We start from the raw sequence: 72089 nt of genomic DNA on the forward strand, positions 1-72089 counted from the left end.
TGTAAATTCTTCCTTTGCCGTACTTTCATCGAACCTGTGTTTTAGTTTAAGGTACCGTTAATATGTTTTTTCTTGTTTTTGTTTACTTTTCATTACCTATCCAAATTATTTGTTTGTTTTTTTTTTAATCTAAATTAAAACCCGACATTCTTGCATACTTATCTAAATCTAGAATTGATGAAAATGTCGTCTACACATGGTAACAATAGAAACTGCCTATAACTTTTTTTTAACTTTTGATATTCATATCATTTCTTAACAATGGACAGAATTTCTGCGCAAGGCATAAATATATACTGAGATATAGTATCACCTTGTATACACACGTGGCGGATGTTGCAATGATTTGACGAGTTACAACCTTGGTCATCTGTTGATTTTGAATCATTATGCCAGAAAGTAAGTATATGACGAAATAAGCAACAAACATACGTCATCATGATCCACATACGTAAGCAGAACGTTTATTAATTCATGAGGTATTGAAATTTAATGTGTTGGTGTCTTTACAGAGTTAGTGACATATCAGCGATGAGCGACATTGGCAGTCCAATACTTCTAACCACTAAGGGAACATTAACCTGGAGACTTTCAGGAATCTTCACAACATACTGTGAAGTAGACATATCGTTGTATCCGTTTGACACACAGATATGTTCAATACGTGTGACGTCATTAGGGTACAGCGCCAATGAAATAGAGCTTTTCTTTAGCGACACACCTGTTGATACGCGAGATCTGAATGAAAACGGGGAATGGATTTACACTGGGTTTTCAACATCTAAAGGCTTGGTTAGAAGGGAACTTCTCACCCACTCGGAACTGACATTTGATTTTCAATTGAAGCGGAGACCATTGTACCATATAATGAACACTTTGGTTCCAACAATATCGTTGGCATTTCTCACCTGTATGGTATTCAAACTTCCCGCCGAATCGGGTGAAAGGATCGGATATTCCTTGACAGTAGTGCTGTCGTATGCGGTCTACCTTACGTTAGTGGCAGACAATATTCCTTCCTCCTCCACAACAGTCTCTGTTTTGTGTAAGTTGTGATTTTTTATCGGCTCTCAGCTGTAGTCATCAACTCATAACACATTAAACTGACAGCCCTAAATGTTTGTACTATACCAACAGACTTTAGAAATACACAGGTTGATATTCAAAAGTTATTACGCTGCCTCAATGGCAGGAACACTTTCTGTTTAAAGACTGTTCTAGGTCTACCGTGTGTCACCACATAGGTTTCCCTTTGGTAATGTAATTGAGTGATGGTTCAACAAGTTCAAATTGGCAAAATATCAGAAACATACTTAACTGTTACTTATGTAACAGAATCTCTATACTATTATAAACCTCGATTTTTACTGTTGCATTATCGACGCGTCATTGCGTGGTAGAAGTGGCACACTGGTCAAATTCATAACAAAAAAGACCGTTCATTATTGGTCTTCTTTTAAGTACGCTGACTGCAGGACACTATTTCGGCCTTATTTTGTCACAGGTCTCCTGTGCGACAAAAAAATGACAGAGAAGAGAATATTGGAACTGGTCAAATATCAGTATTTATAAATATCGGCAACTGATAAATTCGCAATTCCAGTTTCCGAGAATTCCAACTTGGTGAAAATCCAGAGGAATTTTTACGGTCGCCATAATGATCTAATTGGGATTTTTTCATTTCGTTATGTGATATGAAAGTGGATGTGTTTTATACTCGTTAGTCTACAAATTGAATCCATTTTCATATACCTTGCTCTCATTTAGGTACGCGACATTACTTACTTGGATTGACCAAGACTTTCCTGACAGGTGTCGTCGACGAAACAGAAAACGCTTACTCGTCAGAACATCTGGTCTTAATATCATTGTACTTTTTTTAGAAGTTTAAATCGTTCTTTTGTCCCTTTTGTCCTAGTTTTATTGAAATTGAGTTTGAATCATGGCAGTGATGGCATGCTGGTACACTGTCTTCCTCATTAGTTTGTACACAGTCAGCACAGTACAGTGGATGAAATAAAGATACCAATGATATGACGAAAAGAAAAGAAATGAAAACACAAGACTATAAAAAATCAATGATTACTTGTCATCGACACAAACCTTGCACAATCGTTTCTAAAGGGTTTACAGACATTACAGAAATTAGCAAGATTGTAGCTATACATGATTAACAAAGTTTGACATTGTCTCAAAACGTGATGCGAGTATTTGTAAACAAGTGTGATGGTTTTGTTATTTTATTCAAAGAAAACCTTACCCTATAGCCCTCAACCTAAACATAACGAAGAAGAACACATACTAGCATACCTTAAATGACAAACGATGCAACAGAAAACTGAGAATCTTTATTTTGTATGTAGCTAACCCACCAATTTGTCGTGCATATGATCATATACGCCCGTACTTTTCCCAGTTCAGCTGTATCAGAAAAATACAATTAAAAACACACCCAAGGACTGCCAGTATGACCTGATCAGAGTTATCGACTCCTAAGACGACTTTCCAACAAATGCTATTTTCAATATATCTGGCTTTGAATTTATTTTCGTTTTTTGTCTCTGTTAAGAAGTACCAGAAACACATTTAATGATATTATTGATATGTGGAACGTGTAAACATGTATATACAGGCCTGGTATTTCTGTATAGTGTGTGAAGCTTTTAAAAAACAAATGTACAAAGTTAAGATTGATAACAGTTCTTTAGAAGTAGCTAAAAGAGATTTTTTTTAAATCTATGTTTTCGTAGTGTTGGTCGCTTAAGCGGTAGCTATATCCATTTATTACACAATGTAGATAATACACACGATTATCTTCCACCAACGGCTATTCGAATACAGGTTCCAGACTCTGGACATGCATATTTTGCTTTGATGGTAGAATATATAGCATTGACATGATTGAGACATTGCAAGATGATAATTTATTGAAATAACAATAGAAACGATAAGTTAAATTCATTTTAATCTCTAGAATAGAAGTTCGTATAACACAACCAGTTGTTGTTATAAGATCTTCTATTCTTTTGTCCTTACCAACCTGAAGAAAAATATTCCATAACATCATCACTCTATTAGATACTCGGTGTCTGAAATATCTTAAAATTGATGAAGGTCTTGCTTTAAACAATGATAGATACTATAACCACCCTGCCCTTTTTTTGTTTTTTATTTTTTGTTTTTTTTGTTTTTTTTTTTTTTTTTTTTTTTTTTTGCTGACTTGTTATATTGTTATATTCATTTCGTTGTTTTATTACAGCTATCTATCTTGTTACAACTCTAATACTTGGAATGCTGTCTGTACTACTGACGATCCTTGTTCTTGACTGCCATCACGCTGATCATAGCAGGCCAGTTCCGAAACTACTCAGACAATTTTGTAGGATGGACATAATGATAACAATATGTGCAAAGCTTAAACCCCGAAAGAAGGTTGCAGATAGCGCGGACGACACCTCTAAATCTCACTCGGACATTCCTTCAAGTGTGGACATTTCGCTTCAAGATGTGACATGGCAGGATTTAGCACGAAAACTAGATCGGATGTTCCTTTGGTGGTACATAGCTATTGTAACTATGGGAACCATGTCCTTAGTCATCGCTTTAAATACAGGTTATCAGAACTAGGCTAATATAATTACCTGTAGTGTGTAAGGTTATATTTATCATCTAGGGGGTCACGATGATTATCTGTAGTGTGTAAGGTTATATTTATCATCTAGGGAGTCACGATGATTATCTGTAGTGTGTAAGGTTATATTTATCATCTAGGGAGTCACGATAATTATCTGTAGTGTTTAAGGTTATATCTATCATCTAGGGAGTCACGATAATTATCTGTAGTGTTTAAGGTTATATTTATCATCTAGGGAGTCACGATAATTATCTGTAGTGTTTAAGGTTATATTTATCATCTAGGGAGCCACGATAATTATCTGTAATGTGTAAGGTTATATTTATCATCTAGGGGGTCACGATGATTATCTGTAGTGTGTAAGGTTATATTTATCATCTAGGGGGTCACGATAATTATCTGTAGTGTTTAAGGTTATATTTATCATCTAGGGGGTCACGATGATTATCTGTAGTGTGTAAGGTTATATTTATCATCTAGGGAGTCACGATAATTATCTGTAGTGTTTAAGGTTATATCTATCATCTAGGGGGTCACGATAATTATCTGTAGTGTTTAAGGTTATATTTATCATCTAGGGAGTCACGATAATTATCTGTAGTGTTTAAGGTTATATCTATCATCTAGGGGGTCACGATAATTATCTGTAGTGTTTAAGGTTATATTTATCATCTAGGGGGTCACGATAATTATCTGTAGTGTTTAAGGTTATATTTATCATCTAGGGGGTCACGATAATTATCTGTAATGTGTAAGGTTATATTTATCGTCTAGGGAGTCACGATAATTATCTGTAGTGTTTAAGGTTATATCTATCATCTAGGGGGTCACGATAATTATCTGTAGTGTTTAAGGTTATATTTATCATCTAGGGGGTCACGATGATTATCTGTAGTGTGTAAGGTTATATTTATCATCTAGGGGGTCACGATAATTATCTGTAGTGTTTAAGGTTATATTTATCGTCTAGGGGGTCACGATAATTATCTGTAGTGTTTAAGGTTATATTTATCATCTAGGGGGTCACGATAATTATCTGTAATGTGTAAGGTTATATTTATCGTCTAGGGAGTCACGATAATCATACCATACAATCTTTAGCAGCCTGTATGGAAATAAAGAAATGATATTTATCTTATGTGGTGTAAACAAGGATTTTAATCGGACTTGGCATGAAACTATAGGTTTAAGAATAACCTCTCTGGTAGAATGAAAGGAATGTAGTAACGAGGTTTAAGAATAACCTCTCTGGTAGAATGAAAGGAATGTTGTAACGAGGTTTAAGAATAAACCCTCTGGTAGAATGAAAGGAATGTTGTAACGAGGTTTAAGAATAACCTCTCTGGTAGAATGAAAGGAATGTTATAACGAGGTTTAAGAATAACCTCTCTGGTAGAATGAAAGGAATGTTGTAACGAGGTTTAAGAATAACCTCTCTGGTAGAATGAATGGAATGTTATAACGAGGTTTAAGAATAACCTCTCTGGTAGAATGAAAGGAATGTTGTAACGAGGTTTAAGAATAACCTCTCTGGTAGAATGAAAGGAATGTTGTAACGAGGTTTAAGAATAACCTCTCTGGTAGAATGAAAGGAATGTTGTAACGAGGTTTAAGAATAAACCCTCTGGTAGAATGAAAGGAATGTTGTAACGAGGTTTAAGAATAACCTCTCTGGTAGAATGAAAGGAATTTTGTAACGAGGTTTAAGAATAACCTCTCTGGTAGAATGAAAGGAATGTTGTAACGAGGTTTAAGAATAACCTCTCTGGTAGAATGAAAGGAATTTTGTAACGAGGTTTAAGAATAACCTCTCTGGTAGAATGAAAGGAATGATGTAACGAGGTTTAAGAATAACCTCTCTGGTAGAATGAAAGGAATTTTGTAACGAGGTTTAAGAATAACCTCTCTGGTAGAATGAAAGGAATGTTGTAACGAGGTTTAAGAATAACCTCTCTGGTAGAATGAAAGGAATGTTGTAACGAGGTTTAAGAATAACCTCTCTGGTAGAATGAAAGGAATGTTGTAACGAGGTTTAAGAATAACCTCTCTGGTAGAATGAAAGGAATGTTGTAACGAGGTTTAAGAATAACCTCTCTGGTAGAATGAAAGGAATGTAGTAACGAGGTTTAAGAATAACCTCTCTGGTAGAATGAAAGGAATGTTGTAACGAGGTTTAAGAATAAACCCTCTGGTAGAATGAAAGGAATGTTGTAACGAGGTTTAAGAATAACCTCTCTGGTAGAATGAAAGGAATGTTGTAACGAGGTTTAAGAATAACCTCTCTGGTAGAATGCAGAAAGTAATAAATGAAGATTTGCTTTCACATTTGAACCTGTGCGATGTTTCTTAGGACTCAGTCCTTTTTTGTTTTTACTGTACATATACATCACAAGTTTTGTCTATAGTAGTGTATGAATATTTGCATATGATACGTCCCTATTCAGTATTGTAAAATCCTATCATATCTGCTCAGAGTGTAAGTAATGAACTAAGGGCAAAGCGGTGGGATATACAGTTTAACCTATCAAATCTAGATTCGTTATCCTTTCTTGGAAAAAGAGGTAAATCATTGAGATATAATTTTGCTAATGAACACGCCACAGTCACTTCGTCTCATATTCATCTTGGCCTTCTTTTAGCAATGTTCGCAAATAACCCAAATACATTGATTATATTTACGAAAAAACCAAATCAAAGAATGCACAGTTTGAGACAATTAACAATAAGATCGACAGAAATAATTTTACAATAATTAATATATACTTAATTTGTAAGACCTTTGTTAGAACATGCTGATGTTATGTTGAACAACTAACCGGATTATCAAAAAAAAAGTCGTTAAAAATTTATTAATATTGAGACAGCAAGGGCGATAACTGGATTGCAGAAATACATCAAAAGTGAAACTTGATGCAGAAATGAGGAAATATTTATTTTATATTAATCAACCATAATTGAAGTTCTCTTATGGATCTAGACACCTACTCAATAACAACAGAATTTTCTATCTTTCTATTTACGGAACAGTAAGCTACACAGGACTTTTTTCAGATTAGCAATAATCTCTAAGATATCTCCGCTGTTAGACAATTACTGAATTTTCTAAATAAAAAACATTAAACGACAAATATTGTATTCCTACTACACGGTCGCCGATCATACAACATATACTTTTTCAATTAAGAAATTCTACGAGCTCGCTAAATTATGATCTTCATAAAAGATCATTTATTTTATTGTCCTATATATAGATATAGATGAAGGAAACACTTCGATGCTTTCTCTCTGCCAATATGACAACTCTCACTATGAATTAAAGAATGCGTACTCCATGGCTGTCAACATTGTTTTACCGAAAGTAACATATCAATTTCTGATTCAGCTATAAAGTATATATATTAGATTTATTCAGCATTAATTTAGACAGTTTATGTAAACAAGTGTGTAGATATGAGAGAAAAAACAAACAAAAAACTATCCCATGTTTTTTATCATATTACCGCCATTATCATTTTGAAGGTTTTAGAATTCACGTGTATTTGTACAATGGTAAATGTTCTCATTTTTAAACGTTATTATACAACTTCCTGTAAACAAAAATTTATGTGAGAAACAACCTTGAAAGTTTACGTTACATAATATTATCTTTATCAAAACAGTAACAATAATCCTATGTTTTTACTTAAATCACCCTCCCCCTCCCTTCCAACCAAACCCCCCCCCCCCCCTTTGAATATTTACGTTACATAATATTATCTTTATCAAAACAGTAACAATAATCCTATGTTTTTACTTAAATAACCCCCCCCCCCCATTCTCACCCCATACTTACTGTGTCTACCTTGAGATGAAATCCGATTGTCAATGTGGAGTATCTGGACCAAACTCCTGGTAATGGACGTGATGAATGTACTGAATAGGTTTGTGGTAAGTCTGAAAACGTGATGGTGGATTATTTCCAACATTTCTAATTTTATTTTTTTATAGGAGTTGTTTCCCTTCGATTATGTTTCTGTAAATAACGATTATTGTAAACAGCCATAATCTATTCGATCTTGAACACTGTAATTTGGGGAAGACTTATGTAGGCTTCTAGTCCTAGGTCCAATACAGTTGCTTTATTTATAAATAAAATTGAAAATTGAAAATTCAGATCACTCTGACGACTGTAAAACGTCCCATGATTTTCATCAACCTGCATATTTTGAAATCCTGTGTTGTGAGTTTTTCTCACAAATGAGAACACCTTGCCCGAAAATCATATTTGGAACAGTCATTTAAATATCAAATCACCCGCAACATATCAAAATCATGGGTTTTTTAATTCAGGGTTCTTGCTATTCAAAAATATAAAATTCAAGAAAGAGAAATTGATATAATCACGCTGCATATCATACAGCTTGGTAGAAAGCTGTTGGTTTCGTTGTAGGAAATCGAGATAAGCGGCTGAAGAGTCTGTATAATCCTTGATTTCATACGAAAGATGTCGTTGATAAATTTCTTGTGATTTACAGACAATGCGTCATCAACGTATGATGCATCTTAGTGCAAAATTAAAGGGCTTTGTTAGGTCCTTTGGCTTGTTTTAATACGACCTGTGATCCAGTCTTGTTTCAACAGAAAAACAAGCCAGCCAACAAAGAGGTACCGTTAGTTCCCATAGCTATCCCGAAAGCTTGAGGGAAGACCTTACCAAAAAAACGCTGCAGAGATATTTTCAGAAGTAAACTCTATTTTTGTGAAGATTTCGTTCTCTGTGTAATTTTTCTTTGATTTTGACGCATTTTTTTCACGAGAGTGTGTATCTTTGTCACAACAACATACATATTTATTTTAGATTTTAAGTTTTGGAGTTAGTAAACCTCCGGATATAGGTTTTACATTTCCTGTGACCTGTTTGAATTTTCCCTTAGTTGTATCCTTGGTTTCAACAATTTAAGCTCCTTAGAAATAGTTGCATGATGCGGGTTAATTCATTTATTGTCTTTAAATTAAAACGAGACTTTTTCAATTTTTTGCCTTTTGTACGATATTTCAATTTCTTCTCGTCTTTTCTCATCTTTCAGTTAACAAAAGAGTAGATCCCATAGTGTTTACATTTTCGGTCCTTTCAGATTGTTACCAAGTCCATACAAATGCTTCACTGGTTACCACGTGTTCTCATGAATGTTGTGAATGTATTCATGTCTTCATCATATATATGTCTTAAATGATCACTTAAATAAATAAAAAAACATATTTTCTTCAGAGAATATTTTATATAGCGAAAATATATGATATTCAAACGAACTATTTTTTTACAAAACGTAAATATGAATATATGATAATATTGACAATCCATAATGATTAAATGTTCATGATAAATGTACACACGTTAGCATTTAATTTTCATGTTATTTGATGACAAGTAAACAAACAGAAAATCACAAATGATGACGTTTGTAATGGATTCTTCTGTAATAAATCTCCCCAAACAAATTATCACCAGCAATGATAAACCTAATACTGGTACCCTTAACTTTATCACCAGTAATGATAAACCTAATACTGGTACCGTAAACTTTATCACCAGTAATGATAAACCTAATACTGGTACCCTTAACTTTATCACCAGTAATGATAAACCTAATACCGGTACCCTTAACTTTATCACCAGTAATGATAAACCTAATACTGGTACCGTAAACTTTATCACCAGTAATGATAAACCTAATACTGGTACCCTTAACTTTATCACCAGTAATGATAAACCTAATACCGGTACCCTTAACTTTATCACCAGTAATGATAAACCTAATACTGGTACCGTAAACTTTATCACCAGTAATGATAAACCTAATACTGGTACCCTTAACTTTATCACCAGTAATGATAAACCTAATACTGGTACCCTTAACTTTATCACCAGTAATGATAAACCTAATACCGGTACCGTAAACTTTATCACCAGTAATGATAAACCTAATACTGGTACCCTTAACTTTATCACCAGTAATGATAAACCTAATACTGGTACCGTAAACTTTATCACCAGTAATGATAAACCTAATACTGGTACCGTAAACTTTATCACCAGTAATGAAAAACCTAATACTGGTACCGTAAACTTTATCACCAGTAATGAAAAACCTAATACTGGTACCGTAAACTTTATCACCAGTAATGAAAAACCTAATACTGGTACCCTTAACTTTATCACCAGTAATGATAAACCTAATACTGGTACCCTTAACTTTATCACCAGTAATGATAAACCTAATACTGGTACCGTAAACTTTATCACCAGTAATGAAAAACCTAATACTGGTACCCTTAACTTTATCACCAGTAATGATAAACCTAATACTGGTACCCTTAACTTTATCACCAGTAATGATAAACCTAATACCGGTACCCTTAACTTTATCACCAGTAATGAAAAACCTAATACCGGTACCGTAAACTTTATCACCAGTAATGAAAAACCTAATACTGGTACCCTTAACTTTATCACCAGTAATGATAAACCTAATACTGGTACCGTAAACTTTATCACCAGTAATGATAAACCTAATACTGGTACCCTTAACTTTATCACCAGTAATGATAAACCTAATACTGGTACCTTATATATTAAACAGTATGTATCAAGGTAAATCACACTGGATAACAAATTTCACTTCCGTTATCTATCGGAATGCATTTTCCTAAAGATGAAGTGAAAATATATGACGTCACGTAATTTAAATACTTATATTTAACATTCTGCCATGACGTCATTTGGCGACACCATTTTTTATGTTAACATTGGATGTTAATCGGTAGCTTGATAATTCCGATCCTTTCCGATATACATTTCAGGGATAAAAACTGAGCGTACGATTGATGAAATATCTGTTTATGTTGTGTGTGTATTAAAATATAAAAACCGACTACATGTATACTCTTATATACATGTTAAAAAAACAATATAAAACATTATGTGTAAACGATTATAAACTCCTTAATTACAGAAATGGGTTAAATTTAAACAGATAATTTGTTATGGTCTACCGACGAGTAATTTTAACTGATATAACAGACTGTAAAAGTTAGAAAACGCGAAAATTCATGTATTGATTGATAACATTACTGTTATCACTTATTTGGTCTTGATAAAAAAAATTGACATAAAACTGACTGACTATACCATGATACTATTATGCTAAAATTAAGTGTGATACATACAACAAAACATACGATAGAATTAGTTATCGCGGTGCCGTGTCCCGATTAAAAAAATACTATCAAATGATACCAAATAAGTATTTCGTAAGACACGGTTAAAAAAAAGCCAAACAAGAAGGTAGATAACTCGACATGTTTAATGGAGCAGATATGTAACGATAAAAATATAAAGCATGAAAAAAGACTTATAAAACTTAACACAATGGTCACACGACCGAATATCTATCTTGTATTTGTGTACTGTGCTTATTTACATGTTATGATCTTTTTCTGAATAAAAAGGGCTACATAAATGGAATAATGATCACGTGATCACATAACGTAAGGCACTTTTAGGTAAGCTGGAAGAACATACGTTTTGGTACTGAGGGCGAAAAGGGAATTGAAATTTCAAACCTGTTTCAAATGAATTGTCTGGGAGGGTGAGGGGATGGGGGTTAGGAGTGATGTGTGAATCCCAACTATTTTCCATTTCAATCGTGTTACCTGAATCAGTCTAGTTTTGTCTGTATTACTTCTCTAGATCAGCAACACCAACTGATTACTTTTTTTACGGAAATGAGGACATTACATCATATATAACAGCACATGATACTCCACAGAAAATAGAGTTCGTATACAACCTAAACATAACAGGAAATGACGTCATGTATAACAGCACATGAAACTCCACCGAATATATACTTCGCACACTACCTAAACAAAACAGGAAATGACGTCATGTATAACAGCACATGGTATTCTCACAGAAAATTTATATCATTCACTATCTAAACATACCAGGAAATGACGTCATGTATAACAGCACATGATACTCCCATAGAAAATATAGTTTGAGCCCTATCTAAGCATACCAGGAAATGACGTCATGTATAACAGCACATGATACTCCCATAGAAAATATAGTTTGTGTCCTATCTAAACATACCAGGAAATGACGTCATGTTTACCAGCATATGATACTCCCACAGAAAATATAATTTGTGCCCTATCTAAGCATACCAGGAAATGACGTCATTCATGACAGTACAGGATAACACGGGAACAATTTAGTTCGATCACTACCTCAAACAGGAAAGGGAATGACGTCATTCATGACGACGCATAATGGTTATATAATGTCGAACAGTTTGAATTTTCGTCCCGTGTGAAAATCGCATTCAAGTTGATCTATCTAGACTTGTATGCTGTCCTCGAAAATTGACAATAGAAGGATTATCAGAACGCCGATGAGTATACCGATATTGTGGTATATGATCGTCTTCAGACGGCCAGCCCCGGCCTGAATCAGTTCAGGAATCTGAAACACAATGAACAGTTTTAATACATTGTATTCTAAAAAGAATATTGAATATTGAACTGTTTGAACACATAATGTTCTTAGAGCGCTGATTAAGTGTTTGAATACACTGTCATTTAAGACGGATATATCGACCATTGAACTATTTGAACACATTCTCCTCAGAGACTATATTGTGCATTAACGTGTTTGGACGCATTCTCCTCTAAGACGTATATTGAACATTAACCTGATTAAACACATTCTCCTCTAAGACGTTTATTGAAAATTAATCTGATTAAACACATTCTCCTCTTAGACGTATATTGAACATTAAACTGTTTGAACACATTCTCCTCTAAGACGTATATTGAACATTAACCTGATTAAACAAATTCTCCTCTAAGACGTATATTGAACATTAACCGGTTTGAACACATTCTCCTCTAAGACGTATATTGAACATTAATCTGACTAAACACATTCTCCTCTAAGACGTTTATTGAACATTAATCTGATTAAACGCATTCTCCTCTAAGACGTATATTGAACATTAAACTGTTTGAACACATTCTCCTCTAAGACGTATATTGTGCATTAACGTGTTTGGACGCATTCTCCTCTAAGACGTATATTGTGCATTAACGTGTTTGGACGCATTCTCCTCTAAGACGTATATTTAACATTAACCGGTTTGAACACATTCTCCTCTAAGACGTATATTGAAAATTAACCTGTTCGAACGCATTCTCCTCTAAGACGTATATTGAACATTAACCTGTTTGAATGTATTTGGCTCCGAAGAAGAATGTAAGACTTTAGACAGTTTAATAACACTGCCTGCCAAGAATACATGCACTGTTCTAAGAAAGACATTAAATATTGGAATGTTTGAATAATTTTTCCTCCGTGTCATGGAATGATGAAACAATTATTAGACTTTGACACTCTCTCATCAGTATCACTTTGAACATAGATTTTTTGTAACTAAACGTGTAAGAGCATCTAGAGAATAAATTAATGCCTGAAATGTTTCCATTGTTTTGATAATGACGTCAACACTTCATGACATCGTTTGCATTCTGAATGTCCTTATAGAGATATGAAGTGAGATCGTCGGCAATTTTGATTTTATATCAGTCTAACACACAAACATTAGAGAAGAGCCCATGCTTTGTTACAAACATAATCTTACATGTATTTCCAGTCTGAGAATCGGTAAGAGGTAAAATCGTTGCCTAAATCTCATACAAAATTCATGACAGATTCTCATTTGGTTGTTGGAAAGTATTCACATCTCTTTAAGCTATTGTCACTTACCATGTCTGTCATTGAGATGTAGAGAAAGAGCCCGGCTGCAATAGAGAAGATCCACTGACTGGCTCCCACGCCTTTTGATAAAGAAACTCCTATATAGAATCCCAGCAGAGCTGTGAGTGACGACATCAGATTAGCGATCAACGCCTTCTTAAAACTGAGTCCATTTTTCATTAAGATAGCAAAGTCACCTAAAATGAATCGAAAATGTAAACATGTTATGTACTGAATTCCTGATATTAAAATAAAACATTTTAAATTTACCCTAAACTTCGCAACTGTATACATTAATACATTTTGTATGTATGGTTATAGAACACCTATGTGGTACATAATTTGTTTTTACACGGTTCAATGGTAACACCGAAGATCACGTTAGGATGGTTGTCAAAAGGGACAAAGTTTGGACAAGTCCTATTTATTTCCAATGTTTCGTATCATTCATGTTAATAAATAAATCATATGAAATGGAAAGTGGCAGATAAGTTCTCCAATGACCTTGACACACCCTATTTCATTTGGATCGTATGGACCGTTATATATACCAATAGGTCAACATTGAATACCTTTCAAAACGACGTTGTGATTGTAATAATTCTGGTATTTTTTGGAACCCAAGGTCAGAAATGAGTCGCAATAACGTCAAGCTGTCACATATATTTACATATATATACAGTATCAGGAACCACTCAACATAATGCTTGAAAAATAAGAGCTTGGAGTATCTGTGTCCCTGCTCAGTCAAGTGTGAACCCATTAGAAACTTACCCAGTTCCTGTGGCAACTCGTGACAAATGATTGCCAGGGACGTCGATATACCCTCTACAATGCTGCTGTTGAAGGAGGCAGCTACAGCCAGGCCGTCCGTGAAGTTGTGTATAGCGTCTCCGATAACGATCATCACAACGATGGGCTTCAAGTCTGTAAATAGAAAATAAATTATCACCTTGATAGGCAACACATCTGTCAAACATCACCACGATAGGCAACACATCTGTCAAACATCACCACGATAGGCAACACATCTGTCAAACATCGCCTCGATAGGCAACACATCTGTCAAACATCGCCTCGATAGGCAACACATCTGTCAAACATCACCTCGATAGGCAACACATCTGTCAAACATCACCTCGATAGGCAACACATCTGTCAAACATCACCTCGATAGGCAACACATCTGTCAAACATCACCTCGATAGGCAACACATCTGTCAAACATCACCACGATAGGCAACACATCTGTCAAACATCACCACGATAGGCAACACATCTGTCAAACATCACCTCGATAGGCAACACATCTGTCAAACATCGCCTCGATAGGCAACACATCTGTCAAACATCACCTCGATAGGCAACACATCTGTCAATCAAACATCACCTCGATAGGTTTCACATCTGTCAGTCAAACATCATCTCGATAGGCAACACATCTGTCAATCAAACATCACCACGATAGGCAACACATCTGTCAAACATCACCTCGATAGGCAACACATCTGTCAAACATTACCTCGATAGGCAACACATCTGTCAAACATCACCTCGATAGGCAACACATCTGTCAATCAAACATCACCTCGATAGGTTTCACATCTGTCAAACATCACCTCGATAGGCAACACATCTGTCAAACATCACCACGATAGGCAACACATCTGTCAAACATCACCTGGACAGGAAACACATCTGTCTATCAAACATCACCTCGATAGGCAACATATCTGTCAAACATCACCTCGATAGGCAACACATCTGTCAAACATCACCTTGATAGGCAACACATCTGTCAATCAAACATCATCTCGATAGGCAACACATCTGTCAATCAAACATCACCACGATAGGCAACACATCTGTCAAACATCACCTTGACAGTAAACACATCTGTCTATCAAACATCACCTCGATAGGCAACATATCTGTCAAACATCACCTCGATAGGCAACACATCTGTCAAACATCACCTCGATAGGCAACACATCTTTCAGTCAAACATCACCTCGATAGGCAACACATCTGTCAAACATCACCTCGATAGGAAACATATCTGTCTATCAAAACATCACCTCGATAGGCAACACATCTGTCAAACATTACCACGATAGGACACACATCTGTCAAACATCGCCTCGATAGGCAACACATCTGTCTATCAAACATCGCCTCGATAGGCAACACATCTGTCAATCAAACATCACCTCGATAGGCAACACATCTGTCAATCAAACATCATCACGATAGGCAACACATCTGTCGATCAAACATCACCACGATAGGCAACGCATCTGTCAAACATCACCTCGATAGGCAACACATCTGTCAATCAAACATCACCTCGATAGGCAACACATCTGTCAATCAAACATCACCTCGATAGGCAACACATCTGTCAAACATCACCTCGATAGGCAACACATCTGTCAATCAAACATCACCTCGATAGGCGACACATCTGTCTATCAAACATTACCACGATAGGCTTGCTCGGATTGTGCGATAAATGTTGAAGACCAAAACAAATTAGATACACGTATTAAGTCGAAATGAAATAGTGTATAACGCCACATGAAACTCTAAATAGATAGATTATACAGAAATCTTATCAATGCTTATAAACTGAATTTATTTCAAAGAAATGTTTTCATTTCCAATATGTTTTTCAGATATATGAAATGCCGGCTTTAAAATCGATAGGAGCAGAAGAATGAAAGTACATTGTAGCATTAAGAAAGGTAGTGAAATGTTACTAGCTCTACACCAAGGCTAAAGCCTTGTCGGACGTGATCAGGTAGGAAGTAGAATGCGGGATGTGGTATCAGGTGGTAGGTGGTGAAGTGTTAAAGAAATCTACAAGTGCTCTACAAGAAATCTATTCCCCATTTGGACCTGAGCGGTTACAGGGAGTGAAATGCGGGATGTAGCTTCAGTGGGTAGGCGGTGAGGTGGTACTCACTTTCAAACAAAGATACTTTTCGGTCAGGCTTTATTGAGTCATCTGCTGGACCACGTGACATCAAGATCCGTGTCGACTTGAAAAATTGATTAAAATCACCATGGTTATAAAAAGAATAGATTAGTTTTATGTATTAACGACTTACAGCTTTTTTTCTCCACCTTGTTTTCTGTCTGCATTTCAACTCTCAATGCTGTTTGGTGGTTCTGTAGACAAAGAAGCAAGAGTTAAACACATCATATTACCAGGCTCCCATCCTAAATGGAATTCTAGAGGGGTTCATTAAAAAAAGGTAGTAAGATAGAGAAGTAAGAATATGGGGTGACAAACTTAATGTAATAAACATGACGAGGCCTGAGAGGTTAGACTATGGGGTGAAGAACTTAATATGATAATCATGACGAGACCCGAGAGGTTAGACTATGGGGAGACAAACTTAATGTAATAAACATGACGAGGCCTGAGAGGTTAGACTATGGGGTGACACACTAAATGTAATAAACATGACGAGGCCTGAGAGGTTAGACTATGGGGTGACACACTAAATGTAATAAACATGACGAGGCCTGAGAGGTTAGACTATGGGGTGACACACTAAATGTAATAAACATGACGAGGCCTGAGAGGTTAGACTATGGGGTGACACACTAAATGTAATAAACATGACGAGGCCTGAGAGGTTAGACTATGGGGTGATACACTAAATGTAATAAACATGACGAGGCCTGGGAGGTTAGACTATGGGGTGACACACTAAATGTAATAAACATGACGAGGCCTGAGAGGTTAGACTATGGGGTGACACACTAAATGTAATAAACATGACGAGGCCTGAGAGGTTAGACTATGGGGTGACACACTAAATGTAATAAACATGACGAGGCCTGAGAGGTTAGACTATGGGGTGACACACTAAATGTAATAAACATGACGAGGCCTGAGAGGTTAGACTATGGGGTGACACACTAAATGTAATAAACATGACGAGGCCTGAGAGGTTAGACTATGGGGTGACACACTAAATGTAATAAACATGACGAGGCCTGAGAGGTTAGACTATGGGGTGACACACTAAATGTAATAAACATGACGAGGCCTGAGAGGTTAGACTATGGGGTGACACACTAAATGTAATAAACATGACGAGGCCTGAGAGGTTAGACTATAGGGTGATACACTAAATGTAATAAACATGACGAGGCCTGGGAGGTTAGACTATGGGGTGACACACTAAATGTAATAAACATGACGAGGCCTGAGAGGTTAGACTATGGGGTGACACACTAAATGTAATAAACATGACGAGGCCTGAGAGGTTAGACTATGGGGTGACACACTAAATGTAATAAACATGACGAGGCCTGAGAGGTTAGACTATGGGGTGACAAACTTAATGTAATAAACATGACGAGGCCTGAGAGGTTTGACTATGGGGTGACAAACTTAATGTAATAAACATGACGAGGCCTGGGAGGTTAGACTATGGGGTGGCACACTAAATGTAATAAACATGACGAGGCCTGAGAGGTTAGACTATGGGGTGACACACTAAATGTAATAAACTTGACGAGGCCTGGGAGATTAGACTATGGGGTGACACACTAAATGTAATAAACATGACGAGGCCTACCAGTGTATTGCTTGATACGTAATGGAAGCATATGACATACATATATTACATGAAGTGTTCACACCAATCAGGTAATTCGATATTAACCAATAAAAATACAACATTTAATAATTGAAACTTTGTTGAGTTTACAAATAAGGGAGTAGATAGCTACTATTAACATTAGCAATATCTTACACAAACATCCTATCATACTTCCAATGGAGAAATGATACATTGTTGAACATCATTATTCTTGTGGATTTTTTTTACAACGAGTACATAATTGATCTATCAAACAGCACTCAGTTATAAATGAAGAGTATATTATATCTATATACTATACGTATGTATTGTAAATCATATTTTGAAGAACAAAATGTTTTCATTTATGTCATATTTTGAAACAGATATATAATTATACTCTATCCGTGCAAGTTTACACATATGATAAACCTCATATCATGATTTCCAAATTCATTAGAATTTTACTGTGAAGATGTCATGGCTGCCTGAGGAAGGTTATATACATACATATGTAAGGTAATGAATACATATAACAACATAACGTTTATGTCTTAGATGTGACATGAAATATAAAAATAAATTGTTAAACATTATATAGAATTACAGATCCTAATAAATAGTTGTCAGTGATTAAGTAATAAGTATGTTTTTATTGTCTGAAATCGTTAAACAAATTACAGTCGTTAGTCATAGACGATGTCGACCAACGTCTCCTTCTCTCTGTAATTTGTAATGTATATATAGAGAATGGCGTTAACAATGGTGTGCTTATTTATAGAAAGACAGTTGCTTATGGTGGAAGATAGTGATATTTATAAGAAACGGAGATCAAGTCATTAACATACATCGTAGTCGGGAGACACCTGTCGAGACGACCTTGAGAAATAAGAAAATATATCATCGGAACATGTCAGCATTGACTTGGCCTTTGTTCGTAGGACTGGCTCTGACAATTTTGTTTCCAGTTTTTGTTCGATGGAGACGTTTATTTGAATAATAAGTATAAGAATGCTACAAAAAACAACTGTTTTGGTGTTTCACTGATGAATGTATACTGATATACCGTTGGACACACATTAGTCAGACCCAGTAGTACAAATTTATAAACCTGATGTCACGTGTTGACAACAAATACACTTGTGACTCGTCGGCTGTAGACAGCTACATAGAAATACAAACCTAAGCGGAGGACCAATGTCAGCAAGATCTGCGGATGTTCCAAGAAAATCATTTTTAGACCTTCTCCACGGAACATCCTTGAATTTTTTAAAGAATGCTACCTAAAGCCATTCCGGGGTACTTCCTACGTAATACATTTTATTAGCTGCTGCAAGTGGAATTTACATTCTTAGACATTACGAAGCATTAGTACGACGTTGTACTGATAAAAACACAGTAAAACTTACTAATATTTGTTATATATTAAATCAACAGATTTTATTTCCGCCTTAATCATTGTTTACCGCTTCAAATATCACATTAACACGTGTAGAAATACATGTATATAACATGCTATATTTGGGAGAGCGTTAGGGTTATCAGAAAGACTTCGTATAAATTTCACTGCATTGACGATGCATGTAATAGTCCCCTACTAAATCGCTGTTAAAACATTCTACTTATTGATTTGATGATAAAAATCCCACTTTTTGTAATTTTGTAACATTGTTTTATCAAGCAGTTCTCTGGTGACAGAAGTGGAAATCATAAGTTTAGAATATTAAACAACTCACATCGTCAAGCTTTCGGAGTGTCTCTAGTTTTTGCTCACCGAACCCATTGCCTACGCCATCCATCAAGTCTGCCTTAGCTTCTCCTTTCTAATAAAGAAAATATACATGTTGTCATTGTCTAGACATCTACAATTCCACTTTGTCTTGATTAACCACACATATCACTTACAAATAAATACATATATATTGTTTACCAAGGTAATACTAATGTATATATCAAAATCATCGTGATTTGCACCTGGTTGTTTTCTGATCCGGTTTAAAATTCTGTGATTATAAAAGTTAGGAGTTATTCAAATCGCTTTCTAAAGATGGTTTGGTGATGAAAAGAATGGAAAATATTGATAAGATCACTTGCGTAGTCAGAGAATGGAGGGATTCCGAACTCTGGAGAGATATACCCAATGAATCCGGTATAACTGTGCAGAAGGAAACTCGGTTTACTGTCCGCCCCTTTTCTCCAGACAAAAACAAGAAACGACGCTACGAACCATTAGGCACACGGAACTAACAGTGTTTAATTAAGCTCCAGAGAAATAAACTGCGGCGAATTGGGCAACATAAAACAAGGCTTTTTGACGCACGATTAATAAAAATTGTCAGGTTGCAAAACATAATATTATATAAATTAACAATGAATCATTCACATGTTGGGGGGGGGGGGAATCAAAATATTAGGCATTTTCATGGTTCTGGAAAAATAACATCTCAAAATAAACATGTGCTTTCTACATAGATGATCCGATGATCCTATTTAGTTACCTTTAGATGACGCATGTTTTTCTTTCTTTTCACATTAGCACAAGGAAAACGTCATATCAAATGAATAGGGACATATAATGTGTAATATTGAATTCAAGATTAAAAAAAAATCCATACATTTCTAGATTTGTTTTCTTCATCATGTTGGAAGCATTGACAGCAAGTTAAATAAATAAAGACAAAACAAAAACAAAACCAAAAAAACAACAACAAACAAACAAAAAGAGAATATACAGACATGTCAAAATTCATTCAAACTAAAATTCTTTGAAACAAAGGCAAAATGTGAACAAATGAAATATCAATTCCTGAAAGATTACAAAGAGAAGACCTGGTCTTCCGGAAAGATTGTATCATCGGATTCATCGACGACGCCTGCCATTTAAATCTTTGTCAATCCAAGTTCCTTCATGAAAACGCTGTTAACAACAACAGAACAACAATCAAACACGTCACACCTAGGTAGGTACAAGGTGAGTAAGTATTTGCCATTAAGATCATAATGACCATCAAACCTCACTATAACCCTGTTTAACCGATATCTTGCGAATAAGTCGCCGATCAGTTTCCGACATGTATGTATCTTTTTCAAATTAGGAACAAGCCATTCAAAAGCAAATTAACTGCGACAGGTAAATACCATAGGTTGAGGAATGGAGATGGCATTCATATCGTCTATGAATATATCGTTTTAACACAGGTGTGTGCTATTACTGACACATAATATAAAATATCTCTTCTATCTATACTGTTCTCATAATTGTTTTGGTTTCAATTTTCATGAAAACAAGCTCGCCGCATTGTTGCTTTGACATATAGACAGTGTATTATCCTTACTCAAATCCGGTGCATGTTGGTAATAATTGCGAAACTGATATTGCAATATCAGCTGAGTTCTTTTTGTTTTCGTACGAGACTGACTTTATTGAAGAGCTTATCTAAACAGGTCACAAAGACCTTGAGAAGTCCGTATATTGATAATATTCTGTCTTTGAATAACAAGAAATTTATTGACAACGTCCATCGTATATACCCTCTAGAATAGGACATTAAAGACACAACAGACTCTTCTAACAGTCGTTTATCTCGATCTTTCCCACCAGGCTGTATGATCAGTGTGATTTCAATTTCCCTATTGTGAATTTTCCATTTTCGGATAACAACACCCTGAATCCCCAACACAGTGCAGATTGATGAAAATTATTTATGCGACATGAAAATGGACGTAGTTTTCCTGTTGGTTCCTTTGCTGTATACCTTGTCCTCATTTGCGAACGTGACATTACTGATTTGGATTGACCAAGGTTTATATGGTGAGTGTCGTAGATGTAGGAAAAGACGCTGACTCTTCCGAAGCACCTGATTTTATTCTGCGTATGAATGTTTCTTTCGGTCACATTTTGCCCTAGTTTTAATGTATTTGAGTTATGATTATAATATATTGACTTGTTAATATTTGATTGTTATTTTGATGACAGCACTGACATTTATCTAGACGAGTATGAGTAAAAATCTGTTGTAATGACGTTGCTAACATATATGACAAAATACTTACTCCTTTTCCATGTAGAGATGCCATGATGACCTCCAGTATGTAGAAAGCATAAATTCCTGTTGATAAGTAAATAAACAACTGATAATTAAATCGAGATCTCTGTCCGCCATATTTGATAATTGATAAAAGACATGAATATACATATTCTTATAACAAACACAAGAGATAAGTTATATTTGATTCACCTCAATGAAACTAATGCAAAATAGAAACAAAAGAAGGAACAACACGGAAACTTATGAGAAAGCACAAGGGGAAAATGACTAAAGACTAAGCCGATGGCCATTTCGATTTCAAGTCGTGATAACATGGGACATTGCAGTCACGAAATCGAAGACATCTTTATCATGTTTTAAGGAGAAATGCGCCTTAAATTGATTTTTTAAATATCATGCAGTTGTAACTCAAAAACGATCAAACCACAAATATAACAGTTGACGTACTCCAGCTAGTAAGTATGACCGATGGTTTTACATAAGTTCTATTTAATCTAGTCATTTTTTCCCCAAACGGGGTCAAGAAAATAAGAGATATTGACTATTTAGCAACCTTTGAAGTATATCTTCCTATCGTTTTGCATTTGATAAGAGAAATCAACTGTCAATACAGACCAACTAACATACGACGCAAGTTTGCCAAAATATTTTACCTGAGGCATCGTATTGGAAATATTGAAATCCCAATATGGCTAAAAAGCGTTTTCGACACGACGATATTGGGGTTTTGCTATGGTTCAAAATGTAAATAATACTACTCATTAAGACTGTAAAAACGGCCTGGAATCTGAATCTCCTTGTGCTTTGAATCGGTTTAAAAATTGTCTTCGATCATGTTTTTGTCCCCATTTCATCGTTGAGATTAGCATTACGTTTTTGTCTGATTTTAGTAAATTTTACCTGCTAACACGATAAGGCAGTACCAGACGTATGGATCAACGTGGATTTGGTGGTCATCATGGTCGTCGTTATGTGTAGTGTTCGCCCCTTCATCTTCGCCGTTATGGTGACCATGTAAGGATAGAGCCTACAACAGCAGCATATCTTAAAATTATATATATCAAATGTGAAGAAACCGAATTCCATACTGATGTTGGAGTGTTACACTCACTTTGCAGTAAAAATACATTTTGTGTAAAACTTGTTAAGCCCATTGATCTTGACTACCCATTAACTATGGGGAATTTATCTCAGTATACCTAAATTACTGCCCACTGCTAGGTAGATAGAAAACATTAACTTTATAACAGAAAACATTAATCACTACATATTTTCATATGGACAGAAAACATTGAATTTATCTCAAAGTGTATTAGTTATCACACATATCCATGATAATACAAAACATTGACTAATAACTAAAATCCTCAATCATCATAGATTTGCATGATAAAAATTGACCATATCACTTAATAAACTTAATAACGAAATATTTCGTTGAATTATGTGTCGCTGATTCAATTGTTAAAATGCTGACAGTTTGAAAATACCCTTATTAAATAAACTAATATGAACGCTGCTAAATCTGCAAAACCGTTGGCCTCCCGTATGGTGTTCAGTGTGGTAGTACAATCTAGTACAAAGTAGCTTATCCCCTAATAACATTGTCTGTTCATAGTGTGATCAACCCATCAAACAAACGTTTGGTAAGTACAAGATGAGCTTATCAAATATATTTGATATATTTGCATATATATATATATATATGCAAGTATATGTATATATATATTGACGCCGTTACATTGTTGGTGTATACGTGTTGAGGCGAGGGCTTCAATAAGTTAACATAACTTGCTCCAGTCCTAGATTAAATTGTTGAAACAAAATAATGTAGAAACTTTGATATAGGCCCTTTCATCCATGCCGACACCAAAGTGCCGTCACAAAAGCTTATTGAACAGAATTAATTAATCTTATATGAACAATTTGTTGTTGTATATCGCTGTAAGGATCTATAAAATCAGTAACCAATGTGCATTCTTTAAAAAATGGGTTCCACTATAAAAAATTTCAGCATTTCAAGAAATTCTTCCATTCCCCTTAAAATTCTATGAGGGCAGAACGCTTGACTCGCAGGTAGATTTATCACTGGAAAAGGTAATGATTTACTTTTCCTCCGTATTCTAATGATCTACATATTTAATGTCAAAGCAGGAATGACTTATTGCATACTTTGAATACGTGCTATTAAAACACAGCCATGTATAGACTATAGCGTTAATATTGCAATCTTCTACATGTCTATTGCATCGTTAGCGATTTATCAAATTCGTTTACAGTGTCAATTATCAATCAAATATATAGTCGAGAACAACGTTTGAATAAGCATAAATGAAATGTGTGTTGCATAACTATCTTAACAACGGTGGTTTGTCAGTTGGCTGTTTCCCATTAACATAAATTAATGGGTAAGCTATTGTATATCGAGAAATAAATAAATGCAAGTGGCATTGCTAATATATCATAATGATGAGTCCAATGAGCTATTGCAAACGATATCATAATAATCATGAGATTATGTCAAAATAATTTAGAGTTAGATACAGTAGAGCCAAACTATAAATCAAACTGTAGTATTTAGCCAATTCGCATATCTAAAAATCGTCAGTGATGCTAAGGGCCTAACTTTTTAAGCTAAAGAGGCGAGTCAAAATCTAGACAGGAAAGTGCAGCTTGATTAAACAAATTTTGTAATTTTAAAACAGCGTCAAGTACATGTGTATATTTTTAACTGTGCCACGTTTTTGATTGAATTAAACCGTGTTATCCAGGTATAATAGTATCAGATATAGTATGACAGAATATTACGATAATCAAATATGTGATGTCTTCAAAAAGCTAAAGTATACTCAGAATATGGAATATTAGAGTGTGACGTTTCGATGACTAAACGGCTTCTCCTTATAACACAACCAGTAGAAGATTTGAGTATGGCGTTTCGATGACTACATGGTCAGCTTCATCAGACAAATGACCAGTGTGAAGCGTACTAGCAATGGCGTACGTAGTTTATGAGATAGTACGGAATCGACCAACGTTTTCGGCTGCACCATAATCCTATGTTCACTTAGGTCGAAAATTAATGATGAAGGTGGCCGTGCAGTCATCGAAACGTCACACTCTAATCTTCTGCTGGTTGTATTATAAGAACTTCTATTGGCATTACCAACTTGAAGAAAATGTTTTTAAAAAATGATATGTCACAATAAGCAATAGTACATAACTTTAGAGTTTGATGATAAGCAAAGTAATAAAAGGGAATCCTTTGTCATATGTCTAACACAAAAGTGATGCGTCTATCTCAGAGAAATTTTGATGTTTTAATAGCAAATTAAATTTCTGGTAATATCATAACACCTGCAATGAACGTCCCAATGCATGTTGACGTCAGCTTAAAAGGGTCTCTCCGGAAGGTACATTGTAAGAATAGACGTGCTTGGATACTTCACACTACATAACCCATGTATGTTCCCATGCCCCACCTGCCTGTCAGTCTAAACCTTTCAATAGCACACAGTCCGATTTTTGTCTGATGCGATGATCGATTATGTACCAATACTGACTTACAAGAAGCCATGAAACGTGATAGTGTGTAAATTTTTTACTCTTTAGAATCTCCAATGTTTCTGTCCTCCTTATAGGCGTTTTAAAAGAATTTTTTGTGTGCACACGGTGTTGAATGAACGGCCTGTAAACACACCAAGATGAAAGAAGACTTTTCCCTAACTGTCTTTGATGACCTAAGGAACTAAAATGTGTTACCGTGGAAGGATACTAAGGAACTTATCGAGGTCAAATGTTGAATGCAAAACAACCCATTATGGTGATAGTCTGACCTGTCAAAATGTAACAGCGCTAGTCACGCCCAGGTTTAATCTGTACTGGAATTGTGGTGCCTTTCAATCACACGCACTTTGTAAAATATTGACCAGCGAAGTATATAAATGTATGTATCTCTAACTTTAATTGCCGAGTATAATAGCCTACTTCAAAAACGACGATAAAAATTGCCGAGTAAGAGAAATCAGATGTTAAGATATCAATGTCATACAAGTCAAAATCATGATATCGGAGAATAAACAGACTGCATATAAACACTGGTAATATACTGGTAAATAAGACAAACACACAAACAGCCACGGGCTATTTGCCACACGTAGTGGTCTATATACGGCACGTGAATCTTATTAGGCGGGCGTCTAGAAAGGTCATTAGTCTCCCTGTATAACTCTAGGATATTTATAATGCAAATGATCAGACCACTTGTCCAATGTATCTAGATTTGAACCACCTTAGTCAAACTGTAGCCGAGTTGTTCAACGGCAGCATATTCTGAATATTTAGATAGTTTATCATTCTAAGTATTTTTATTCTTATTCATTATCATTGTTATAAACTAACCTGTAATAAGTATTTATATGTCTTTTCTGGTGTTCATTACAGATTTAGAAAACAAATTCTTGCCTGTTAGTTTCGTTAAGCATATGATCGTATTTATAAAATATCTATGTATATTCTAATTATTCATAAAATGGAAAAGTGTTCACAATCGTCGAGATATCTCCTACCACGCCAATAATAAAACTTTAAGTAAATTAGTCCAAAATATTGTTTTTTTTCTTAACTGAGTACACCAATATATTTACTGACAGCATTTTTTAAACAACAAAGAAATATTTGTAACTTACATACAGAAATGATGCTGATATCAATTTGGAATGATATATTGTATATCAAGGTGATATTGGTCAAAATCAAGAAAATATCAATATTTTCATAGCATTCAATATAAATGAAACGTTTACTTAACATTAATTAAATGAAGGACAATCTAGACTGCTAAGATTGGAATTTAAAACGCGTGTATTTTGGCAAATAAATCTTGTTCAATGATTCCGTGAGGTCAGATGTAATTAAGTAACGATGTGCTCAGATCGGTTGTTATTATACTCGCTAGGGTCATTAATTAAAAGAAATGTATTGTGACATAAATACTTATTCAATTATAATTATTTCACGAATTAAAAGTATTTCTTCTGAAATGTCGCTGTATTTAACACAATACTAACATTTTTTTCTTTAAAATCCTACATGATGGGGCCCTGAGACGCAGATACAGGTGTATTAACAATTTAACGTTATTGCTTAGTGTCTATGAAAGATTTACAACATACAAATACATGTGTTACTTGAGCTGTGTTTTACCTTAATCTGACTTGGCAAATTATCGATACGTTTTATAATAATATAGAATGGGAAAATATTCACCATTTTTATGATATCTCCCAAAGCCCAAGTTAATCAGCAGATAAAGAACGACTTCAGAGTGACGTCACAACATCAACACTCTTAATATCATATATATAGATTAGGACTATGATTTAAATATAGAGGCAGTTATGCCTGCGTTCAGAAAAATAAGTGAAGTTTGAATTTGGCCTCATGACGAACTTTTTCAGAAGTGGGACAAATAATTGTAGCAATTGAAGCAAAAGAAATATCGTTTAACCTTCTATGGCACAATTTTGAAAATAGGTCAAAACAAATTAATGTATATAACTTCTCACCTCTGGTATAAGATGTAGAAGGGCATCAGAAGCCAAGGTTCCGACCGCTAGTCCCATAAATATGGACAGGACCACGTGGTATGCACTATGATGTTTTTTGACGCACGGTAGAGCGAATGATCCTCCCAGGGAACACAGACAACATAATATGTTGGCTAATGTTCCATACCCGTAAACTGAAAGTAGAGAATAAAAAAAATCATAGAAGTAACTTTATTTATTTTGTCTGCTATGATATTCACTTCACTTCCCTACCGATCATTGTATACATGTATCCTCTACGAATTTCACGAATCGTGATATTTGTATCAATCTGTCATATTCCCTCAGTTATTCTTTACCACTAACAAAAGGTAGAAATTAACAACCAGCCCTCAATTTGTTTTATTAAAGGTAACGCATTGAAACATGATGATAACAAACACATGCAATATTTAATTTCTTATTCCACACTTAACACACTGGTGTGTTCTTGATAACACAAACACTGGCTTAGATAGCTCGACTTCTCTTTTGAAAATTAAAAAGATTAAACGTACAATAGGTGTTTGTCATAATGAGAAAGCTTGAACTATGTGTTTCAATGATAAAAAATGTGCTTAACAACAATAGGGGTTGTCGTCTCAACTGAAATCATGGGCCAAACAACATGGAATTTGAAACTTTATGAAACTAGGTCAAAATATATACAAAAGAAAGATAAACTCGAAGACGCCTTGAAAAGAAGAAGACCACATGTTTCGGTAGGGTAAGCATGCCACTTCTGCTTAAACACAAGTGAAATAATTCTGGTTTGTTTACTTACTTTCTGCATCAGTCGGCATGCTAATTGGTCTTGTTTGAAACCTGTGGAATAAAAAGAACAATCCTATAATATTAAAACAAATAACCAATATACACAATGACAACACAAAAAGTAAAAAAAAAACATAAGGAGCACCTAAGACATAGCAGTAACATAGAATCACTATTACAGTATGTCACGTATACCAGAATCACCCACACTTAGGTGATACTTGTATTACTGAAAAAATACAAAAAAGGTGATGGTGTATTACTGAGAAAACATAAAAAGTGATAGTGTATTACTGATAAAATATAAAAAGTGATGGTGTATTACTGATAAAACATAAAAAGTGATGGTGTATTACTGATAAAATATAAAAAGTGATGGTGTATTACAGAGAAAACATAAAAAGTGATGGTGTATTACAGAGAAAACATAAAAAGTGATGGTGTATTACTGATAAAATATAAAAAGTGATGGTGGATTACTGAGAAAACATAAAAAGTGATGGTGTATTCCTGAGAAAACATAAAAAGTGATGGTGTATTAGATAAAATATAAAAAGTGATAGTGTATTACTGATAAAATATAAAAAAGTGAGGTGTATTACTGATAAAACATAAAAAGTGATGGTGTATTACTGAGAAAATATAAAAAGTGATGGTGTACTGATAAAACATAAAAAGTGATAGTGTATTAGAAAATATAAAAAGTGATAGTGTATTACTGATAAAATATAAAAAGTAATGGTGTATTACTGAGAAAATAGAAAAAGTGATGGTGTATTACAGAGAAAACATAAAAAGTGATGGTGTATTACAGAGAAAACATAAAAAGTGATGGTGTATTCCTGAGAAAACATAAAAAAAGTAATAGTGTTTTGTCAAGGAAGCATAAAAAAATTGATGGTATATTACCCAGAAAACATTTTTAAAAAAAGTGATGGAGTATCACACAGAAAACATAAAAAGTGATGATCTATAACCGAGAAAACAAAGAAAATGATTGTGTATTACCGAGATTTTTTTTAAAGTTACAATGTATTACTGAGAAACGCCATAATAAAATCCTTCCCTGATTTAACGCGACAGCATAATTTCAGGACATGTTTTGCGACAACATTCAAATTACTCAACATTTCGGATATCCACTTATAAACAAAGTCAAAAAGACGAAGAAAAATAAATCAACAAACCAACCAAAAACAAAATGTAAGTAAATAATCGACCAATACATTAACCCAACACATATCTCCTTTGTTTAACTTAGATGTGAATGACATAAAGATATCACTTTAAGGATATATGGAGCTCATGTTTGACCGGGAATAGGGCATAATTCAATATTAAACAGATATCTTCTTTTGTGTTTTGATGTACTTTGTTACCAATAGATGTACTTCTTACCCCTAAGTGAAGCGCTTGAAATAACGTTTGTATATTATTTCCTTTGTATTGCATTATGTGACAGCTAGTTGACGTCACGATTCGGCTTTAACCGTAAAAAAATTCAACGTTTCCCCCTTGATTGGGGAATTTCTTGAGGATAGCTTTCGAAAATTTGGAAGACTTAAAAAGTTTTGGCATGGTTTATAAGCGCATATAACTGATTTTGAATTCAGGAATGCTGATTTGGTTGCTCACATTTTATATCAGGATCTAATAATGACAGTCTGTATCTCTTATCCCATTTTCATATATCAAGATGACTGATGGTTAAGCATGTCATACATTGCATTCGTAATGATATGTTCGTTTTCACGAAGAAAAATCTTTGCATGAAACAACAGTAGACATGATGATAAATTATAGCGTCATCATGCAAGGATACATGTGTTGTAAAGACTGTCATTAGTATGTCAGCAGACAAATAGAGAGGAACCATATTGAAAATCTCTTGTCGCTTATTACAAACATAAATAGGTCGCACATACATGTTTAAAATTATCTAAATGGCTTTGATTCTGAAAATCCTTAAAGTGTAAAGTCTCTGCTTTCGTCTGATGACACTTAGTTGGTATAAACAAGTATAATCTATTTTCGTATGAACTATAATTCACAGTTTCTTTAACATTCTCATGTACATGCGTGATATGCTTATCTAGTTCATAAAGATATATTAAAGTGTTTAAATATACGTGTTGTTGATATAAATATTTTTTTAAAAACCCAGTGCCTTTTTTTTTACAAATATCGTTTAAATTAACAAACATAGCTAGCTGCGCATCTATTAACACAATTTTTGAATTAACATTGAACAACTATTATCTAAATATCCGTCAACAATTACATCAGCTGTCTTGTAGTCTAGAATATGACTTCAAGTTATCGAGGGTAGTAAATGAATCTGTGTATATCCATGCGTAAATAACAGAGTAGAATATAGTACTTTTTTCTGTATTCAAAAATATTAAAGTTATAAAAAAAAGTTGTCAATAAACATGTAAGAATATGTTTATTAATAAATGAATCAATATGGCAGTATAGAATATTGAAATGGATCCCCGTAAATAGTGAAACAGTCGAGAAAACGCAATATGTTAATGATAAGAAGACATTAGTTATATATATATGGCATCCAGCAACATAATAAAACAATAATTTTTCTCTGAAAGAAATTATATTTTTATATAATAATCATGATTTTAAAAGAGAGTATGATATATCTTTAAAAAGCGAAAATAAAAACATTTATAGAGTGTACAATCAATCACACAATGCATTTGAATATTAACTACCTAAGTAGGAGATGTAGACAATTATTTTTAGACACACTCTCCCTTTTTAACTGCATCCCTGTTGACATACCCTTGTCTTACTCCTTTTAATTTTACAACGTACAAGGAAGAAAGCATTCAATTTACAGAATAAATATCGTGAAAAGCTATCAAAAGTCAGACACATTATATCCGGATCGGGATTCACACTATGAGGACATCGTGTGTTTTACGTTCAGTTCAGAAGTTTTACAAATAGAAAGCATCCTGCAGGTTTGTTGGATTCAATTAAATAACCATAAAAACTAATTAAAATAAGATTATGTTTTGATTTCTTACTTGTTCTTAACTGTTTTGTATTTATAATTGCTGTTTCAATTTTGTTAAATATGTTTGTGAAGCTTACATGTTCCTATTAGATTTACGTAATGGGATACATACAGCCAAAACATGCGATAACAGATCTGAAATAGAAATCTTTACAATAATGACAGTGGCAACGCCTATAGAAAATAAAGCGCTGGTGTTTTGACGTCCATGGAGTTCATCGAGTGTGATTGACAATGCGAGGCATAAAAACATGCACAAACAAAATTTGACATGTGCTAAGAAACCTCTCTGGTGCCTAGCCCATGTTGTATCAGCATTATGTTACACTTACTTGTTGATACAATCAAAGTTAAGGTCAGATAGACTATGGTAACACGTTGATGACATACCAATAACAACATTAAATATAGGACACCTGGAGTTTTTCTGTGATCTAAAGCACATTTAGGCACGTGAAAAAAATACATACTATAGAATCACTTTTTTTCGCCGAGAATTTGTATTTCGCGTTTATTCCCGAGCAGCAGAATTCGCGAGTTCAAATCGCTCTCAAATATACTTTAGCTAATGTTGTCCTTAAACATATGACTTCTGCTTCATCGATGACACAAACCATGTAATTATTTTGTCATTCCAAGTAAGCAGTGCCACTTACTCAAATGAGATCAATGTAAACAATAACGGAACCACCAAGAATACTAACGAGCTTTGAACACTTCCAACTTCATATTGCAAGAGATAATTCCCCAATGACAATAAAACTTTCCAATATTCCTCATCAATTCTTATCTTTCGATATTACGAGTTGTTGGTTTGCAATCTTGACATCTTGTACGGAAATAGTCATATTAGAACACCCAATCGATTTCGAAAAGTAACACTATGCAGGCATGTTGCTATACAGAAATGGAAAATGCTCAATAAGGAAATTGTAATCATCACACTTATCATACAGCTTGGTGGAACGCAGACCCTGCTGGTTTCGTTGTGGGCTAAAATGGGGGAAATAACATTTATCACTAAGTTGTGGATAAATAGAGGATATTGAAGAGTGCCTTCAGTAATAACAAATATATTTTACAAGTGTGTCAAATGTTATAGCATCTTTCACGAAAGCGCAGCAAAAATGTAATAACATTTCATCAACATTGCAATCGTAGTTTGTTGCAAATGTTTATGCACAGTAACAATCAAGCCAAATACTATGTTTAAACTCAGTCTGAAATGCGGTATTTTTAAAATGAATTAGGACTGGGATTTCCGTAACATTAGAATTGCGGATAAAGAACGTTTAAATGCCTACGTTGGCATTTGCAAATCCGCCCTAGTGTTTAGATCTAAAATGTAATTCAAAACAGAAAAAAATATATATCTTCAAGATCGATGAAACATTTCTTTGACATGACATGTACACTATCGTGATCGTGCAATGGATAGCCCTTTTCAAGATGGCGGACCAACGTAACACCGGAAGGTAAGCTCTCCTTTCAAACGATAATATCCATAATTTATATACTCACTTTGATCATGACACATATTGTATCTTATTCGCAAATAGTGCTAATATTGTTGTACGTATCTATCTGGATGATGATAAACTTAAAATGTAATGCGATCTGCTTATCAACCTCATCAACATTGATCAAGATTGTCATACGATTAGAGGCTTATCAAATCTTCAGTTTGAAATTAAAACTCTGACTAAATCTATTAAATTGCTTTAGCTGGGACTGATAGTTGAGCTCACACCTGCTTGGATCCAACAAATCGGCATGTTGACAAAGTCTACACGCAGATCGCATTACATTTTAAGTCTATCATCATCCAAATAGATACGTACAACAATATTAGCACTATTTGCGAATAAGATACAATATGTGTCATGATCATAGTGAGTATATAAATTATGGATATTACCGTTTGAGAGGAGAGCTTACCTTCCGGTGTTACGTTGGTCCGCCATCTTGAAAAGTCCTATCTATCGCACGACCACGACAGTGATGTAGTTCTTTTCATGAAGTTTGGTATAAAAATCGTCCAAATGTTTTCATTAACTCGGACGATATATCTGGCGTTTCAAATGTAATTGTTATCAATCATTGTCTCAATCACTCAAGAGTCACTCAATCGTATACGGTGGTGATCCCAAGATTAAGACTTTTGACTAAAGTAAAAAATTAAGAATAGGCAAAAATTTTAGGCGGTGACTTATGCCGTGATCGCATTTAAAAGAGTTGTATGCATCATATTATGGGTTGCTTAATTCAGATAAATGAATAACACTCAATTAAAAAGTATTTCCCTGTCAACGAGTAGTATAAAAAAAACACACCTTATGTCGGACACCACTGAGACAATGGTCACTCGAGCCAATCACCACTAGGTAGTCACCAGACCAGTTACAAATGCCTTACTGAAAAAAACAGGTTTGATCATCGTGGTTTTTACTTACAAGTGACGAGCCTCCAAACCTAAGCGGGGACCACCATTCAGATAAACAGGATGTTCGTCCCATTAACATATAAGGCGACCTCACATAGCATGACGATTTCATGGATTTCGCACTATTTTTTTTTCTGTGGCGATGTCGCAGCTTTAAGAAATAACTGCATGAACAATTCTGTTTCTTAAAGAAAATTTCCGGGTTATCCGCTTTCATTCGAGTAATTGTACCTAAAAAATTGATTTTCTGTTCTCTAGTTACTGTAAATCTGTTTACCCTTGTTTACCAAGGCCATCCTTACTTTGTAGAGCTCCGATAGCATCGCCCGTGAAACCTTTTCTAAATCCACGCTATAAACGGCGAAATTATTGTTTATCAACTTTAAACTTATAAGTTACATCCATAATAATGATGCATTTCATTATTCAAATAAACATTGTTGGTTATTTATTTCTATAAAAAAAATCAACAAGAGTTATTAGATGTGTTCCTGGCACACTATACCACTGCGTTAACAGTGATTACACTAAAGTAAGGTATGTGAAATACTAGAACTATATTGCGAGCACTGTAAAATAGATAGGATATTTTAACCATGAAAGGGTAATTTAACCATGAAAGGGTAACTTAAAGGAATAACAGAAAACATAAATAAAAAAGAAAAAAGAAAAAAAGAAAAACACAACACGGGTACACAACGGTATTCCGTGAACTGTGTGCTAAGTAATAGTTAAGGTTATTTCATCACTAAGTCGTATGGAACAAATCTAACATCATAGAAAATAAGTTTTCCTGTTGGCTGTTTAATATGCCAAGTTCAATTATAACAAAGTTTTATCAGATAGGTTAAACTGTATAAAAGTTTATCTGGCATGTTTAACGACATCACAGTTTATCTGACAGGTTTAACAGTATAACAATTTTATCTGACATGATTAACAGTATAACAGGTTTGTCAGACATGATTAACAGTATAACAGGTTTGTCAGACATGATTAACAGTATAACAGGTTTGTCAGACATGATTAACAGTATAACAGGTTTGTCAGACATGATTAACAGTATAACAGGTTTGTCAGACATGATTAACAGTATAACAGGTTTGTCAGACATGATTAACAGTATAACAGGTTTGTCAGACGATGGTATAACGTTGTTTTGAAAAGGTTGAACTATGTAACCATAGCTTTAAGGGTAAAACAGTTTTATCTACCAGGTTAAACGGTGTTTTGTCAGATATCTTGTCTATGGTATATATCATGAACTACTGTAGTATATAGCATGTCCTACCTGTATTGTATAATGCGTCTTACGTCTAGTGTATATCATATCTTACCTGTAGTGTATATCACATCTTACCTGTAGTGTATATCATATATTACCTGTAGTGTATATCACATCTTACCTGTAGTGTATATCATATCTTACCTGTAGTATATGACAAGTTCTACCTGTAGTATATAACTAGTTCTACCTGTAGTATATGACAAGTTCTACCTGTAGTGTATAACTAGTTCTACCTGTAGTATATGACAAGTTCTACATGTATATCTACCTGTAGTATGACAAGTTCTACATGTAGTATATAACTAGTTTTACCTGTAGTATATAACTAGTTCTACCTGTAGAATATGACTAGTTGTACATGTAGTATATAACTAGTTCTACCTGTAGTATATGACAAGTTCTACCTGTAGTGTATAACTAGTTCTACCTGTAGTATATGACAAGTTCTACCTGTAGTGTATAACTAGTTCTACCTGTAGTATATAACTAGTTCTACCTGTAGTATATGACAAGTTCTACCTGTAGTATATAACTAGTTCTACCTGTAGTATGACAAGTTCTACATGTAGTATATAACTAGTTTTACCTGTAGTATATAACTAGTTCTACCTGTAGAATATGACTAGTTCTACCTGTAATATATGACAAGTTCTACCTGTAGAATATGACTAGTTGTACATGTAGTATATGACTAGTTCTACCTGTAGAATATGACTAGTTCTACCTGTAGTATATAACTAGTTCTACCTGTAATATATGACAAGTTCTACCTGTAGAATATGACTAGTTGTACATGTAGTATATGACTAGTTCTACCTGTAGTATACGACAACCTATACCTGTAGTATATAACTAGTTCTACCTGTAGTATATGACTAGTTCTACCTGTAGTATATGACAAGCTATACCTGTAGTATATAACTAGTTCTACCTGTAGTATATGACTAGTTCTACCTGTAGTATATGACAAGTTCTACCTGTAGAATATGACTAGTTCTACCTGTAGTGTATAACTAGTTCTACCTGTAGTATATGACAAGTTCTACATGTAGTATATAACTAGTTCTACCTGTAGTATATGACAAGTTCTACCTGTAGTATATAACTAGAATTCTACCTGTAGTATATAACTAGTTCTACCTGTAGTATATGACTAGTTCTACCTGTAGTATATAACTAGTTCTACCTGTAGTATATAACTAGTTCTACCTGTAGTATATAACAAGTTCTTCCTGTAGAATATGACTAGTTCTACCTGTAGTATATAACTAGTTCTACCTGTAGTATATGATAAATTCTACCTGTAGTATATAACTAGTTCTACCTGTAGTATATAACTAGTTCTACCTGTAGTATATAACTAGTTCTACCTGTATTGTATAATGCGGCCTACGTGTAGTGTATAGCATCTTACTTGTGTCGTTTGGGAACCTGATCGGGTTTTTTCTCTTTTTCTTTTGATTAATCATATTTATAACTAGAAACGACATCAATAAAAAATATAGCATCTTACTTGTGTCGTTTGGGAACCTGGTCGGGTTTTTTCTCTTTTTCTTTTGATTAATCATATTTATAACTAGAAACGACATCAATAAAAAATATAGCATCTTACTTGTGTCGTTTGGGAACCTGGTCGGGTTTTTTCTCTTTTTCTTTTGATTAATCATATTTATAACTAGAAACGACATCAATAAAAAATATAGCATCTTACTTGTGTCGTTTGGGAACCTGGTCGGGTTTTTTCTCTTTTTCTTTTGATTAATCATATTTATAACTAGAAACGACATCAATAAAAAATATAGCATCTTACTTGTGTCGTTTGGGAACCTGGTCGGGTTTTTTCTCTTTTTCTTTTGATTAATCATATTTATAACTAGAAACGACATCAATAAAAAATATAGCATCTTACTTGTGTCGTTTGGGAACCTGGTCGGGTTTTTTCTCTTTTTCTTTTGATTAATCATATTTATAACTAGAAACGACATCAATAAAAAATATTGCATCTTACTTGTGTCGTTTGGGAACCTAATCGGGTTTTTTCTCTTTTTCTTTTGATTAATCATATTTATAACTAGAAACGACATCAATAAAAAATAATATCAATGCATTGCTTGAAGACCTTAAGTGGTAACAATCGCCTTTAACTAATTATGAAACAATGTTATTAATTTTTTAAATGTTCACAACTCTTACCTGATTAACTATATTTAACTATGATATTTACGTCGATCCAGTTTTGTCCATGAAAACTCAAGGAATCTGCATAGCTTAAACCATTCAAGAACCTGCAGCGTGGTATTTGATCTTAAATTCAGTGTTGTATTTCACCATATAAACACTTTAGAGGTCTTATTGGACGAAATCTGACACACGGCCTCCACAAAGCTACACGGTCGCCAATATGTTACCTGCGGATACACATCAACACGCATGGCTTGGGGAGATGTGAGGTGTAAATATGTGTTGTCACATGGTATAACAGACTGACAATGTTTAAGGTCGTAGTTGATAGCAACCCCTATCCATCTATCTTATACAACAGTTTATATAACGTCATCAAGGTAAACCTTGCAGAATACACTAACACGTTACATAAACAGTTTTCCTGGAATTCAAACATCTTTAAGAAAATCGTAAAAAAACCTAATTAAAACCTAAAATATTAAGAAGCGGCAGGCAAACGGACTTGATGAATTACATTATATTATTTCTAGATATATCACTTAGTGAACTTTTAACCGCTTGTTTTTTCTGTGATGTTAAACATTTGATTACATGATGACAGTGGAACACACGTGGTGTATGTTTATGTGCGAAGGAAATACTGCGTCATCTCGTAAACTATGACGACAGGTGGTTAGAGAAGTCATCCATCTCAACACTCGTTCTTCCTTTCGTCTCTGTAGTCCACGACGTTTATAGACATCAGACTGTGGAATAACTCACAAAATATGTCACTTATCAGTAGAAGTAGTAAAATTGGTCAGCTAAATCAAAACAACTTACTCCCACTATAAATTTATGATCAAGTAATTAAAAAACTATATATATATATATATATATATATGTAAACATAAAAGGCCAACAAGGCAAATAAACTTGATTATCGCTTACGTTTTCAAGCCGTGTCTCGGCTATCTTCAGGGTCGGGTTTCACGAAAATTCTTAACTACGTTCTCATGCTCAAATTTGAGAACAGCCAATCAGAAATGACGTTATATGATCTAACGTCATTTCTGATTGATTATTCTCAAATTTGAGCCCGAGAACGTACTTAAGAATATTCGTAAAACCCGACCCAGGCGATTACTTTAATGTCTTGGTAACAACATTATGACGTAATGTATATTTTTAAGGCGTAACGACACTGATTAATTCGCATTCAGTGCCGGTTTGAACAGTTTGACAAACATGTCCTCTTTGCATAGTCTTTTTGTTGTACTTGAATCGGAAATATTTATATATATATAGAATCTAGTAGGTAATATCGACGGTATAGTCCATAACTGGAAGCATTCTACTGGGATTGATATATGGTCAATGAAGTAATAACAACAGTACGGACCAGTGAATTGTCAAATTTTCGAGGCAAACCTAAGTTGAGAAAAGGATGTTTTTTTCAATGACTCAGTTTTCATTATTTTTCGAAGATAGAAAAAAAATGGAAAATAAGATACTTAAAAAAAATTCAAGAAAGAAGACTAAAGACCAAATTTTCAAATAAACCGATAAAGACCTTTGAGATAGTGAGCTCGAACTGAGATTCCGCCGATTTTCTTTCAATTATTTGTCAATAGATTGTCCTTTTTAACGGCGACTTGGAGCAAATTATGTTGAAATAGATTCATTCTCATTAACTTATCCGAAGAAGATTTCTCAAAAACTTGGTTTAAAAAGGCTCTTAGAAAGGAATATGTCTTTCAGAATAAATTATCATAGTGAAAATAATAATTTGCTTCATATGTTTAATGTATATAAATGCAATATCAAATCTTTTAAATTTTTTCAATGTAATTGCAACGAAAAAACACAAGGGGCTCATGGGCCTTAACGGTCCCCGGACTATAAAAAACTGTTTCTTGTTTAACAATTGTATTAGCAGCAGTAGTAGTAGTATAGTAGTGGTGGTGGTAGTGGTGGTAGTAGTAGTAGTAGTAAAGTAGTAGTGATATTAGTAGTGGTAGGAACAGATTAAAAATGATAAAAAAACCATTTCTATAATATCTTAGCAGTAAAGACAAAAAACACTGCTCATATAAGTTTCTCTACATTCTATATAATTTCAGCTAAGTTGCACCAGTGAAACGAACTTCAGAAGTTTAAAAGTGTTTTTCAAGATGGTGGTCATAGCGGCCTCGTTGAATTTAACATCGACCCGAAAAATAATACTCCTTAGACAAGTTTCAACTTAATTCCACTGCTGGACCTTGAAGTGTTAAACATAGGTGTTGTTCAAGGAAATGCTAATTGTTAAATCATTCAGCAAACTGGCTGCCATGTTGAAACTTTGATGAGGTCAAAAGATAACAATTTGTTGGCTTTCCTTCCTTAACATCTCCAACAATTTTCAGCTCAGTGATAACTTTTAGAAGTCATTTTGGATTTCGGGACGACCAGAAAAATAACAACACTCTATCTCAACCAGCTACGGATCTGTTCAGGCAACTTTCAGATCAATCCCAATGTTGGAACTTGAAAAGTTCAAGATATATGTTTAGAGAAACCATGATTGCACAATCATGTTACAACATGGCCGTCTTGACTGCCGTATCGAACTTTTGACGAGGCCGAAAAATAACAATTTGCCTTATAGAATTTTGGATTGACCCAAAAACAACGCTTATACTGTCATCGCGAGATCATTTCAGGCAAGTTTCAGCTCAATCCCACTTTCCGAACTTGTAAAGAAATTTAGAATATGCGTGTTTCAAGAGAACTGGCCGTTCAAACGTGTTACAAAATGTCCGCTTTTTTCATCGAGTTACATATAAAATGAAAAGGCATGCCTGATACCTTTATCATGTTTCAAACTGCTTGTTAATTCTCGTCATGTTGAATTGTTTCTACACAGCTGTCTATATTGTTCATGAAACAAAACACTAAAGATATAGTTATCCTTATACAAATGGCGAGATTCTAGAATTATAAATCACATCCACAGTGATATCATTACCAAACACACGCAACATTCCACCGTCAAAAAGGTTAATGTATGTGATAGATTAAGCTACCGATAGTGACAATGTAGTAATTTAGTGACAATCAAGTCAAAATAAAATTGCCACAAGCCCATCGTCGGTAAACAAACATTGCGTTATTAAGGTATTTATGAATATTTTTATACTTCAATGAACATGGATTAATGTTTACAAAAGAACAAAATAAGCCTAAATTTCAACTCATTTCAATCGAGAACAGTTATCGAGTCCTTTTTTGGACAGAAAATGCATAAATGATATGATACAGAACCAGGCATGCATTCCCATTTTATATAATATCTAATTAATGAAATGGGCTTAAAATGTGTTTATTGTAAGGTAGAGATAAAATTAAAATTATGTAATTTATATGAAATAGAAACAAATTGCATATCCTTTTCATTGCATCCATTATTTTGGCAAATATCACAGAAAGGCTATTTTCCTACATCACACCGGATGTCCACTGGTGTCTCTATATATGGTTTCCATAATACTAATATTATGTATGATACACAGATTGTACAAAAGGATACACAATTGAAGAGCACCGTTTAATACAACTTTAGAGTTAGATACAGCATCGCTAAATAATGAATTAAACTCAATCATACAGCTGTTTCGTCCTTCTGGGACTCTTCAATGATGATGCAGAGGACTTAAATTTTGAGCAAGTAAAGAAAATCCAGTGATCGAAAGAAAAATGAAAATTTATATGGGGAGACGTACCAGCCCGATACCCTAATAAATTTCACAATTCTTCTTCTATACATATAAATGTATAGGTAAATTCTAGGACGTGAAGGTATCCCTCGATCAACAGATGTCGTGTCCGGCCTCTCCAGCAGAAGAGCCTTCTTGGCTTATCCCTAGCAAAGACGAATGATCACGGAAATATTTCCGAATACAAGACACCGAAAATATAACTTTGAAATAAAATTCAAGCATAGTTAACGTTGATAGAAATTACAAGTACGGCGAAATATAATCACAAGTATTATTTATCAGCGTGCTTCGAGTCAACCGTTTTTCCCCTCTTTATTTGTACATAATATTTTGACTACAAGACTGAATACACTCTTTGATAAATATGCAGTCAAGATTTAAAAAAACAGAAAACATGTTATGTTTGTTTTACACTTCACTTTACTAAAGTTAAACCTACCATTAGTGACTCATTTAATGTGAAAACTGTCCGCAGACGTGATCGTGATATGCCTTTCGAATATCTGAAAGGTGCTGTGAGGTTTTGTAGCTTAATAAACATTGTATTGATAATTCATATTGTACATGCATGGCGATCACATTACACCATAAAGCGCTGTGTGTTTTCGTATTTCAGTCATCTACTTTTTTGTTTTTGTTTTTTTTTTTCTTACTTTTAATCACTTTCTATATATACGTTTATCGAAATGCCTTATGTAAATGGCTTTCGGTGCAGGTTACATAATTTGTTGTCATTGAATTGATTTGTGACGTCGCACCATTTCACCCCACTAAGAGCGTGTATACAAGGTAAGAGAAACATATAACAAAGATTAATGTATTATGTCAGCTGTAATCGATTTTAGATCCGAGTTGGCGACATTTCAAATAAGAAGCGTGGCTATGATTGGCTGCCTGCTCGCGTTGCTAGAGGAGCGAGAAAGCTTTGCTTGAATGTTATTTAATGAAAAAGCAGACGACACAAAATGCATTTTCATGCATTAAATCGAAAACTGATGAAAGATAGCTTTTGAAAACGAATTTCAATTTTCAAAAGATGCCTTTTTAATCATTTCCCCTGTGAAAGTGGTAGTGATGATTTCAACTGAATGTTTGTAGTATTCAAAGTGTGGATAAATACTAAGAGACAAACAGTCATGTTTGTGATTTCGATCACATTACAAACACGCTTCACACTGGCTATGATGAAAGCGTAGTGCAAGAAACGTGCATAATTTCCTTCCTGGTTATGAACTCTTTCAATCAGAAATGAGAACAATTCTAGTATTAACAAATGTTTGCAGGGTAACGTTAAACAGTTTCCAGTTGTATGTCGGAAAACATATGAAGAAGTAAACTAGGAATTTGTTTTCGTAGACGTAAATAGTGTACATGTAGCAACAGATACAAACACCAGTAAAGAATTCTTCTGATTAGCGTTACAAAAAGACACCTTTTAAGAATTTAGATTTAGATATAGTATAGTCAAGCAAAGAATTAAACTACACCATACAGCTGTTTTGTCCTTCTAGGACTCGTCAGTGATGCTACATCATACAGCTGTTTTGTCCTTCTAGGACTCGTCAGTGATGCTAAGGACCTGAATTTTGGTCTCAAGAGGCGATACAATGTCAAGTCATAACGACACCACGGGAAATACAAGTCGTTTAAATAGAAAGAGACAGAAAACAGGTGATAGGGAGGGGCGTTTCCGGTAACTCATACGGTACAGACATTTCATCGGGGGCTACAGAAAAGGATGTCGGGTAATAGGGAGGGGCGTTTCCGATAACTCATACGGTACAGATGTTTGATTGGGGATACAGAAAAGGATGTCGGGTAATAGGGAGGGGCGTTTCCGATAAATCATACGGCACAGATGTTTGATTGGGAATACAGAAAAGGATGTCGGGTAACAGGGAGGGGCGTTTCCGATAACTCGTCCAGTACAGACGTTCGATTGGGGATACAGAAAAGGATATCGGGTAATAGGGAGGGGCTTTTCCGATAAATTATACTGTACAGACGTTTGATTGGGGATACAGAAAAGGATATCGGGTAATAGGGAGGGGCTTTTCCGATAAATTATACTGTACAGACGTTTGATTGGGGATACAAAAAAGGATGTCGGGTAATTGGGAAGGGCGTTTCTGATTACTCATACGGTACAGATGTTTGATTGGGGATACAAAAAAGGATGTCGGGTAATTGGGATGGGCGTTTCTGATTACTCATACGGTACAGATGTTTGATTGGGATACAGAAAAGGATGTCGGTAATAGGGAGGGGCTTTTCCGATAAATTATACTGTACAGACGTTTGATTGGGGACACAGAAAAGGATGTCGGGTAATAGGGAGGGGCGTTTCCGATAACTCATCCGGTACAGACATTTCATCGGGGGCTACAGAAAAGGATGTCGGGTAATAGGGAGGGGCGTTTCCGATAACTCATCCGCTACTGACCAGGGCTCTCGGTCTGCCAGATTTGGGGCCGAATATCCCAATGCAAATAGTATCTTTTTTCCCCTATTTGGACCCAAAGTTCTCCCAATTCTAAGGAAAACACCATTATTTTTCCCAATTCTAAGGGCCCCGGGCCCCGGGCCCCAGTCCCAAAATGGGGTGTGAGAGCCCTGCAGACGTTTCATCAGGGGATACAGAAATAGTATGTCGCTTACATTTAATGTAAATTTGATATTGATAAGACAGTCTGTTATCATCGAAATATTTTGTCTTGCAGGGACATCATTTACATCTACTTATACCAATTTAAATGTAGCAATATGACACACTACATAATAATTATCATTTATAATTATCCGGCCGCTAAATTGTGCATATTAGGCTTACGCTGCCAACTGTACGTCTCGTCAAAATATTCCCAATATAACATTTGTTTTACACGAGTCATACAAAAAACGCACATTTCTTTGTATCGTCCTTGATAAAAACGTTTGTCAAATTCTGAAGAAGCGAGAGGCGCTACGGTTCAAAATGAAAACATGTTTCTGTATTTATAAGTGGAAACTTTTGTGACTGGTTAAGAGTAATGAATTATAAACTATGTTTTTTTTATAAAGAGGGTTAAATGCGCTGAAAAGTGGCGTCGAAACAAAATTGCTGTTATTCAAAAACAAAACTGACACGCAAAAGAAACGCAACGTGATTTTATGCAAGAATTTTCTTACTTCATAGAAATTTGTCGTTTAAATTTAACACCTGATACAAGATTTAAATGTATTGTTTGGAATAGCACTGTCGATTTCTCATTTTGTCCTCATCCATTCTGTAAAAAAACGTCAAGGCTGAAGATGGGGCAGCCACGGAAATTTTCCAAATTCAATAACGAGTATGCTCGCCGTTTGCATTTGTTGAAGCTCGAATCCTGCGATGCATAGAATTTACTAAGCGGTTTATTTGTGCCACAGGGATGTTCTGCCACTCTTCTAGAAGTGCTTGACGCAAAGCGGGTATAGTCTCTGGTGGATTTGGGCGCGTTCGAATGCGTCGATCTAGCAAGTCCCAGACATGCTCTATTGGTGACAGGTCGGGACTGTAAAGGGGCCAAGATAGTGTTTGCATATTGTGTTGGCGTAGAAAATCCATTGCAAGTCGCGCTACGTGACATCTGGCATTGTCTTGTTGACAAATTAAGTTATGCTGGCGAACAAAAGGGACTGCGACAGGTTGCAGGACAGTGTTTATGTACCGCTGAGCGGTCAAATTGCCTTCAATGACTACTAAACCGGTTTTGCGACCACCGCAAATACCGCCACATACCATTACGCTACCACCACCAAATCTGTCACGTTCCAACATGCAATTGTCGGTGTATCGTTCACCACGACGTTTGAAAACACGTCGACGTCCATCAGAGCGATAAAACGTAAATCTGGACCCGTCAGAGAAGAGTACACGGCGCCATCTTTGCACAGGAAACACATTTGGACGGTGTTGTCGCAACCACTGAAGTCTGACGTCACGTCGTCGAAAGTTAATCGACATTCCCACTGCAACGCGTTAAGGTTTTATACCGTATGATCGCAAACGCCTCAGCACAGTATCACGGCTTATTTTCGGATGATGTGTCCCTGGTGTCTCGTTTGCGGATTTCTGTGCAGTTCGGAAGCGGTTGCGCAGATGCTGCAACCTCATGAATCGGTCCTGGCGTGGTGTCGTAACTTTCGGTCGGCCAGTTCTAGGGAGGTCAGCAGTTGTACCAGTAGTTCTAAGGCGGGCGTATAGTCGACTAATAGTGCTGTTATGGACATTCAGTACCCTTGCCACAGCATTTTGGGTGTTGCTACCCAATAGTAACTGCACTGCTCTGTTACGTTCGTCATTGGTTATCCGAGGCATCTTGTTTGTGCAACAAAAATGTTAATCAATAGTGGATAAGTCTTACCAAATACCTGAAGGATAACAAACAGATGTGCACGTGCAAATCGGGGTAAATGGCCGTGTCTCGCGCGTACGACAACAGGTAGTGTGACCGAGTTCAATCAACCGTGAATCGATCGGAAATGTGCGTGGTATAATTATTCATATTTTAAAAATGTTGACATTTCATATAGGTTGCGAATCTTCTGCGTGTCAGTATAAAATAAATACGGTACAGAGGTTTGATTAGGGATAGTTTTTTTTTGTTTTTGTTTTTGGTTTTTTTTTTTTTTGGGGGGGGGGGGGATGAGGTTTTCCAAAGTTTCCTTCAAAATGTCCGCGCAAATTGCTATTAGCCAGAGTTCTCAAATGTCATTTATTAACTATCAAGTGTAGTTTAATTTCAGTTTTAAATCATATCTTTTATTTTATTACAAGGAAATGTCAGGTGTAAAGTGCTGCTAAAACTTATTTTTTAACAACATTGTATAGGCTGACGTTAGGAGTAATGCCATAGGTATGGAGGTGCTGAGAGGGTGCGAGAAGGAGATGTTCGAGAAGGTTTTATAAACAATTTTCTACGTGAGTGGATGTATGAGAAGGAGTGATGATGGAGAATGTTTCATAAAATTCCATTGTTGCCGTTGGTTCGTTTTCATAAAATTTACCGACCTTGAATGACCTTCGATTTTATCGCGATTACATTACAACCATACAGTAGTGTAGTTTTCATATGCCAGGCTGAAATGGCCCAGATTTTCACCTCGGAAGTTCATTAAAATAAAACATCCCACAGCTAATATTGCGTTAATTGGTTTAAATAATTAACCATGAAATGTGTATGACAAGAGCGTGATACAACTTAATGCATTAACACTTTTGTTTTAATGAACAACAATACGACGCAGTGGTTATTACTTCGTGTGTCACATTTTGTCTATGTAGACGTACATACTAATGAAACACGCTGTCACACACACACACTTCTATGTTAACATGTATATTAATGATAGCATAACGTAATTAAACTATTAAAAAACAGACGTTGTGCGAGAATGTCAACTCCACCGACATAAACGTTTGTTTAATTTCTTCTTAATTATGTATTGAAATGCCTCTCTTGGCCTTTTTGCATTTGGTGACATTTTTATATTTGATTATATCTATAAACGTCTGAGTCGTCTCATGTAAAAATACACTTCAACCTGACGCTTATTTCACGGTTCAGTGATCATTCAGAAATAGTCCCAAAATGTCGTATAATTTACTTTGTTTAAGGTCTTGCAGAACTGTAACCGACTTCAAAGCTGTTCTGGGGAAAATAAATTGAGCGGTTGTGATGAGGTAGTAGTTTTAACAGTAGTTTTGTGGATAATATTTTAGAGGGAGTGATATTGTAAATATTATTGGTATTATTGAGTTGCATGTTTTAGCTAGTTTTTTTTTTTTTTTTTTGGGGGGGGGGGGGGGGGGGTTATGGGGGGGTTAAGCGGTTTTGGTGAGATAAATATTTTAGCGGTATTGGTGAGGTGAATGTTTTAGCTGTGGGGAAAATTACGTAGTAATTGTTGTGATGATTTTATTTAAGCGGTTGTGTAGTGACTTATTTTATAGTGTTCGTGTTAAGTTGATATTTTGTCAATTATGTTCAGGTAATTATTTTAGGTTGTTATGAGGGGAGTGCTTTATATTTTGTATTTGCTTGTCGTTACATCGAAGGTATCTACACCTGCTAAATGTTACGTTACTCATCTGTGTTTAAATACTCACCAACCTGACATGTACGATTCATAAAACATTCTCGTTGTTGTCGATAAATAATTTCTGATATCGTACAGTGTTAATGGTATGTTCAAGGGTGGGCGTGTTCTGAATTCCACTGCTCTTTAATAAGGTACAAGATGAAATTAGATAAAACTCTCAAACTGTTGTAAATGTCTTCGGGGTCTTGTTAAGATATATATTATGTAAGGCACGGTAGCTTTACAACGTCGAGCCTGTGGTCTACGGAGGTGTGACGTCATTAATTGCTACTACACTCATCCTGCTGTATACACCTGACACATACATAAACAAGAGTGATCGTAGGCGTAAACATAATATCTTTGTTATGACGCCCTGTAAGAATCACAGCGCGAACAGGCACTGCATACCGTTTGCTATCAGAACATCCTGTATGTTTATAACTTTTGTGTACTTGTTTCAGTGGTGACCTACCAAATTATATTAAAAAAATACGAAACAGCGTACTTACACATATCATTAAATTTGATGTGATACACGTTCTTGTCTAATATACATAAAAAAGTACATACATCTACTGAAAGTAAACGTAGTACGCCTAAAGGTGTTTATCCTACACAGAAAAATATTTATAAATCTGTAGATATTCCGATATACCAAATCAACAGTTTGCTGTAGTACGATTTGCTGGGTGTAACCCAATGAACAATAAGGGCAATTTGAAGCTGTGAGGTAGCTGACCTTGCTAAACAAGGACATAACTATGAGAGCACAAACCGGTTTACAAATCATTACAGGTGGGGAGCGGCTCTACCAACTGAGCCATGACGATCTACCAACTGAGATATCGCGTCCTTCTGTCTGAGGCTCACCTGAACCTGAGGCGGAGTAGGTCAACACTCTACCGACCGAGATATCGCTGTCTTTCTGTCTGAGGCTGCGGAGGCCAACACTCTACTGACTGAGATATCGCGGTCTTTCTGTCTGAGGCTGAATAGGCAAACACTCTACCGACTGGGATATCACGGTCCTTCCGCTGAGACTGAGTAAGCCAACAATCTACCGACTGAGATATCGCGGACTTTCTGTCTGAGGCTGAATAGGCAAACACTCTACCGACTGGGATATCGCAGCCCTTCTGTCTGAGGCTGAGTAGACCAACACTCTACCGACTGGAATATCGCAGCCCTTCTGCCCGAGGCTGAATAGGAAAAAACACTACCGACTGGGATATCACGGTCCTCCCGCCGGAGGCCGAGTAAGACAACATTCTACCAACTAAGGTATTGCGGCTGTTTTGCCCGAGGCTGAGTACGCCAACACTACCGACTGAGATATCATGGTCCTCCTGTCTGAGGCTGAATACGCCAACACTCTACTGACTGGGATATCGCAGCCCTTCTACCTGAGATTAAGTAGGCCTACACTCTACCGACTGGGATATTGCAGCTGTTTTGCCTGAGGCTGAGTAGGCCAACACTCTACCGACTGGGATATCGCGGCCCTTCTGTTTTAGGCTGAATAGGCAAACACTCTTAACGACTGGGATATTGTGGTCTCTCTGCCTTAGACTGAGTAGGCCAACACTCTGCTGACTGGGATATTATGGTCCATCTGCCGGAGGCTGAGTAGGCCAACATTCTACCGACTGAGATATTGCGGCTGTTGTGCCTGAGACTGAGTAGGCCAACACTACCGACTGGGATATCACGTCCTTCTGTTTTAGGCTGAGTAGGTCAACACTCTACCGACTGAGATATCGCTGTCTTTCTGTCTGAGGCGGAATAGGCCAACACTCTACCGACTGGGATATCACAGCTCTTATGTCCGAGGCTGAGTGGGCCAACACTCTACCGACTGAGATATCATTGTCCTTCTGTCTGAGGCTGAGTAGGCCAACACTCTACCGACTGGGATATCGCTGTCTTTCTGTCTGAGGCTGAATAGGCCAACACTGTACCGACTGAGATATCGCTGTCATTCTGTCTGAGGCTGAGTAGGCCAACACTCTACCGACTGAGATATCGCAGTCCTTATGTCTGAGGCTGAGTAGGCAGACTTTCTACAGACTGAGATATCGCAGACCTTCTGATTTAGGCTGAGTAGGCAAACACTCTACCGACTGGGATATCGTGGCTCTTCTGTCTGAGGCTGAGTAGGCCAACACTCTACAGACTGAAAAATCATGGTCCTCCTGTCTGAGGCTGAGTACGCCAACACTACCGACTAAGATATCATGGTCCTCCTGTCTGAGGCTGAGTACGCCAACACTCTACCGACTGGGATATCGCGGCCCTTCTACCTGAGATTGAGTAGGCCAACACTCTACCGACTGGGATATCATTGTCTTTCTGTCTGAGGCTGAATGAGCCAACAGTCTACCGAATGAGATATCATGGTCCTTCTGCCGGAGGCCGAGTAGGACAACATTCTATCAACTAAGCTATTGCGGCTGTTTTGCCTGAGGCTGAGTATGCCAACACTGTACCGACTGAGATATCGCTGTCATTCTGTCTAAGGCTGAGTAGGTCAACACTCTACTGACTGGGATATCGCTGTCTTTCTGTCTGAGGTTGAGTAGGCCAACACTCTACCGACTGGGATATTATGGTCCATCTGCCGGAGGCTGAGTAGGCCAACACTCTACCGACTGAGATATTACGGTCCACCTGCCGGAGGCTGAGTAGGTCAACACTCTACTGACTGGGATATCGCTGTCATTCTGTCTAAGGCTGAGTATGCCAACACTGTACCGACTGAGATATCGCTATCATTCTGTCTAAGTCTGAGTAGGTCAACACTCTACTGACTGGGATATCGCTGTCTTTCTGTCTGAGGTTGAGTAGGCAAACACTCTACCGACTGGGATATTATGGTCCATCTGCCGGAGGCTGAGTAGGCCAACATTCTACCGACTGAGATATTGCGGCTGTTGTGCCTGAGACTGAGTAGGCCAACACTACCGACTGGGATATCACGTCCTTCTGTTTTAGGCTGAGTAGGTCAACACTCTACCGACTGAGATATCGCTGTCTTTCTGTCTGAGGCGGAATAGGCCAACACTCTACCGACTGGGATATCACAGCCCTTATGTCTGAGGCTGAGTGGGCCAATACTCTACCGACTGAGATATTGCAGCTGTCCTGTCCGAGGCTAAGTAGGCCAACACTCTACCGACTGAGATATCATTGTCCTTCTGTCTGAGGCTGAGTGGGCCAACACTCTACCGACTGAGATATTGCGGCTGTTCTGTCCGAGGCTAAGTAGGCCAACACTCTACCGACTGAGATATCATTGTCCTTCTGTCTGAGGCTGAGTAGGCCAACACTCTACCGACTGGGATATCACTGTCTTTCTGTCTGAGACTGAATAGGCCAACACTCTACCGACTGAGATATCGCTGTCTTTCTGTCTGAGGCTGAATAGGCCAACACTGTACCGACTGAGATATCGCTGTCATTCTGTCTGAGGCTGAGTAGGCCAACACTCTATCGACTGAGATATCGCTGTCATTCTGTCTAAGGCTGAGTATGCCAACACTGTACCGACTGAGATATCGCTGTCATTCTGTCTAAGGCTGAGTAGGTCAACACTCTACTGACTGGGATATCGCTGTCTTTCTGTCTGAGGCTGAGTAGGCCAACACTCTACCGACTGGGATATCATGTCGTTCTGTCTGAGGCTGAGTAGGCAAACACTCTACCAACTGAGATATGATGGTGATGAAGAATCTATATAAAAATTATTATTATTATTATTACATTCTTAGCCTGTCAACACATAAAAGGTCATTAAAGCCATCAAACGGTAAAACAGAAAGAATTTCAAAAGAGATAACATTAAATAAACCAAAAGGTAAAAGACAAATGTTAAAAATCTGAAATGGGTATGTTAACACAAAAGATTAAAACAGTATGTCAGAGTCAATTATATAGACCAACATCTTCAGGTAATGTAGAATTTTACAAATCTCAACAGTTTCAAAAGGGATTTAAGACATGTAATGTTACGATAAAAACATTCTTGAGTAGACAGAAGGTCAATGCAGTCCAATAAATAATGCTTAACGGTGAATGGATCATCACATCCTTTGCACCAAGGATTATCTTTGCCTTTCAACATATATGAATGTGACCAATCCGAAGACCGGCAAGTACAACTTCGTCTTGGTAGTTGTCTCTATAGCCTGGAGACCATTCACTGATAACAGGTTTAACGGAGTGTAATTTGTTATTGGTATATGTATTCCATTCCTCCTGCCACTGAGCTTTTAAAATTTGTTTAATAAATGGTTTAAAATTGGTAAAATGAAGTTTAAAAACAACAGGTGGTAGCGATAAAGCTTCATTTGCGGCACGATTTGCCTTTTCCTTGCCTGATATTGCCATGTGCCCAGGAACCCAGGAAATAGCAATACGAAAGTTAAAGGCACGTTCATGATGTAGTATTAATGTATTACAAATGAAAATATTTTCGAAAGGCGATATTCAAAACTAAGTAACATTTCATCCATAAAATTAAGAATGTAAGAGAATAACATATAACTGTATATCATATGTTAAGTCTAATCAATAAAGAAAAGTTTGATTCAGGGTCAGACTCATTAACACCCATTTTAAAGTTGTATATCAGTGTAAACACAAAATACATCTTTAAGGCCAAAACAATGAAAAATCAAAGTGTTTAAGGATTATTCGGTTTAGGCGAGGTTCGTTTACATACTACATTCACTCTACATCCTAATCACCGTACTGATTCTTTTTATTTTATCCATTCTAGAGATATGTATAATTTATGAACTCAATTTATATAGTTTAACTGTGAATTTGTCATACCTGTATGTATCAAACATACCATAGAATAACATTGTAAATATATTGTCATTGATATCATCAAAGCAATTATGAAAAGCTACATGTACATCAAAGTAAAACAAAGTTTTCCTAGTGATTTTTTTTCCTTAATGCATTTAAATATCAAGAGTATCACTTTATGATTAATAACTTTTGGTTTTTGCTGAAATATGCACATGAAGAGGTTAATTAACATATAGAAGGAAAACCCTCTCTGGATATGTAATTTTTTGCATCATATATGATAACGCATGCACACAGAACACAAAACACACTCATCTGTAAAAAAAAAGTCTTTCAGTCAAGACAATATTGGCGATTAACATCACTTACTTCTAATTCTGAAATGATTTGGAGTGATCAAATAACATTTGTCAAACCCCATTACAAACTCCTGAGCTGAAGAACAGGATTTTCATTACGTTATCACTACTGTCTCTGTCATTCCTGTCTGTCATCACTAAAAGTGTTCTTGTTTATAAAAAAAAAAAACTTTTACGTCATGTTATCCACACTAAACTTGAGAAGGGATTATCGAACTAAAGAAGTAGTCCAGCTGGACATTGGAAATCGACTTTAAATATCAGGATAGCATAGAAATGTAACTGAAAGTATAATATCACATACAAAAACAATGCTTTTACAGTGATGTCCCTTTGACAACGAACACAATAAGGTAACATGAAGAAAAGTGATTTTTATAAAGTAAAATATTTCTACACGATAATAAAACAGTTTTGATCACACATATAGTTCCTTTACAGGAAACTAAACATAATTTTAAAAAACAAATCGTTTTTTCTCCAAAATATTATGTTATTATTATATCATTAATAAACATTGATATTACTATCATTACTACTGTATTTCTACAGTACAGTTACAAACTATTGAATATTTATGTTCGATATAATTCCAGATGCAATGAATTGACCTTCGCTTCATATAGCAACTTCGTTCATCTATGACAAAACACAAAAGCAAAACAAAACAAAAACAAAACAAAAAATTAATGCGGATATATACTTTCGCTGTAATTAGTAAACTTCTCAAATTTCAATATAACAGTTGAACCTCACTATCTCGAACTCAATGACCCCGTTTAACGTTTAAAGTATTTCGTCAGTTCAGACCAAACTTTCCACAAATCATTTGATAATGAGGTTCGACTTTATATTCAATGATTTCAAAAAGTGTCAAGCATATGTGTGTATTCTGAACTGTGCTACTATTGAGAATTAAGAATTAAAACTCCACTAACAGTGTCTAATACTTGCAGTCTTGTAACTGGACAAAACACACACATGTAAATAGCACACTTCACTATAAATTTAGATTGAATTAAACCACATCATGAAGCAGTTTCGGTCTTCCAGGACTCGTCAATGATGTTACAGACCCAAATTTTAAAACCCTAGAGGAGACAGAGAAAATTCAAAAGTATCGAAAGAAATGTCCTAGTCTAGATGGGGATTTGCATACATATTTTCATATATCCGAAAATTTCAAAAGAATGTCCAGTTTATGTGTATATTCTGAACAGACCCACATCCACCAGCAGATCACCTGCAATCTCAAAGATTGAACAGCACTTTTCGCTAGGAATTTATAATAAGATACGGTAGTATAATTAAGCGGTTTCGTTCTTCCAGAACTCGGAAGTAACACAAGGGGCCCACATTTTGTAACCTATTATCTGGAGACGGAGGTAAATCCATTGAGAGAAATATATTTCCATATTCCAGATAACTTTACAATAATCTTAAGAGTTAATTTATACGTTCAATACAACAGCGTTAATACTGCATTAAACCACATATCACAGCTGTTCCGTCCATCTATGACCCTTTCTGTGGCGATAAGAGCTTAAAATGTTTAAAATCTAGGAAATGTTCGTCTACATAAGTGTAAAATACTAGTATTGACTGTTGTTATTATTAGTGGAGTTTTTCACTTTGAAGTTTTAAATATTATTGCTGTCAGATGAGGTTATATATATTGCAAATTTAACTGTTTGATTTGGAAAAAGCAGAAATACGAAGGAATAACTCCAGTTCATTATTATTTGTCAACAAATCCAAGTTTGTTAGTTTATTTTTCACCTTTACCATGTGAGTTAGGGTAAGTGTAAGAAAGGATACATATTATATATAAATATTTATGTGCACCCAAACCCACCTTCCCTCACTCTCACACACAACTTCCCTTGCACCAAAACCCACAAATCCACACAATTCAAGATAATAAGAAAAAAATCCTGGCATTTACCATTAATATACATATAGGATATTAAATAAGGGTACATTTCCACTATTATTTATCACAAAGCTCAATCACCTACATAATATTTTGATAGGTTAGTATGTAAAATTGTGGAGGAAAAAAATTGAACGAAGGCGGCCATTTTGCTGTGGCATATTCCATTCGTGGCATAACAACATTGTTCGTATTTTCACGCTGCAATCAATATCTGACTTGTGCAGTCAATGAAATAACGTTACCAATCCGTTCCATCTATTGGATAACGGGTGGATTGTGATAAACCATTCTATCTTTACATACCTTTGTTTGGTTCTTAATGTTTTTGGGAAGCGTTGTAATCTTCACGAGTACACGGTAAATTTTCAAAATTTATCTGAAATAGTAAATTATAATGATAATACATAAATAGGAAAATCGCCTTGTTGCGGATCAATAAATCACTCCAGACGAAATTAAAATATACAAACCTAATCTACATTAATCAATTGTGTAGTCCAATTACGGACAGTTTATCTAAGCAATCTGTGTGACTTTAACACAACACTTATGACAACACATCTTTATCGTTAGAAACATTGACTAAGGACTTTACACTGCATGGAGGAAGTGCTCACACGGCAAAGGCAAAACTTGTAGCCTAAATTTATTCATTACCCATGTGTATTTCGGGACATCTGAGCTACATGTTTGTTATTACAACTGCTAATGCCATAACAACAGTACAATGACAGGTGTAAGTGCAGGATAAGTTATACAGGTAACACATTAGCTCAAGGTTGTGCATACAGCATGTGTTAGAGGAGATTTCAAATACTCATAACTTCATTATGGATTTAACAGTGTTATATAACCACGCTACTATTCTTCGTATATTTCGTGTCAGCACGCTTATCTTTGAATTTGCCCCATCCTGTTGGTATTCATATGCCCTTGAATGCCAAATGAAAGTAGTTCAATGCTTAAATGACAACAGGTGTAGTAACATACAGTGATTGGCTAAAGATTCCAATTGTTTCATTTGTGATATTATAGCATAATGAGGGGGAACAGGAGGAGAAAGATGCTGCTGATGATGATGACGATGACGATGATGATGGAGTGATGCCTAATCATTTCACTATCTTTTGTAATTCAGCGAAAAAAAAAGAAAATTATGAAAATTTTCATTTGACATTGGCCCTCAATTGCTTATATCTAATTATATCATTCCTGTCAACCATTGATAACTTCAGATATTCCGACCAGTTGTTGATAAAATCCTGTCAGATTGTAAGTCGAGGTATCAGAAAGGTTTCTCTCTGTGGATTATCAGTCAAAATCATTATTTACTTGGATTCTTGGTGTATAAAGCTGAAATTCCTCACTTGTTTTTATGATGACAAAAACAGTTGTTTCGACTGATGTACATGTAGATCAAAGTAGCGACCATGATGGCTTAGCATCGGAATTTACTATCAACAGGAAAATCGTTGGCTGCAAGACATCTATATTTCATATGAGGATTTATTTATAAATAAATATCTATCATTTTTTGTAGTAAAGGTAGTAGAAAATACCATGAGACAGCTGACTTTTATTTTTAGACATTTTAGTATGCATGGTTGGCAATTTAACAGTACAAACATTTGATCAGGCCAACTTACATGGGTGACAAGTGAATCAAAACGTGTCATTACGATCATCATGTTTATTCTCTACGTCAAACAATTCTATGTCAGAATCTGCCGTGAAACAGCTAGAACGCTAACAATGATATTTTTAATGTAGTTAGTGCAGGGATTTCCATAAGAGCTGGTCCCCGGCCAATTTGACCAGCTACTTTAATCATTTGGCCGCCTACACCAATCCAGTTCCGTAATAATGTTCCGTACACGACCACCTGTACACAGCAGGTCAGCCTCCTTCTTTCACTACACAGCCTAATACTAACAAAATTATGGAAAACCCTGCAGTTACAGTAAACTAGACCTTGTTCCAACAACCATGAAACTTGATGATATATGGATGCTTAACAAGCGCATGAAATTTGATGGGAATCCCTCTAGGAATAAAACCGCTAAATATTGACAGTCTTTCACAGACGCAGGGACGGACACAAGGACAGACGGAGAGGAAACTTTTACTGGGAGGGTATAAGTACAATCTCTAAATCCAAACATTTTCAAAACTCAGTTTTGCCCGCTCTCCTTTTCTATTAGCTGAAAGGTATCAAATTCCTTCATGTAGTTGATCAGGGCATTTAGACTTAACACATTGTGTAGACATCTGGTTCTCTATATATATATAACTTGATGATAATCGAGATCTCATCATCAAGACTGTTTCTAGTAGTACTTTGATGTTCTTGATCCACAGAAAAACCAAAAATAAAACTTAATTGATTGGAAATGGAATGAGAATGGAATAGAATGAGAATGGAATGAGAAGTACATCTAGCATAAATCCATTACTTTCTTAAAATGTTTGTACTTCAGAACATCCAGACAAAATATGAACAACAGTCTCTCTTTCTGAATTACAAAATGAACCGTGTGGATTATCTATAACTTCTACTTTACTTGGTTAGTTGGTTGGTTAACAGGTTTTTCATCTCCTTGACTCCTCCCGTGCTCGGGTATTGTCTCACCGACGAACGTCAGTGTTCTGGCGGCGTGAGGGGGCGACCTGCATCCCCCTCATTCCTACTTTACACATAAATGAATTATTAGTAAATACATGATGCAAAATTCCGTACTGAAACCATTGCAGTTGGGTATTCTTTGACGCTCTAAAACAGTTTTTGTAAATATTTTCCTTATTCAGGTCATTAACATCTAATCATTTTTCCTATCTTTTTCTACCTGTGGGAGTTGAAATGTTTTTAACCAAATGAGTGTATAAATCTTAAGTACCTTTCTTCTTTCCTAAGAAATACTTCATATTATTAGGAATGGATGGAAAACATGGCAATCATGTTTGGTTCAATATGCTTTCACTGAAGTTACTATCCATAATATTGGAGAAAGTTTGCATTAATGTTTTAAGCTTGACTAAATTCTTAAAATGTATAAAAAAAGTGCAAGAATCAAAGTCATTTAGTATGTCATTCACTATAGTCATCCCTCTATTAAACCATGCTTGATGGAATATCACTTTTTCTGCAAAAACGTCCTTCCAATGTTTCAACACAAAGAATAAAACTATATGGAGCGATTGGATCACCTTGACAACAGCCTCTTCTCATAATGAAAAATGAAGAAAAATTTCCACCTTGATTTACAACTGCACTAACATTGTTATGAAGTATTTTTATCAAATTACTTATGTCAGATCCAAAATTGAAATATTTACAGTGCTCTCACACCCCATTTTGGGACTGGGGCCCAGGGCCCTTAGAACTGGGAAAAATAACGGTGTTTTTCTTTGAATTGGGAAAACTTGGGATCTAAATTGGGAAAAAAGATACTATTTTGCATTGGGAATGGGGCCGAATATCAGCCCCAAATCTGGCAGATCGAGAGCCTTGATTTAAAAACTTAATCAATAAATTTCCAAGAAAGAGAACCAAATGCTTTCTCAAAATCTATCAACAACAACATACGTGGAATATTCATATTTTCAACATATTGCATTATATCATACATTAATCTAGTATTCTCACCAATGTAGAGACCTGAAATAAAACCTGACTGATCATCAGGAATCAAAATATCCAAAACTTTCCTTATTCATTCTGCTATAGTTCCTGATGCATTTTTGTATATGATGTTTTTTAGGAACTGTCTTGGCTTATCTCCCTTAGAACACAAATTATGACCCACTGTCTCTGTGTTACTGATAACTTACCTATCTCAGAGCCAAACTTGACTGATCTTACAATGAACCCCCTAATGGTCTCTAAAAGCATTTAATAATTACACACTAAAACCACTTGTACCAGGGCTTTTGTTATTTTTCATGTTTTTCAAGGTATTTGATGCTTCATCCATAATATTTTCCCTTCTAAACTCTTAGAAACATTATCATCAAGTATTAAAACATTACAACTATATAATACATCGTGTCAGCTAAAATCTTCGAAATCTTTACTTCCATCATATAGTTGCTCATAAAATGTCCTAATTTCCTGAAGAATTTCAATTTGCTGTATTCTTGTGCCCCTATCATCAATCTCTTATTTCGGAATATTTTTTCAAGTAAACTTTCTACCTTCTAAATTGTGGAAGTATTTTGAAGGCATTTCCCCTTCCTCCTGCCATCTTGCCAGAGATCTTACAACGCTACCTTTAATCTTTTCCTGTCTAATAATTTCCAATTGTTTGTTTTGTTGTTCTAATCTTTCCATGTCTACTTGTTCTTCTCTGAATTTTATTTCAGTGCAAGTTCTTTTCAACCTTCATTTGCTGTTCCTTTATGTGTAATGAGTATGCTATGCTTTTGTGATTTATTTCCAATAGTAATGTTTCCAAAAAAGCTGGTCATCAATAACAAATTGTATTTCTGTATTTGGAATATCATCTATATCTTGAAGACTACATGCTGGAAGATAATATTATGTTTTCATCTCTAAAATGGTATTATTTATCAGCTGTAAATATTCCTCTTCATACAATAAGGATCAATTGAATTTCGATAGTCCCATCCCTCATTTAAATTCATTAAACTTCAAGTTGGAAATGAGTGATCAAATCTATAATCTGGCTCAATATTGGAGTTATTTACGCTTGACAATAAATTTTCTGAAATAAAAAAATCTAATCTGGCTTGCCTTAATGGACTTTTTTTTCTCCTAGTACTGTATATCTTCAGTTGTCAGGATATAACACTGTAAATATCTACTAATGATAAACTTTCCATAATTTCGAATATTTTCTCATTTTCCTTATGTTTATTTACATTTTTGTAGCTTCTGTCATAATCTTAATATGTGTCCAATACTAAGTTAAAATCTCCGCTGATGATGTATTTATTAAAATTAATTATTATTTCTTAAAACAGCTACCCGTCTAGAATTAGATCTGAAAGAGCTATGATAACAATCGCAAGTTACGTAACCTCGCTGATTTACATTTCTGATTAAAGTTTGGTTTTCTTTCGTGAAATGTGTATATTGTAAACAACATATACATAATTTTAACTTAATTTTTAAGTAAGAGAAAACATCTTTTTTAAAACGATATGCCCGAGACGCTGACAATGGGCGGAAAAAACAGGTTTACCTATTTACAGTGCTTAACAACCACGTGGACCCGCCACATGTCTTCATCTTCTACCACAGAACGAGAAGAGAAGAAATAAGAGAGGCAAACATATAACATAATAAGAAACAAAATCACATCAATAATGTCAGAGAACTGAAAGACTGTCAACTCACGCAATATTGAACTTATTTTCTGCAAATTCTACTACAATTTTTCAACACGTGTCGACGCCCAAGAGACTAAGCGGATGTTAACAACAAACCGGAAGTACGGTAACAACTTTTGAAATTAATAGACCGTAACAAATCCGGAGTTTTTAACAATATGAAAACGAGACTACAGTCCAGAAATTTAAAAAAAAATTGATTTAACATCAATACATATGCACATTTTATATCCATAAGTTGGCAAATATAGAAAAATGCACGCTTTATGTAAATTATATTTGTATATGTAGATGGTAACCTACGACATCTATGTATGTAACGAGTAGAAATCAACCTTGAAAAATAAGTAAAGTTCCATCCCACTTACCGGAGAACATACAAGGCAATTGTCCACTGCAACTTTCCCGTCTCTGAAATTGTTGTCGTCGTCATCTGTAAGTTTTTAGGTTTTGCATAAGTTCAATTATAAATTATGTAAAAGTAACACATTAATCATCAACTTGACCTTGAAGTATTTTTCATTTTTTATTTTTTAATGCTCTCTCTCTCTCTCTCTCTCTCTCTCTCTCTCTCTCTCTCTCTCTCTCTGTAAGTGTGTGTATGTGGGTGAGTGTACATGTGTGTGACAGGTTCAAATGAATAATTAAGTCCTTCATCAACATGTATTGGCTAATCGACGACGACGACGACGATGATGATGATGATGATGATGATGGAGTAGATAGGTGGGCGAATGAATTAATGTATGTGGCGTTAACATGTATACTATTTAATTTATGTCAAAAAACAATTAAATAAATATTTTTAAAAAAAAAATCTCTAAAACCGATTCTAAAAACGTTGAAAAAGTGTAAAACATATCATGCCTTTATTAGATTATGCAGACGCCTTGTATGACAATTTCACAGAACAAACAACTGACAAAATTTGTTTATTGAGAAGCAGCTAGATTCATAACAGTGTTGCGAAGAGGTACCTTCCATCATAAATTATATAAATAACCTGTTTGGGAATCTCTCTTATAGACGACGTCTGGTTATCTTTAATTTTCCATCAGAAAGAAACAACATATGATGCAAATAAATCACATGAATTTCTCAATTCTGTTGTAGAAGAATTGATCAAATTTGGTAAATGAAACAAATAGCTAAAACATCAAATGTTGTTATTTCTGTAGGTCTATACTAGAGTGATCTCAAATGCTTTGATTGGAACGTTTACTGTATTTACCCTGCAATAAGCCCAGGAAGCCAGTGTTTAGTGATATTGAACAATATGTGGGGGTGAGCTTGTGTGCAGAATGCAGGGATAGTTTATGTAGGGCAGTGAATTTTGAAATCTCTGAAAAAGACATGGATTGGCTTATTGCAGGATAAAACAGTACTGGATTATGCAAATTCATGATCATGTGGTTATTCCTGATAACGCGAAACTGAGCGACCGAGTTGAAAATGTCGTTCACGTACTTTTCTCCCCCGTGAGAATTTCAAAAAGTTGGCAAGTATGTAGACGTCAAAACATGAATCGACATAAATGTTTTACATCCTCGCATGGTTCCGCATAATATGAAAGATATCGTGCATCTGTTTCTGTATATCACACATAGGATAGAAGTTATTCACACAAGTTGAACAGCAAATCGATATTGAAGCTATTCCAGTGGTACAGGTAGAGAATTTAATCTAAATGTACTCAATCAGGATTTTTTTCGGTGAAAAACATCACAATTTACAAAATCGCAAACCTCTACTTTTCAAAACCCATTAAATCATGTCTGTTACAACAAAAAATTCTACAAATTAAATGGTATGTTTAATCTGTGCACTGGATTTATCACGCGAATTCGATTAAAGGTTAGACTGGAAATGTCTCGTGAACTTCGGACTGGATAAGAACCTGAAATTGAAAAAAACTATTATAAACATTATTTTCACTTATAATAAATAACAAAATCGATAATAATTTAACTCTCCCTTACAAGTATAATGTGGAGGAGTCAGATATTTCTTAGACATACTTTATAAAATAGGTTTAAGTTAACTTCTAACAAAAGTTTACGAAACAGTCAAGAAGGTGTCAAGATTAACAAAGGTTATGTTTTTAGGGATGTTACCTAAGAAAGTGTCCTCCTAATATAGTGTCCATGCGATGGTGTCCGTCTGAGGTGGTGTTCTCCTGAAATAGTGCTCTCCTGAGATGGTGTTCCCGAGCTGATAACTGAGATGGTGTTCCTAAGATGGTGTTCCTGAGATGGTGTTTCTAAGATAGTGTTCCTGAGGTGGTGTTCCCGAGCTGATACCGGAGATGGTGTTCTTGAGCTGATACCTTAGATGGTGTTCCTGAGATGGTGTTCCTGACATGATACCTGAGATTGTGTTCCTAAGATGGTGTTCCTTAGATGGTATTTCTAACATAGTGTTCCTGAGGTGGTGTTCCCGCGCTGATACCTGAGATTGTGTTTCTAAGATAGTTTTCCTGAGATGGTGTTCCTGACATGATACCTGAGATTGTGTTCCTGAGATGGTGTTCCTGAGATGGTGTTTCAAGGATAGTGTACCTGAAATGATGTTTTGAGATGGTGTCCCTGAGATGGTGTTTCTAAGATAGTGTTCCTGTGATTGTGTTCCTGAGATGATGTTTCTGAGATAGCGTTCCTAAGAAGATATTTGAGATGGAGTTTCTGGTGTGGTGTTCTTTAGATGGTGTTCCTAAGATGATACCAGAAATGATGGTCTTGAGCTAGGTCTTATATGACAAGGTTTTTCTGAGAGGTTGAAGAGGCCTTTCCTTTTCTAAGCAGCCCGTTTTGGTGATTTCCCAAAATCTTTGGAACCATTGTCGATGGAGCACTCATTAAAATGACACCTCGACATATCCACCCGATGTTATGATGACAAATAACAATATGAATTATATCATTAATAGATGGACAATTATATCTAGTACTAGGGGAACGTGAGTCACACAAATGAACGGGAATGAAATAATGACCGCCCCATAGCTAAACAGACAAATTGTTCCGAACACGAAATGGAAAGCACAGAATACTTACTGGACCGGAGAAAAGATACAAGATGATGTGACGGACAATGATCAAAGGGAGATAACTCTTGTATATTATCATTCAAACTTCTGCAGAAATTTTTCTTACTATTTTCATAAGTCTTAGTACATATAACTGTATTCATCGGTTCCGCTGATTTTCTCTCGGTATGCTGAGATATATGAAAGTCTGAAAACACCTAAAGTGAAATGGTGATGTCTGGAGGATAGCATTTTTAAACTCAGACACTCTATCATTCCCGTTTATTTGTACGACTCATGTTCCCATAGTACTAAATGCCATTATCCATCTATCTATGATAGTTGGTATTAGTTTTTTGAAGTAAAAACATCGTGGCAATTCGTTGTGAATTCTTACTATTTTAATAAGGGATCTTGAATCTCTTGTTACAAAAAATTGGGCAAACAGCGAGACAGGTTTCCTTAAAGTCAAGAAGTGTAACATCTTCTCATATTAAGATCATCAACTCAGTGGGACCAGGATGAGACCATATAATTTAACATATCAGGACATCTCAGGAAATGTGCAAAGCCTTGCCAAACCTCCTTCAATGTGAATGTAGCGCCATCTTGAACGTGACATCTAGTTTAAGAAAATGAAAGTAAATCTATCTTTTTTGAAAAATTACGCCGATGACACCTCAGGTTTCTCTCTGCTTCCTCCAAGAGTGGGAGAACGTATATACACCTTGAAAAAGATATATTGTTGTGTCAAATACGTGTAATGATTTCCCGATCAGTGTCAGATAGCATGCAGCCATTCATCAACAGTTCAAATCTAGAAATATTCTTGATTTGATTTAGTAAATTGGTTTATTTTACATACAAGTTTGTAACATGTACGTAGTATCTTAAATATGGATTGTTGTGAATTTATATATGACATTTATGCTGCATTGTATATTTTGTTTACATTCAGTTCTGACTTCTATCAATCACAGATTTACAAACATATTACTCTAACACGTGTATTTGTCTTTTTCTCCTGTCGTTATCCAATCAACTTTCTTTTTCTTCTTGCAATCTCTCCTCGTCTTTATAACTACCTGCACGTGTAGGAAACATAATTTGGTGAACGTGTGTATTTACAATGTTAGGGAGGAGGCGTTACTAAAGGGTGCCTTACTATATTCTTGAATGAAAATTACACACATATGGACTGATGATTACAAAGTCAGTCCCGGCCTAGCACAACGCCCCCTTCCCAATCTCGTTGAAAAGTTAAATGCGATATTGATTAATTAAAAACAGTGATTCATATAAAGAACCGTTTTCTTCTTACCACCCCCACCCCCTTTTTTTATACATGTACATGTCGTTTGTAAATGTATCGATTTAACTTAATCTGATCTTATGTCAGAAATATTGGAGTTAAGCATTTGTTTTGTTTTAGTTACTTTGACCCAGATTGGAACAGTGACTGAGACACTATTCCCAAAAACAAGTACAGATTTTAACATTTGGCAAATTAAAAGTAAAGGTCGTGACAGAACTAAAGCTGTGGTACACTGTGACATTACAATTTATTGTTGTATAGGAATTAGAATATGTTCCTGGTTTAAATAAAACAGGGCACATTTATTTAAAAAAAATAATGTTTATGTCCACAGGCAGATTCTCTAAATCATCTAGATTTATGACAAAATAAACACTACTGAAGATCAAAATGAAGGCAATCAAAGAAAGGAATGTATTATATTGATTTTCTCAATACCAATTTTTAAGATTCTTAATGAACTACCACAGGAAAGGAAGGGCGATAACTCTTTCACAACCCGGTGTCTATTGATGTGGGCATGTTGATCATAGAATCGTAGACATCATAAAGACTTCAGAATGACCATAATAAAACTCGACAGTATATCCAAAACATGATTTTATCAGTTCGAGACATCGGTAAAAGTCAGAACCTACCAGCGTATGGTTGCATGTTAACACTTATAAAGTGGTAGTTTTGAAAGGCGAATGCAGTAACTTATGAGATGTATTTTATTACAAGCATATTTATGCTGAAGGTATGTAGCGATCGTGACGACACAACAACAGTTGCCGCCCCTGGCCCAGGATTTTATTTTTATAAAATCCGAATTCTATGGGAACCTGGCCACATGCTAGTATGTTTTCCGTGCGAAAAAGAATATGATGTCGTGTGTCCATTTACAATCCGAGAAACAAATCAACATAAAAAAGATATTTACAATTGTTTGTGACTCATTTCGTTTATTTGTTCCTTTGTTCTTTGTTGTTTGTAGTAATATTTAGTTGTTTTATACGTGGGAACAATCTCGTGTAATAATATGACATTATTCATCCTTCTGTCCACCTGTTATCATCTTCAGATCCAAAATTCAAGCTGTTTTGCCCACATATAGTACGATGTTTATTTCATTGTAAATATAAAAGACGTTCCTACAGATTCTTGATGAATAACAATTATGTTTCATAGATTTTTTTTTTTTTTATTGTTTACACATTCCGCTGATGCCATTTTGAATATGCCTGTTTCGTCTTATCAGGGGCGTAGCTAGCCCAGTAGAAATGTGTAAGCCTAGGCGAGGGGTCTGGGCGCCGCCTAGGCCCCCAGCGGGTCCAGGGCAGAGCCATGGTGGTGGGGGGTTAGGAGGGGAACCCCCTGACGGAAAATTAATTTCATGACTTCAAATATGTTTTGAATTGTTTTCTGACACAGGTTTTTATTTATTTATTTAAAAACAAATTTCAACCCCTGACTAAATAAAGGCTTACTTTCTGCTCTTTTGATTCGCGAAAATATCCATGACAATTTCCGTATCTTGGTTACATGTACCTTCGGTCTTTGATGTGTCACTTTTAGTGTGGTCACTCGATTCGACTTTATTTTGTTTGAAAAACTTGTCGATCGATGTCTGTAATCCAGAAGCCTTCTTCGTTTTGAAAATTTGCACTTTAACAACATTATAATCGGAAACGTTGAAATGATAGTAAGAAGTTGAATAGTATGACGTGTATAAAGTTCCGGAAATCAATGCACTAGGCCTAGTTATTCAACAATTTTCTATTTATATTTTATTTATCAAAAAATATAAATTATATATATATATAAATATATATATTTTCAACCTTAGTTTTATAATTTTGTCCGACATACTCTATGCACTGATTTTTTTATGTGTAAGCCCGGGCTTTTTCTTTCTATGGAAGCTACGCCCCTGCTTATGAATGTTCTGTGATCAATACTAAGTTGGATAAAACAAACATCTAAGAACTAAGTCTTCAGTTGATTTCACACTAAGTAACTAGATATATCCCTTGAAACACTCTATTGATTGAATTCGGACTGGTAAGGACAGATACATTATAGTTAATCGAGAGTTTTCTTTCACTTAAAAATGGCTATCTATACACTCTGCCAGATTTATCGTTCCTGAAGTCCGCAATGCATTCTGGGAAGATTGACACTGGATAAAATTCTTTCTGACTGGTAGATCATAGATAAGCGAAAAAATATCAAAAACTCGTTATTTCCACTCATTGAAAATCTTTCTTTTATTTTTACTTAAAATCTTACATTTCATCGTGAAATATGTATAAATAAATTAATTACATGGATACAGAGAAATATCGATAGTTACCCAAACATCAACGCTCTTGCTGCTTTGTGCTCTACGATTAAATCAATGCTACATGATCACAGGTAAAAACCTGACTTGATATTAATTGATCGGAAGTCCTGTCGCCCAGGTTATCATGACAAACCTAACGGAAACGTAATATCTTCTTCCATTACATGTATCAACTCATTAATACTTTTCCATAAACATTCAAACGTTTTTGTTACCTAAATCATCGTAATTAGCAACACACTTCAAAAGTTGGATGGCAAAGTAAGAATGAACAGCATCAAGGTATAGCTGATTGAAGTTCCTTGGTGCACGACATTTAGATAAAAGGCACGTGCTTATTGACTGAGAAGTTTCTTTCTCGTTCGATATTATGTCCGACTTACATCATCAGCTTGCTCACGTGCTCGGATGACTGGTTTTGTGACTCCGGGATAAGAGAAAACGGCACCATGATATCGTAACAGAAAAAAAATATTGATAATGTTAGGACCTAATATTTCAACACACAACAAAGAGAATTACTCATCCATGGTACGTAACGCTAAAACAATGATGTTACATAGGTAAATAGAGGATATGTGTTACTGTCTTCAGTAGTAACAAATATATTTCACAAGTCTGTCTAATACATTAGTATCTATCACGAGTAGCACTGCAAACATCTAAAACACCTGACACCATATTTTGTACCATATTTTAATTCTAAAAACACAAAAATAATAAAGTTCAATGCATTTTTATTGTTAGTTACAATTCAACTCAATTCCAGAATATAGGTGTTTTTAAATAATTAATACAACCCTGTTACTTACATGTAATATAGAATTGATGTTACTGAATAGATCTTTATACAACAACCCTGTGTTACTTACATGTAATATAGAATTGATGTTACTGAATAGATCTTTATACAACAACCCTGTGTATATTTTATTACATATATATATAGAATTGATGTTCACACAATAGATCTTATTTACAAAAACCCTGTGTTACTTACATGTAATATAGAATTGATGTTACTGAATAGATAACCCTGTGTTACTTACATGTAATATTGAATTGATGTTATGAAAATATTTATATTTTTTAACAACCCTGTGTTATATACATGTAATATAGATTTGATGTTACAAATCATCTTTATACAGAAAAAAAAATCACTTCTGTGTTAAAAACTTACATGTAATATAGAATTGATGTTACTGAATAGATCTTTATACAACAACCCTGTGTTACTTACATGTAATATAGAATTGATGTTACTGTATAGTGGAATGAGTGAATGATAGATTTAGACCTTAATCACATTCTACCAGCAGGTAAAAATATATTTTATTAACATATATAGTCGTTTTAGGATTTCGTGATAGCATCACACAATGTGACGATGGAGACCCTATATTTGACGTGGAAAAGTCCGTTTTCTGCAGTATTGCTGGAATTGTTTACTATATGATAAAAATGATTTCAAATTCGTTTCAATTTGACACGTGAGTTATGAAAATATTTACTATTTTTTATTTAAGCTCGCTTGTTATATATCAAATTAAAGATTTGTGTACAAATCACTTATCAACAGAAAAAAAAATCACTTCTTTATAAAAAGGCTTCATTACAGATCAGCGATATCTCTAACTAACCGGAAAAGTTAAAACACTGGTTGTTAGAACTGAAGTACTCTGAACCGTGATGAAGACCAAGAAGATAGTGTTATGGTCGTCAGTATTGCTGGAATTGTTTACTATATGATAAAAATGATTTCAAATTCGTTTCAATTTGACACGTGAGTTATGAAAATATTTACTATTTATTATTTAAGCTCGCTTGTTATATATCAAATTAAAGATTTGTGTACAAATCACTTATCAACAGAAAAAAAAATCACTTCTTTATAAAAAGGCTTCATTACAGATCAGCGATATCTCTAACTAACCGGAAAAGTTAAAACACTGGTTGTTAGAACTGAAGTACTCTGAACCGTGATGAAGACCAAGAAGATAGTGTTATGGTCGTCACATAATTTCATTAAGAAATTTTCTCATTTCCGGTTGTAATATGAAATTAGGTATGCTCAGTGTGCGTCATTATGCATGTTAGTTTCATTGTTTCTATTTTTGTCCTCCTTTCAGAACGCTGAAATGCTCATTAACTACTTGAATTGTCTTAGACTTACGTGACTGGTGATGAAAAGAAGAAGACTCCTACCCCTGTAGATATCGGGTCATGTTATCCTGATACACATAGGTACTCAGATTTATTTATCAATGTCGTTTTTTCATGTTGGAATTTGAATTCAGTTTTTTTTTAAAACAAAATCGGTATTTTCACGTTGTTTTATCATAACTAGATCACTGGGTTACAGAACTCAAGATCTCTGTCCCAAGATCGACATGTCGATAACAAGTCATAACGGACCAGATCGCCAGATCGCTAGGCTTCAGAACTTTAGATCTCTGAACCCAGATCGACATGTCGATAACAAGTTATAACTGACCAGATCTCCAGATCACTGGGCTTCAGAACTTTAGATCTCTGACCCCAGATCGACAAGTCGATAACAAGTCATAACGGACCAGATCTCCAGATCGCTGGGCTTCAGAACTTTAGATCTCTGACCCCAGATCGACAAGTCGATAACAAGTCATAACGGACCAGATCTCCAGATCGCTGGGCTTCAGAATTCCAGATCTCTGTTCCCAGATCGACAAGTCGATAACAAGTCATAACTGACCAGATCGCTGTGCTTCGGAACTCCAGATCTTCTACCCAAGATCGACAAGTCAATAAATGTATATAACTCTGACCACATCGCCAAAAGTCAGAACTTCTGGTCCCTAACACCGGACCTCCGACCATACATGTTTTAATATAAAACCACCACGGTCTATACATAGATAACGAGAAAACGCCATTACGTTTGTAAGATGAAGTACATGCAGTGTTCGTAGCTGTCGGGGCCAAAGTTTGCTCTATTATATTAGCCTTTTTCCGATAAGTATTTTCTTCAGACAAAATTTAATTGAATATAAGTGGGTAGCATTACTATGACCTTTGTGCCATTCTTACAAGGTTTTTGTAAGGACAAAATTTGACTGACAAAAGGAAGGTTTCAATGTTTTGATTCAATTTGATGTATTGTGTCGATCGGTGCATATCCTCTAATTATTTTCTGAATATTTCAATCTAACTTTATTAACAGTGATCTCTTCCGACTTAATGCCACCCAAATGCATGTCAACGCTGAATTGACCAGTTACGCCCCAACCAAGGGTAAACAAATGACCTTTGACCCTCGGCGACCAAATCCAATCAGTCAGAGCCGGATTTTTCAAACCGAAACATTTTTATTGCTTTACTCGCTAGTCACCTACATCCGGCGAGGCGGGGAACAGATTGATGGGATGAGATTTCGACACATGTGCGCGATAATGAAGCTATCAAAATGGTCAATAATTATTCCTTGGTGATACTAATTCTCCTAACACAATTGACTCATGATTGATTCTGAAATCTTAAGCTTTCAATCAGCATCTCATTTGCATACAATGGTATGGTCTGGTGCGTTCCTCTTATTGTGAAAAACCCGGTTGACACGCACTGGTGTCAATCACATCCTAGGCTTTCTGTGGACATACTTTACAGATTACCGCCATAGGCGAACTGACCAAAGCTAGGTCAGCTCGATATGAAAACAAATTAAACACAAAAACAACCTATAATTCACTTTCTTCCTTTTCGTGCGCAAGAAGAAAACGTACAGTGTAGCTATTCCATCTCCAAACTTAAAACAGTGAAACAAATCGACAAACTGTTTTCTGGTTAAAATGAAACCTACGGTGAAGCTGCCCCGTGGTCAGCCTCGGATTGGGATACGAACATGTTGAAAACTCAAGTGATTTATGATGAGATCGTCTTCATTTAAACTGTGTGAGATAGACTGACGACATTAGGTCCGGAAACTGAGAGTAATTACAACCTGTAATGGCGCCCATTTATAATCGGCATATTGGCTTTATGTCTGAATTCTACTGTTAGACTCTGCATGCATGTTTTCGTCTCGATCATAGCGTCACCAGCCGTACTGATGCGACAAGTATTGAAATAGAGCATTTATCGGCATTCTTTATGGCATGTGATTAAAGCTATATCTTAATTGTAAAGGAAATGAATGGGGTTTTATCAATAAAACGTGTACATATAATTTCTGTATTTATTAGGTTGTGAATCTGTAAAACAGTTTTCGATTGTATTTCTGACAAATAAATAAACAGTTTTTTAACCGTATACATGAAAATAATGTATCAAAGTATTGTGTGATGATTCGTGCAGATCTCTGTAATGCTTTGCAGTTTTACGTATATGCACGTGTATGAACAAATGTCATGTTCTCCGTGCGTAATCGTGCTCAGGCAGGCGCTTTGGTGTTCCTGCACGGTTTTGTATATAGTTTTTTTTAGGTCAGAGAAATCAATTATAATTTTATTATCCGGGTTCTGTACACCTGTTTCAGTTATAATTATTATATGTTCGTAGCATCTCTAGAATACACAACGTGTTGTAGTATCTTGATACTTTACAAAGGTGTTCAATTCATAAAACTCATCCCGCGTCTAATATGATCTGCTTGTCGTTATTCAAATTAAGCAACTGGTAATGTTTTTGATATTGTTTTGTAGCGAGGGGCCGCTTGCGACGCAAGTCTTAAGATAAATGGAGAACCATCCATATTACCATTTATACAGTTGTGACACAACGAAATATATCAGTGATATTACAACCCACAATCCACATGGTTCAGTCATATTTTATAATATGCATCAAAACAGGATAATTTGAAAGCGAGTGCAGTATTTTCGCTGATGTGTTTCATTGTGGTCAGCAAACCTGACAAACTATTTGGCGGCAATACTTATTCAACCAAAAGTTTAAGGAACTATTCGTTCTTGAATATTGTATTGTGTTCCAAACTAGTCCATGATGCTACGCTGCTATTAATGATACTCACAAAGTACATCATATAAATCAGACAACTGAAAAAATAAAGTAAGACGACATTTAATTTTACAAAAACAAAAAGCAAAAAAAAAAAAATAATAATAATAAAAAGTGTAAATTAACAACTTAGATTTGTACTATTGAATGTGATTAACAAATAAATATATTGCATTCTTCTCTGCTAGAAATACATTACCCACAACTAATTTTTATACTTACTAAGTATACAAAAGTCAGCGTGAATGTGAAAGTCCCTGTAATGTCCATAGGATCTCAAATGTGTTTTCGTTTATTAGCTCACCTAGCCCGAAGGACCGAGAGTCCTGCTATTTGACTGGTATATATATACCGGATGAGCGCTGCAGGCCCATTTGGCCTGTTGTTAGGAGATTTTATGAAACGAGTCTCAGAAGTTTTTATAAATTATACTTTCATATGAAATGAAAAAGATTACATTTGACAGTTTTTAAAGTAATATTGTAGGGGACAATATCCAATGTGTTGCGCCATTTTCTATAGAAGACGAAAGTTAAAAGTCATTGTCCATAACAGGACACCATAATCGACTTTCATCGATATAGTTCACCTCTCTATCTAAATTTTGACTTTCTTTTCGATCACTTAGGATTTTCCTCGGCCGTTGACGAGTCCTAGAAGAGTGAAACAGCTGTGTGATGTAGTTTAATTCATTGTTTGACTCTACTCAATCGAACTCTAAAACTGTCGCTGT

General features: G+C 35.3%; 2 protein-coding genes across 2 annotated transcripts in view; one reads left to right on the top strand and one right to left on the bottom strand.

Moving 5' to 3' along the window:
- LOC132557868 (neuronal acetylcholine receptor subunit alpha-5-like) overlaps window positions 1-3627 on the top strand; it is a 5708-nt gene extending 2081 nt beyond the window's left edge. Inside the window, exons 4-5 of the mRNA XM_060222395.1 lie at window positions 513-1045; window positions 3260-3627. Of these exons, the coding sequence (XP_060078378.1) occupies window positions 513-1045; window positions 3260-3627 (901 nt within the window). The remainder of the gene's footprint in view (window positions 1-512; window positions 1046-3259) is intronic.
- An 8361-nt stretch (window positions 3628-11988) lies between these two features.
- LOC132557862 (zinc transporter ZIP4-like) lies at window positions 11989-28468 on the bottom strand. Its single transcript, XM_060222392.1, has 9 exons — window positions 28450-28468; window positions 27645-27820; window positions 22978-23104; window positions 22082-22137; window positions 19765-19851; window positions 16541-16601; window positions 14205-14357; window positions 13440-13627; window positions 11989-12140 (listed from the first exon to the last, which is right to left on the bottom strand). Exons 1-9 carry the CDS (start codon window positions 28466-28468, stop codon window positions 12015-12017), a joined length of 993 nt encoding a protein of 330 aa, XP_060078375.1. The 3' UTR covers window positions 11989-12014.
- Between the last annotated feature and the right edge of the window lie 43621 nt (window positions 28469-72089).

The sequence above is a fragment of the Ylistrum balloti genome, unplaced genomic scaffold, assembly GCF_031769215.1.
Source record: "Ylistrum balloti isolate Yb309-2 unplaced genomic scaffold, AGI_CSIRO_Ybal_v1 Utg370734, whole genome shotgun sequence".
NCBI classification, from domain to species: Eukaryota; Metazoa; Mollusca; class Bivalvia; order Pectinida; family Pectinidae; genus Ylistrum; species Ylistrum balloti.

Bases quoted from the DNA above. Each gene is read 5' to 3' on its own strand.
- LOC132557862 (XM_060222392.1), bottom strand. The intron at 22,138-22,977 runs GTAAAATTTACT...ACTTATCAACAG, and splicing joins CTGCCTTATCGTGTTAGCAG to GAATTTATGCTTTCTACATA. The intron at 13,628-14,204 runs GTAAGTTTCTAA...GATTCATTTTAG, and splicing joins CGAGTTGCCACAGGAACTGG to GTGACTTTGCTATCTTAATG.